We start from the raw sequence: 54,009 nt of genomic DNA, 5'->3' as shown, positions 1-54,009 counted from the left end.
TATGAGGGAAATCAAGTATGTGGGATTAAGCGACCAACACTAATTTGTCAGAATTATTAATTCAGGAACAACTTGAATCCATTTACTCACACATATTTGAGAAATGAAGCCAACAACTATTAGACATTTAAATGATGTTGTTTTTACAGCTGGCTTGGACTGTACAACCATATTATGACCATGTTACAACCATGTTATAAGGGTATATAATATGACCATGTTGGTCATGTTATAACGGTTTGAATAAAACAGTTTCTGAACTCAAGACATTCACTGACGTTGCTTTTTTAAACAGCATCCTTTGTATGAGGAAAAGTATTTATGTCAGTTAGACAGTATCTCATCCACACTGTTAGATTACATCATAGAGACGATGGAACAGAGCCCACGAAGAGAAAAAGGTGGCAGAAAAGGTATAGTAAATCTATGGATTTTATTGTAGTTGCAAGTTACATTTTGGTGTGTTTGACAGTTGACTAAAATAGAAAAATAAACAGACTAAAAACCAAGATCGGTAAGGCCTGTATATGGCTTTGGGTAAGGCCTGTGTATGGCTTTGGGTAAGGCCTGTGTATGGCTTTGGGTAAGGCCTGTGTATGGCTTTGGGTAAGGCCTGTATATGGCTTTGGGTAAAGCCTGTATATGGCTTTGGGTAAAGCCTGTATATGGCTTTGGGTAAAGCCTGTATATGGCTTTGGGTAAGGCCTGTGTATGGCTTTGGGTAAGGCCTGTGTATGGCTTTGGGTAAGGCCTGTGTATGGCTTTGGGTAAGGCCTGTGTATGGCTTTGGGTAAGGCCTGTGTATGGCTTTGGGTAAGGCCTGTATATGGCTTTGGGTAAGGCCTGTATATGGCTTTGGGTAAGGCCTGTGTATGGCTTTGGGTAAGGCCTGTGTATGGCTTTGGGTAAGGCCTGTGTATGGCTTTGGGTAAGGCCTGTATATGGCTTTGGGTAAGGCCTGTATATGGCTTTGGGTAAGGCCTGTATATGGCTTTGGGTAAGGCCTGTATATGGCTTTGGGTAAGGCCTGTATATGGCTTTGGGTAAGGCCTGTATATGGCTTTGGGTAAGGCCTGTATATGGCTTTGGGTAAGGCCTGTATATGGCTTTGGGTAAGGCCTGTATATGGCTTTGGGTAAGGCCTGTATATGGCTTTGGGTAAGGCCTGTATATGGCTTTGGGTAAGGCCTGTATATGGCTTTGGGTAAGGCCTGTATATGGCTTTGGGTAAGGCCTGTATATGGCTTTGGGTAAGGCCTGTATATGGCTTTGGGTAAGGCCTGTATATGGCTTTGGGTAAGGCCTGTGTATGGCTTTGGGTAAGGCCTGTGTATGGCTTTGGGTAAGGCCTGTGTATGGCTTTGGGAAAGGCCTGTGTATGGCTTTGGGTAAGTCTTATATATGGCTTTGGGTAAGTCTTATATATGGCTTTGGGTAAGGCCTGTATATGGCTTTGGGTAAGGCCTGTATATCGATTTTGAGAGAAATAAGCTTTTTGTTTATTTGGAACATTTCTGGGATCTTTTATTTCAGCTCATGAAACATGGAACCAACACTTTACATGTTGTGTTTATATTTTTGTTCAGTGTACAAACAGGAACATGTTATGACATTATATATATTATATTATTATATCCTCATTATATATCCTCTTCAAGGCCTTAGAATGTCTGGCCAGTATAGTCTAAGGGTGGTTTGGGTTAATTTAATTAATGTTTAAACTAGGACTATTTCAAGGCTGTTAAATTTTCACTTCCAGGTTAGTTAGTTTACAGCTTGTTGATGCCCTGGCCGGTTAGTCAGGACTCAGAGATGGGTCCCAGAACAGCCACAGCCTCGATCTCCACCAGACCACCCTGCAGAGAGAAAGAGACAGAGAGAGAGCCAGAGAGGGAGAGCCAGAGTGAGAGAACCAGAGAGAAAGAGAGAGAGTGTGGTGGGTGGGGGTGGGGTCGGGTTATATCCTTCCTGTTTGGCCCTGTCCGGGGGTATCATCGGATGGGGCCACAGTGTCTCCTGACCGCTCCTGTCTCAGCCTCCAGTATTTATGCTGCAGTAGTTTGTGTCGGGGGGCTAGGGTCAGTTGGTTATACCTGGAGTACTTCTCCTGTCTTATCCAGTGTCCTGTGTGAATTTAAGTATGCTCTCTCTTTCTTTCTCTCTCTCGGAGAACCTGAGCCCTAGGACCATACGTCAGGACTACCGGGCATGATGACTCCTTGCTGTCCCCAGTCCACCTGGCCTTGCTGCTATTCCAGTTTCAACTGTTCTGCCTGCGGTTATGGAACCCCTACCTGTCCCAGACCTGCTGTTTTCAACACTTAATGATCGGCTATGAAAAGCCAACTGACATTTATTCCTGATTATTATTTGACCATGCTTGTCACTTATGAACATTCTGAACATCTTGGCCATGTTCTGTTATAATCTCCACCCGGCACAGCCAGAAGAGGACTGGCCACCCCTCATAGCCTGGTTCCTCTCTAGGTTTCTTCCTAGGTTTTGGCCTTTCTAGGGAGTTTTTCCTAGCCACCGTGCTTCTACACCTGCATTGCTTGCTGTTTGGGGTTTCTGTACAGCACTTAGAGATATTAGCTGATGTACGAAGGGCTATATAAAATAAACTTGATTTGATTTGAGAGCCAGAGAGGGAGAGAGAGAGGTTAGAATCACCATTTGGAAGAGTATTACATCTTTAATATCAAGTAGATCTGTGTGGTTATGGTGCTGACTCTGGGGAGGGTTAGAGCTGTGTGGTTATGGTGCTGACTCTGGGGAGGGTTAGAGCTGTGTGGTTATGGTGCTGACTCTGGGGAGGGTTAGAGCTGTGTGGTTATGGTGCTGACTCTGGGGAGGGTTAGAGCTGTGTGGTTATGGTGCTGACTCTGGGAGGGTTAGAGCTGTGTGGTTATGGTGCTGACTCTGGGAGGGTTAGAGCTGTGTGGTTATGGTGCTGACTCTGGGAGGGTTAGCGCTGTGTGGTTATGGTGCTGACTCTGGGAGGGTTAGAGCTGTGTGGTTATGGTGCTGACTCTGGGAGGGTTAGAGCTGTGTGGTTATGGTGCTGACTCTGGGAGGGTTAGAGCTGTGTGGTTATGGTGCTGACTCTGCGGAGGGTTAGAGCTGTGTGGTTATGGTGCTGACTCTGGGAGGGTTAGAGCTGTGTGGTTATGGTGCTGACTCTGGGAGGGTTAGAGCTGTGTGGTTATGGTGCTGACTCTGGGCGGGTTAGAGCTGTGTGGTTATGGTGCTGACTCTGGGAGGGTTAGAGCTGTGTGGTTATGGTGCTGACTCTGGGAGGGTTAGAGCTGTGTGGTTATGGTGCTGACTCTGGGAGGGTTAGAGCTGTGTGGTTATGGTGCTGACTCTGGGAGGGTTAGAGCTGTGTGGTTATGGTGCTGACTCTGGGGAGGGTTAGAGCTGTGTGGTTATGGTGCTGACTCTGGGGAGGGTTAGAGCTGTGTGGTTATGGTGCTGACTCTGGGGAGGGTTAGAGCTGTGTGGTTATGGTGCTGACTCTGGGGAGGGTTAGAGCTGTGTGGTTATGGTGCTGACTCTGGGGAGGGTTAGAGCTGTGTGGTTATGGTGCTGACTCTGGGGAGGGTTAGAGCTGTGTGGTTATGGTGCTGACTCTGGGGAGGGTTAGAGCTGTGTGGTTATGGTGCTGACTCTGGGAGGGTTAGAGCTGTGTGGTTATGGTGCTGACTCTGGGAGGGTTAGAGCTGTGTGGTTATGGTGCTGACTCTGGGGAGGGTTAGAGCTGTGTGGTTATGGTGCTGACTCTGGGGAGGGTTAGAGCTGTGTGGTTATGGTGCTGACTCTGGGGAGGGTTAGAGCTGTGTGGTTATGGTGCTGACTCTGGGAGGGTTAGAGCTGTGTGGTTATGGTGCTGACTCTGGGAGGGTTAGAGCTGTGTGGTTATGGTGCTGACTCTGGGAGGGTTAGAGCTGTGTGGTTATGGTGCTGACTCTGGGAGGGTTAGAGCTGTGTGGTTATGGTGCTGACTCTGGGGAGGGTTAGAGCTGTGTGGTTATGGTGCTGACTCTGGGGAGGGTTAGAGCTGTGTGGTTATGGTGCTGACTCTGGGGAGGGTTAGAGCTGTGTGGTTATGGTGCTGACTCTGGGGAGGGTTAGAGCTGTGTGGTTATGGTGCTGACTCTGGGGAGGGTTAGAGCTGTGTGGTTATGGTGCTGACTCTGGGGAGGGTTAGAGCTGTGTGGTTATGGTGCTGACTCTGGGGAGGGTTAGAGCTGTGTGGTTATGGTGCTGACTCTGGGGAGGGTTAGAGCTGTGTGGTTATGGTGCTGACTCTGGGAGGGTTAGAGCTGTGTGGTTATGGTGCTGACTCTGGGAGGGTTAGAGCTGTGTGGTTATGGTGCTGACTCTGGGAGGGTTAGAGCTGTGTGGTTATGGTGCTGACTCTGGGAGGGTTAGAGCTGTGTGGTTATGGTGCTGACTCTGGGAGGGTTAGAGCTGTGTGGTTATGGTGCTGACTCTGGGAGGGTTAGAGCTGTGTGGTTATGGTGCTGACTCTGGGAGGGTTAGAGCTGTGTGGTTATGGTGCTGACTCTGGGAGGGTTAGAGCTGTGTGGTTATGGTGCTGACTCTGGGGAGGGTTAGAGCTGTGTGGTTATGGTGCTGACTCTGGGGAGGGTTAGAGCTGTGTGGTAATGGTGCTGACTCTGGGAGGGTTAGAGCTGTGTGGTTATGGTGCTGACTCTGGGAGGGTTAGAGCTGTGTGGTTATGGTGCTGACTCTGGGAGGGTTAGAGCTGTGTGGTTATGGTGCTGACTCTGGGGAGGGTTAGAGCTGTGTGGTTATGGTGCTGACTCTGGGGAGGGTTAGAGCTGTGTGGTTATGGTGCTGACTCTGGGGAGGGTTAGAGCTGTGTGGTTATGGTGCTGACTCTGGGAGGGTTAGAGCTGTGTGGTTATGGTGCTGACTCTGGGAGGGTTAGAGCTGTGTGGTTATGGTGCTGACTCTGGGGAGGGTTAGAGCTGTGTGGTTATGGTGCTGACTCTGGGGAGGGTTAGAGCTGTGTGGTTATGGTGCTGACTCTGGGGAGGGTTAGAGCTGTGTGGTTTTGGTACTTACTCTGGGGAGGGCAACAACCTGGTAGGCAGCTCTGGCAGGGAAGTTTTTGCTGAAAACTGAAAGAAAAAAAGAAAGTATATTGTACATACAATTTCCCCAAATCATACTGAATTAAAGTAGGCCTAATTCCATAAATGTGTATCCTGAAAGAAACAGGAAGGTCTAGACTCTGAATGACAGGGAGTAGTAACACATTTACACCTGGCTGAAAACCTGTCTGAATGACAGGGAGTAGTAACACATTTACACCTGGCTGAAAACCTGTCTGAATTACAGGGAGTAGTAACACATTTACACCTGGCTGAAAACCTGTCTGAACGCTGGTCTAGACTCTGAATGACAGGGAGTAGTAACACATTTACACCTGGCTGAAAACCTGTCTGAATTACAGGGAGTAGTAACACATTTACACCTGGCTGAAAACCTGTCTGAACGCTGGTCTAGACTCTGAATGACAGGGAGTAGTAACACATTTACACCTGGCTGAAAACCTGTCTGAATGACAGGGAGTAGTAACACATTTACACCTGGCTGAAAACCTGTCTGAATTACAGGGAGTAGTAACACATTTACACCTGGCTGAAAACCTGTCTGAATGACAGGGAGTAGTAACATATTTACACCTGGCTGAAAACCTGTCTGAATTACAGGGAGTAGTAACACATTTACACCTGGCTGAAAACCTGGCTGAACGCTGGTCTAAACTCTGAATGACAGGGAGTAGTAACACATTTACACCTGGCTGAAAACCTGTCTGAATGACAGGGAGTAGTAACACATTTACACCTGGCTGAAAACCTGTCTGAATGACAGGGAGTAGTAACACATTTACACCTGGCTGAAAACCTGTCTGAATGACAGGGAGTAGTAACACATTTACACCTGGCTGAAAACCTGTCTGAATGACAGGGAGTAGTAACACATTTACACCTGGCTGAAAACCTGTCTGAATGACAGGGAGTAGTAACACATTTACACCTGGCTGAAAACCTGTCTGAATGACAGGGAGTAGTAACACATTTACACCTGGCTGAAAACCTGTCTGAATGACAGGGAGTAGTAACACATTTACACCTGGCTGAAAACCTGTCTGAATGACAGGGAGTAGTAACACATTTACACCTGGCTGAAAACCTGTCTGAATGACAGGGAGTAGTAACACATTTACACCTGGCTGAAAACCTGTCTGAATGACAGGGAGTAGTAACACATTTACACCTGGCTGAAAACCTGTCTGAATGACAGGGAGTAGTAACACATTTACACCTGGCTGAAAACCTGTCTGAATGACAGGGAGTAGTAACACATTTACACCTGGCTGAAAACCTGTCTGAATGACAGGGAGTAGTAACACATTTACACCTGGCTGAAAACCTGTCTGAATGACAGGGAGTAGTAACACATTTACACCTGGCTGAAAACCTGTCTGAATGACAGGGAGTAGTAACACATTTACACCTGGCTGAAAACCTGTCTGAATGACAGGGAGTAGTAACACATTTACACCTGGCTGAAAACCTGTCTGAATGACAGGGAGTAGTAACACATTTACACCTGGCTGAAAACCTGTCTGAATGACAGGGAGTAGTAACACATTTACACCTGGCTGAAAACCTGTCTGAATGACAGGGAGTAGTAACACATTTACACCTGGCTGAAAACCTGTCTGAATGACAGGGAGTAGTAACACATTTACACCTGGCTGAAAACCTGTCTGAATGACAGGGAGTAGTAACACATTTACACCTGGCTGAAAACCTGGCTGAATTACAGGGAGTAGTAACACATTTACACCTGGCTGAAAACCTGGCTGAACGCTGGTCTAGACTCTGAATTACAGGGAGCAGTAACACATTTACACCTGGCTGAAAACCTGGCTGAATGACAGGGAGTAGTAACACATTTACACCTGGCTAAAAACCTGGCTGAATTACAGGGAGTAGTAACACATTTACACCTGGCTGAAAACCTGGCTGAAAACCTGGCTGAACGCTGGTCTAGACTCTGAATGACAGGGAGTAGTAACACATTTACACCTGGCTGAAAACCTGGCTGAAAACCTGGCTGAACGCTGGTCTAGACTCTGAATGACAGGGAGTAGTAACACATTTACACCTGGCTGAAAACCTGTCTGAATGACAGGGAGTAGTAACACATTTACACCTGGCTGAAAACCTGTCTGAATGACAGGGAGTAGTAACACATTTACACCTGGCTGAAAACCTGTCTGAATGACAGGGAGTAGTAACACATTTACACCTGGCTGAAAACCTGTCTGAATGACAGGGAGTAGTAACACATTTACACCTGGCTGAAAACCTGTCTGAATGACAGGGAGTAGTAACACATTTACACCTGGCTGAAAACCTGTCTGAATGACAGGGAGTAGTAACACATTTACACCTGGCTGAAAACCTGTCTGAATGACAGGGAGTAGTAACACATTTACACCTGGCTGAAAACCTGTCTGAATGACAGGGAGTAGTAACACATTTACACCTGGCTGAAAACCTGTCTGAATGACAGGGAGTAGTAACACATTTACACCTGGCTGAAAACCTGTCTGAATGACAGGGAGTAGTAACACATTTACACCTGGCTGAAAACCTGGCTGAACGCTGGTCTAGACTCTGAATTACAGGGAGCAGTAACACATTTACACCTGGCTGAAAACCTGGCTGAAAACCTGGCTGAACGCTGGTCTAAACTCTGAATTACAGGGAGTAGTAACACATTTACACCTGGCTGAAAACCTGGCTGAAAACCTGGCTGAAAACCTGGCTGAACGCTGGTCTAAACTCTGAATTACAGGGAGTAGTAACACATTTACACCTGTCTGAAAACCTGTCTGAAAACCTGGCTGAAAACCTGGCTGAACGCTGGTCTAAACTCTGAATTACAGGGAGTAGTAACACATTTACACCTGTCTGAAAACCTGTCTGAAAACCTGGCTGAACGCTGGTCTAAACTCTGAATTACAGGGAGTAGTAACACATTTACACCTGTCTGAAAACCTGTCTGAAAACCTGGCTGAAAACCTGGCTGAACGCTGGTCTAAACTCTGAATTACAGGGAGTAGTAACACATTTACACCTGGCTGAAAACCTGTCTGAATTACAGGGAGTAGTAGCACATTTACACCTGTCTGAAAACCTGTCTGAACGCTGGTCTAGACTCTGAATTACAGGGAGTAGTAACACATTTACACCTGTCTGAAAACCTGGCTGAACGCTGGTCTAAACTCTGAATTACAGGGAGTAGTAACACATTTACACCTGTCTGAAAACCTGTCTGAAAACCTGGCTGAACGCTGGTCTAGACTCTGAATTACAGGGAGTAGTAACACATTTACACCTGGCTGAAAACCTGTCTGAACGCTGGTCTAGACTGAATTACAGGGAGTAGTAACACATTTACACCTGTCTGAAAACCTGGCTGAACGCTGGTCTAGACTGAATTACAGGGAGTAGTAACACATTTACACCTGTCTGAAAACCTGGCTGAACGCTGGTCTAAACTCTGAATTACAGGGAGTAGTAACACATTTACACCTGTCTGAAAACCTGTCTGAACGCTGGTCTAGACTCTGTCTCTTTTTACCCCACTGCTGTAGAGTACTCTTGCTAGTATTCACACTAAACTAAGGTAATGGACATGAGACGTATTCTCCGGACCATATATTAGACCTAGTACTGTGAACTTCATGGCTGGTTACAGTCGTATTGGCTGTCTGGAACCGTACGGCTACAGGCTACAGACAAGACCCAGGGAGAGGGTTGGGTTTCACAGAGCTTCCTTGTATCCTCTTACGCTCAGAGTCTGACACAGACCAGTGTTCAGTCCCACTGTGCATCGTGATGGGACACACACCAGGGTCCAGTCCCACTGTGCATCGTGATAATACCCATAGAGCTGGGGTCCCATTGTGAGTCCTTTGGACAAGGAACTATGGGAAACCTAACTTAGCAAGGCAAAGACAGACAAGAGTTTAATTATAAAGGGCATCAATTTGAACTATAGCAATGGATTGCCCATATGTAACTGATTACCACACGTTGTACATGCAGAACACGTTGGAAGTTTGCATATATTTAGCTGTTGTTCTTTCAGACATATATGAATGTGCTACTGAAGAATGCTGGGTCTAAAGTCAGTATTCAATATTAGGCAGTTGACACACCGAACAAGTGGCCAACAGATCCTGAGAGAAGTGCTGTTATTCAGGGCAGAGGGCGCCATCGTGTGGACAGTTGTGGACATGCAGGACAGTATGAAGAGGTGGATTAAGCCCAACGTTCGATGCGGACAGAGAGAGAATCTCAATTGATTTCCTTGACTGCTTGTGTTCGATCTCCTTGTGTGTTTTCAGCAGGAGGCGAGAGGATGTGAAGAAACAAATAAATATAATTGAGATTATCCCATAACTTGACCCTTAGCCCCTCACATTGTCAGGTCAAACACTTACATGTCTTATAAACATCGTTGACGTTGACAAAGTCATTAATGTCTGCCAACAGCACGGTTGTCTTGACGACTAGAAGATACAAAAGTAAAGAAGATACACATTTCAGATCTCAGATGGAATTAATCTCATCCTTTTTTGTCTTTTACATTTAATACATGAATTCTTGTTGATCTGATGATATATATAAAAAGAGGGAGGCTTACCATTGTCATAACCACATCCAGCTGCTTTCAGGATCTCTCCCATATTGACCAGAGCCTGTTGGGTGAGGAGGTGGGGGAATGGGGTGGGAAGGAGGATGGGGGAGGATGTGGGTGAGGAGGCGGGGGGAGGGGGTGTGGTGAGGGAGGGGTTGGGGGTGAGGGAGGGATTGGGGGTGAGGGAGGGGTTGGGGTGAGGGAGGGGTTTGGGGTGAGGGTGGGGATGAGGGTGGGGGTGAGGGTGGGGATGAGGGAGGGGTTGAGGGTGGGGATGAGGGAGGGGTTGAGGGTGGGGATGAGGGAGGGGTTGGGGGTGGGGATGAGGGAGGGGTTGGGGGTGGGGATGAGGGAGGGGTTGGGGGTGGGGATGAGGGAGGGGTTGGGGGTGGGGATGAGGGAGGGGTTGGGGTTGGAGATGAGGGAGAGGTTGGGGTGGGGGTGAGGGAGGGGTTGGGGATGAGGGAGGGGTTGGGGTGGTGGTGAGGGAGGCGTTGGGATGAGGGAGGGGTTGGGGTGGGGATGAGGATGAGGGAGGGGTTGGGGGTGGGGATGAGGGAGGGGGTGGGGATGAGGGAGAGGTTGGGGTGGGGATGAGGGAGGGGGTGGGGATGAAGGAGAGGTTGGGGTGGGGATGAGGGAGGGGTGAGGGAGGGTGGGGATGAGAGAGGGGTTATAGTTATAGTATTATAATAGTACTATATGTTTTACATCTCTCCCCCCTCCACCATCTCTCCCTCCCCTCCACCATCTCTCCCTCCCCTCCACCATCTCTCACCTGTCTGACCTGACCCCCCCTCCCTCCACCATCTCTCACCTGTCTGGCCTGAGCCTGTACCCCTCCCTCCACCAGCTTCCCTGAGGCCACGTCCAGCCCCAGCTGGCCAGAGATGTACACGGTCCGATCCACCACCACCGCCTGGCTGGAGCACAAACAATTGGACATAAGTCACTCTACTAGGAAGTCCACTATGTGCAACTTAACCATATGTGCAACTTATGCAATAGCATAAATAACATGAGCATGTCTACTTCTGCTAAGCTTCCCAGTAAAGCAATGAAAACAAGCAAGCATCCCAGAAAAGTGCTAAAAAATATCCCACATTAACATATGTAGCTTAAGAAACAAGGTCCATGAAATCAATAATTTGCTAGAGTCAAGACGTGGCCCTCTTTGGGTATAGCGAGTGCCTTCCCCCTCTCTCCCACTTACACCCAGGTTCTGTTATCTCAGGGCGTAAATTCCTGGAGGAGACTCTCTCCCTCATGCGGTATAGAGAGAGGGTTCACAGTAGAACAAAGGAACTTCTTCTACATCACAGAACTTGAGAACTGAACAATATCCATGTTTTGGAGAATGTGTAAACGGTCGGTGGAGAATCCAGCTACGACCCGGTCCGTTTTGTCTAATGTTTGTGAACTCATGAGAGACAATACAGCCACATTACCATAACTCTGTTTATACAACAGCCTCCGTTATGAGATTTGCATCTAATTATTGTATAAAATGATTGAGTAAAGATGAAACTATTTGTGTAATTATGTAATGTGAGAATCCAATTCCCTTTAAAGTTTCATTAAGTCATTGGCCCGCCCCATGAGTAGACAATGATCTGGCGTCATGGGACAGCCCCTTTCTGCTGTTCCGAATATAAACCCCACGTGGAGGGATTCCCTTTAGACCAGCTTACCTCTATTACTGAGAGGGCCAAGGTTTGAGTAGAGACCATGCATTCCTCTATTACTGAGAGGGCCAAGGTTTGAGTAGAGACCATGCATTCCTCTATTACTGAGAGGGCTAAGGTTTGAGTAGAGACCATGCGTACCTCTATTACTGAGAGGGCCAAGGTTTGAGTAGAGACCATGCATTCCTCTATTACTGAGAGGGCCAAGGTTTGAGTAGAGACCATGCATTCCTCTATTACCGAGAGGGCTAAGGTTTGAGTAGAGACCATGCATTCCTCTATTACCGAGAGGGCTAAGGTTTGAGTAGAGACCATGGATTCCTCTATTACCGAGAGGGCTAAGGTTTGAGTAGAGACCATGGATTCCTCTATTACCGAGAAGGGCTAAGGTTTGAGTAGAGACCATGCATTCCTCTATTACCGAGAAGGGCTAAGGTTTGAGTAGAGACCATGCATTCCTCTATTACTGAGAGGGCCAAGGTTTGAGTAGAGACCATGCATTCCTCTATTACCGAGAGGGCTAAGGTTTGAGTAGAGACCATGCATTCCTCTATTACTGAGAGGGCTAAGGTTTGAGTAGAGACCATGCATTCCTCTATTACTGAGAGGGCTAAGGTTTGAGTAGAGACCATGCATTCCTCTATTACTGAGAGGGCTAAGGTTTGAGTAGAGACCATGCATTCCTCTATTACCGAGAGGGCTAAGGTTTGAGTAGAGACCATGCATTCCTCTATTACCGAGAGGGCTAAGGTTTGAGTAGAGACCATGCATTCCTCTATTACTGAGAGGGCTAAGGTTTGAGTAGAGACCATGCGTGCCTCTATTACCGAGAGGGCTAAGGTTTGAGTAGAGACCATGCATTCCTCTATTACTGAGAGGGCTAAGGTTTGAGTAGAGACCATGCGTGCCTCTATTACCGAGAGGGCTAAGGTTTGAGTAGAGACCATGCATTCCTCTATTACCGAGAGGGCTAAGGTTTGAGTAGAGACCATGCATTCCTCTATTACCGAGAGGGCTAAGGTTTGAGTAGAGACCATGCGTGCCTCTATTACCGAGAGGGCTAAGGTTTGAGTAGAGACCATGCGTGCCTCTATTACCGAGAGGGCTAAGGTTTGAGTAGAGACCATGCATTCCTCTATTACCGAGAGGGCTAAGGTTTGAGTAGAGACCATGCGTGCCTCTATTACCGAGAGGGCCAAGGTTTGAGTAGAGACCATGCATTCCTCTATTACTGAGAGGGCTAAGGTTTGAGTAGAGACCATGGATTCCTCTATTACTGAGAGGGCTAAGGTTTGAGTAGAGACCATGCGTGCCTCTATTACCGAGAGGGCTAAGGTTTGAGTAGAGACCATGCATTCCTCTATTACTGAGAGGGCTAAGGTTTGAGTAGAGACCATGCATTCCTCTATTACTGAGAGGGCCAAGGTTTGAGTAGAGACCATGCGTGCCTCTATTACCGAGAGGGCTAAGGTTTGAGTAGAGACCATGCATTCCTCTATTACTGAGAGGGCCAAGGTTTGAGTAGAGACCATGCATTCCTCTATTACTGAGAGGGCTAAGGTTTGAGTAGAGACCAAGCATTCCTCGGTCATCTGAGGGAGCTAAGGTTGCAACGATTGTTGAATTCCAAACCAAACCACGTGGACCATTGGCTACACTGGTGGAAGTGGTTCAACTCTGAGACTATCGATACCGACAGAATGAGAGCAAATCTTCCATACTAATTACTAGACTGTAGCTAGAATTTATGTCGACCTGGAATGCGAAGACCGACAACCGCCGAAACATCTATTCTATAAGAACATTTCTGAATGGAACTCTGAACTATCCATTCTAACCACGACAGACTCCAGGGAAGCAAAGAGAAGTTCAGATGAACTTTCCAACAGAAAGACGGACGATTCCAACAGAGATCACAACAACACACTGAGCATAAATATATTGATTGATTGCAATTATTCCCGAATAAGTGAGCGTTCATGTGCAAAGGATTGGCATTTCAATTATTACAATTATCAACTGTGTCTCGTCTTTCCCGGCCTTCTCAGTCCACACCCACTTCCCTTATCATTTCCTTTTAACCACATATATTGTTGTTTGTTTATGCATTTCTGTGATTATTTAGTTAGTTAGTAAATAAATGATTAAGACAATTGATGTATGGATGATTCTTAGTGAAGACTGGGTTTGTGCAGATAACCAACAACTTACGATGTTTGGAATGAGACTAACGTGAGATAAAGAATGATTCACGAAATAGAAGACTTATTAGTCAGATATTAAAATATCTGAAAAGTAGGGCCTCCTGGGTGGCGCAGTGGTCTAAGGCACTGCATTGCAGTGCTAGCTGTGCAACCAGAGATTCTGGATTCGAGCCCAGGCTCTGTCGCAGCCGGCTGCGACCGGGAGGCCCATGGGGCGGCGCACAATTGGCCCAGCGTCGTCCGGGTTAGGGAGGGTTTGGCCGGCAGGGATATCCTTGTCTCATCGCGCACTAGCTACTCCTGGTTGCCAGGTGTACGGTGTTTCCTCTGACACGTTGGTGCGGCTAGCTTCCGGGTTGGATGTACATTGTGTCAGAGTATAACCTCTCGGCTCTCTATAGCCTCTCGGCTCTCTATAGCCTCTCGGCTCTCTATAGCCTCTCGGCTCTCTATAGCCTCTCGGCTCTCTATAGCCTCTCGACTCTCTATAGCCTCTCGACTCTCTATAGCCTCTCGACTCTCTATAGCCTCTCGACTCTCTATAGCCTCTCGACTCTCTATAGCCTCTCGACTCTCTATAACCTCTCGACTCTCTATAACCTCTCGACTCTCTATAACCTCTCGACTCTCTATAACCTCTACTCTCTACAACCTCTCGACTCTCTATAGCCTCTACTCTCTACAACCTCTCTACTCTCTATAACCTCTCGACTCTCTATAACCTCTCGACTCTCTATAACCTCTCGACTCTCTATAACCTCTCTATAACCTCTCGGCTCTCTATAACCTCTCGACTCTCTATAACCTCTCGACTCTCTATAACCTCTCGACTCTCTATAACCTCTCGACTCTCTATAGCCTCTACTCTCTATAACCTCTCTACTCTCTATAACCTCTCGACTCCTATAACCTCTCGACTCCTATAACCTATGTACGCTCTACACCTATAACCTATGTACTCCTATAACCTATGTACTCTCTACTCCTATAACCTATGTACTCCTATAACCTATGTACGCTCTACACCTATAACCTATGTACTCCTATAACCTATGTACTCCTATAACCTATGTACTCTCTACACCTATAACCTCTATACTGATATATCCTATCTTCTCTCTATAACCTCTCTACTCTCTAATCCAATACTCTTTTTACTCCAATAACCTCTCTACTATTATAACCTCTTATTCTCTACTCCTATAACCTCTCTACTATTATAACCTCTTATTCTCTACTCCTATAACCTCTCTACTATTATAACCTCTTATTCTCTACTCCTATAACCTCTCTACTATTATAACCTCTTATTCTCTACTCCTATAACCTCTCTACTATTATAACCTCTTATTCTCTACTCCTATAACCTCTCTACTATTATAACCTCTTATTCTCTACTCCTATAACCACTACTCTCTACTCCTATAACCACTACTCTCTACTCCTATAACCACTCTACTCTCTACTCCTATAACCACTCTACTCTCTACTCCTATAACCACTCTACTCTCTACTCCTATAACCTCTCTACTATTATAACCTCTTATTCTCTACTCCTATAACCACTACTCTCTACTCCTATAACCACTACTCTCTACTCCTATAACCACTCTACTCTCTACTCCTATAACCACTCTACTCTCTACTCCTATAACCACTCTACTCTCTACTCCTATAACCACTCTACTCTCTACTCCTATAACCACTCTACTCTCTACTCCTATAACCACTACTCTCTACTTCCATAATCTCTCTGCTCCTATAAACACTACTCTCTACTTCTATAAACCCTCTACTCCTATAACCTCTACTTCGATAACCACCCTGCTGCTATAACTACTACTCTCTACTCCTGTAACAACTACTACTCTCTACTCCTGTAACAACTACTACTCTCTACTCCTGTAACAACTACTACTCTCTACTCCTGTAACAACTACTACTCTCTACTCCTGTAACAACTACTACTCTCTACTCCTGTAACTACTACTCTCTACTCCTGTAACTACTACTCTCTACTCCTGTAACTACTACTCTCTACTCCTGTAACTACTACTCTCTACTCCTATAACCACTCTACTCTCTACTCCTATAACCACTCTACTCTCTACTCCTATAACCACTCTACTCTCTACTCCTATAACCACTCTACTCTCTACTCCTATAACCACTCTACTCTCTACTCCTATAACCACTCTACTCTCTACTCCTATAACCACTCTACTCTCTACTCCTATAACCACTACTCTCTACTTCCATAATCTCTCTGCTCCTATAAACACTACTCTCTACTTCTATAAACCCTCTACTCCTATAACCTCTACTTCGATAACCACCCTGCTGCTATAACTACTACTCTCTACTCCTGTAACTACTACTCTCTACTCCTGTAACTACCACTCTCTACTCCTGTAACTACCACTCTCTACTCCTGTAACTACCACTCTCTACTCCTGTAACTACTACTCTCTACTCCTGTAACTACCACTCTCTACTCCTGTAACTACCACTCTCTACTCCTGTAACTACCACTCTCTACTCCTGTAACTACCACTCTCTACTCCTGTAACTACCACTCTCTACTCCTGTAACTACCACTCTCTACTCCTGTAACTACCACTCTCTACTCCTGTAACTACCACTCTCTACTCCTGTAACACCACTCTCTACTCCTGTAACACCACTCTCTACTCCTGTAACACCACTCTCTACTCCTGTAACACCACTCTACTCCTGTAACACCACTCTACTCCTGTAACACCACTCTACTCCTGTAACACCACTCTACTCCTGTAACCACTCTACTCTCTACTCCTGTAACCACTCTACTCCTGTAACACCACTCTCTACTCCTGTAACCACTCTACTCTCTACTCCTATAACCACTCTACTCCTGTAACACCACTCTCTACTCCTGTAACACCACTCTCTACTCCTGTAACACCACTCTCTACTCCTGTAACACCACTCTACTCCTGTAACACCACTCTACTCCTGTAACACCACTCTACTCCTGTAACACCACTCTACTCCTGTAACACCACTCTACTCCTGTAACACCACTCTACTCCTGTAACACCACTCTACTCTCTACTCCTGTAACCACTCTACTCCTGTAACCACTACTCTCTACTCCTATAACCACTCTACTCTCTACTCCTATAACCTCTCTACTATTATAACCTCTTATTCTCTACTCCTATAACCACTACTCTCTACTCCTATAACCACTCTACTCTCTACTCCTATAACCACTCTACTCTCTACTCCTATAACCACTCTACTCTCTACTCCTATAACCACTCTACTCTCTACTCCTATAACCTCCCTACTCCTATAACCACTCTACTCCTATAACCACTCTACTCCTGTAACCACTCTACTCCTGTAACCACTCTACTCCTGTAACCACTCTACTCCTGTAACCACTCTACTCCTGTAACCACTCTACTCCTGTAACCACTCTACTCCTGTAACCACTCTACTCCTGTAACCTCTACTCTCTACAATAACCTCTCCGCTCCCGTAACCTCTCCGCTCTCGCCGAGTGGCCTAACGTTACGATAATATCTAATTCATTGGGTAATTAATTATGGAATATAAATATGGATGTGTCTGTCATGGCTGGGATCCCCCAGGTGGTGCATTCTGGGGCCAAGTGTCTGCCGTGGCTGGGATCCCCCAGGTGGTGCATTCTGGGGCCAACTGTCTGTCGTGGCTGGGATCCCCCAGGTGGTGCATTCTGGGGCCAAGTGTCTGCCGTGGCTGGGATCCCCCAGGTGGTGCTACATATTGATAGTAGAAGGTGAGTTTGTCCTCCTACATTCAACACCTAGAGAAAGCTGTATAAAGAGTACACCATGACTTCCATGTGCCAGTGCACGGAGACTGGAATATCAAGTAGCCTTAAATAACCAGGTTCCTTCTAGCTGTTATGTTCACCATGTTATGTTCAAGTAAAATGTGACTTCTCCTTTAGCCTATTGTTTTCAATTAGGTCAACCAAGTAACACATGGAACATGTCATTGTATTTCCTTTGAAGTATTATGACTGCACTGCATAGTTTCTGTAACAGACAACCTTAACCATTAGTTAGTGGGGTGGACCTTGATCCTCTTTTACTATCTCTGATCATGGTAACAAACTCCTCCCCCTCTTATATTGGCTCCTGACCACAGTTGCCAACTTTCAGTAAACAACTTTTATACTAGCCTTTTAGTAAACAACTTTTATACTAGCCTTTTAGTAAACAACTTTTATACTAGCCTTTTAGTAAACAACTTTTATACTAGCCTTTTAGTAAACAACTTTTATACTAGCCTTTTAGTAAACAACTTTTAACTAGCCATTTAGTAAACAACTTTTTGGTATTTTCTGTGTGTATTTTCTTACGCTGTCATGATTCTGTAAGTTGTTGTGTAATTGTGAAATGCAGCACTCCTTGGTCAAAACAACCTTGGTCTCAATGGGACTCCCTGCTAAAAGGAAGGTTCATAACATTGTTTCTAACCCCACGTTATATAGTCATATCAGGTGTTTCATCTACTTAGAGTTTATGAAACACAGTCCACAGCGATGTAGATAAGACATGCACTAAGATGCATTCTAAAGATTTAACACAAAACACATTGATGAATGCTTAGTAAAATATAGGTGAGGCCTACCTGTAAATCCCCTGATGAATGCTTAGTAAAATATAGGTGAGGCCTACCTGTAAATCCCCTGATGAATGCTTAGTAAAATATAGGTGAGGCCTACCTGTAAATCCCCTGATGAATGCTTAGTAAAATATAGGTGAGGCCTACCTGTAAATCCCCTGATGAATGCTTAGTAAAATATAGGTGAGGCCTACCTGTAAATCCCCTGATGAATGCTTAGTAAAATATAGGTGAGGCCTACCTGTAAATCCCCTGATGAATGCTTAGTAAAATATAGGTGAGGCCTACCTGTAAATCCCCTGATGAATGCTTAGTAAAATATAGGTGAGGCCTACCTGTAAATCCCCTGATGAATGCTTAGTAAAATATAGGTGAGGCCTACCTGTAAATCCCCTGATGAATGCTTAGTAAAATATAGGTGAGGCCTACCTGTAAATCCCCTGATGAATGCTTAGTAAAATATAGGTGAGGCCTACCTGTAAATCCCCTGATGAATGCTTAGTAAAATATAGGTGAGGCCTACCTGTAAATCCCCTGATGAATGCTTAGTAAAATATAGGTGAGGCCTACCTGTAAATCCCCTGATGAATGCTTAGTAAAATATAGGTGAGGCCTACCTGTAAATCCCCTGATGAATGCTTAGTAAAATATAGGTGAGGCCTACCTGTAAATCCCCTGATGAATGCTTAGTAAAATATAGGTGAGGCCTACCTGTAAATCCCCTGATGAATGTTTAGTAAAATATAGGTGAGGCCTACCTGTAAATCCCCTGATGAATGCTTAGTAAAATATAGGTGAGGCCTACCTGTAAATCCCCTGATGAATGCTTAGTAAAATATAGGTGAGGCCTACCTGTAAATCCCCTGATGAATGCTTAGTAAAATATAGGTGAGGCCTACCTGTAAATCCCCTGATGAATGCTTAGTAAAATATAGGTGAGGCCTACCTGTAAATCCCCTGATGAATGCTTAGTAAAATATAGGTGAGGCCTACCTTTAAATCCCCTGATGAATGCTTAGTAAAATATAGGTGAGGCCTACCTGTAAATCCCCTGATGAATGCTTAGTAAAATATAGGTGAGGCCTACCTGTAAATCCCCTGATGAATGCTTAGTAAAATATAGGTAAGGCCTACCTGTAAATCCCCTGATGAATGCTTAGTAAAATATAGGTGAGGCCTACCTGTAAATCCCCTGATGAATGCTTAGTAAAATATAGGTGAGGCCTACCTGTAAATCCCCTGATGAATGCTTAGTAAAATATAGGTGAGGCCTACCTGTAAATCCCCTGATGAATGCTTAGTAAAATATAGGTGAGGCCTACCTGTAAATCCCCTGATGAATGCTTAGTAAAATATAGGTGAGGCCTACCTGTAAATCCCCTGATGAATGCTTAGTAAAATATAGGTGAGGCCTACCTGTAAATCCCCTGATGAATGCTTAGTAAAATATAGATGAGGCCTACCTGTAAATCCCCTGATGAATGCTTAGTAAAATATAGGTGAGGCCTACCTGTAAATCCCCTGATGAATGCTTAGTAAAATATAGGTGAGGCCTACCTGTAAATCCCCTGATGAATGCTTAGTAAAATATAGGTGAGGCCTACCTGTAAATCCCCTGATGAATGCTTAGTAAAATATAGGTGAGGCCTACCTGTAAATCCCCTGATGAATGCTTAGTAAAATATAGGTGAGGCCTACCTGTAAATCCCCTGCCTTATAGGTGCTTTGGGAGTATAAGGAAAGAGTTTCTGAACAGCAGCCATCGTGTCCAGAGTAAACTACAGTCACAGAAGTCAGCTTGGGACAAAGTGAAGTGAACCGCTGTCCAGGAAAACCTTTGACTCGACAAACACTGCTGGGGCAAAGTACCTGCTGTGGCTGGCATCACGCTAATGGTGCTACAAGCTAGGGGCGGAGGAGGCCAAGTGCTTTGGCTGGTGGAAAGGTGCAAGAGAAATCCAAATCACTAGTGCAGGATGATTGGAGACTGGGATATGGTATCATTACTATGGATTGGAGACTGGGATATGGTATCATTACTATGGATTGGAGACTGTTGGAGACTGGGATATGGTATCATTACTATGGATTGGAGACTGGGATATGGTATCATTACTATGGATTGGAGACTGGGATATGGTATCATTACTATGGATTGGAGACTGGGATATGGTATCATTACTATGGATTGGAGACTGGGATATGGTATCATTACTACGGATTGGAGACTGTTGGAGACTGGGATATGGTATCATTACTACGGATAGGAGACTGGGATATGGTATCGTTACTACGGATAGGAGACTGGGATATGGTATCATTACTACGGATTGGAGACTGGGATATGGTATCATTACTACGGATAGGAGACTGGGATATGGTATTGTTACTACGGATAGGAGACTGGGATATGGTATCATTACTACGGATAGGAGACTGTGATATGGTATCGTTACTACGGATAGGAGACTGGGATATGGTATCGTTACTATGGATAGGAGACTGGGATATGGTATCGTTACTACGGATAGGAGACTGGGATATGGTATCGTTACTACGGATTGGAGACTGGGATATGGTATCATTACTACGGATAGGAGACTGGGATATGGTATCATTACTACGGATTGGAGACTGGGATATGGTATTGTTACTACGGATAGGAGACTGTGATATGGTATCATTACTATGGATTGGAGACTGGGATATGGTATTGTTACTACGGATAGGAGACTGTGATATGGTATCATTACTATGGATAGGAGACTGGGATATGGTATCATTACTACGGATAGGAGACTGGGATATGGTATCATTACTATGGATAGGAGACTGGGATATGGTATTGTTACTACGGATAGGAGACTGGGATATGGTATTGTTACTACGGATTGGAGACTGGGATATGGTATCATTACTACGGATTGGAGACTGGGATATGGTATCATTACTACGGATAGGAGACTGGGATATGGTATTGTTACTACGGATAGGAGACTGGGATATGGTATCATTACTACGGATTGGAGACTGGGATATGGTATCATTACTACGGATAGGAGACTGGGATATGGTATCATTACTACGGATAGGAGACTGGGATATGGTATCATTACTATGGATTGGAGACTGGGATATGGTATCATTACTACGGATAGGAGACTGGGATATGGTATCATTACTATGGATAGGAGACTGGGATATGGTATCATTACTACGGATAGGAGACTGGGATATGGTATCATTACTACGGATAGGAGACTGTTGGAGACTGGGATATGGTATCATTACTATGGATTGGAGACTGGGATATGGTATCATTACTATGGATTGGAGACTGGGATATGGTATCATTACTATGGATTGGAGACTGGGATATGGTATTGTTACTACGGATAGGAGACTGGGATATGGTATCGTTACTATGGATAGGAGACTGGGATATGGTATCGTTACTATGGATTGGAGACTGTTGGAGACTGTGATATGGTATCATTACTACAGTATTTATGCTGCAATAGTTTGTGTCGAAGGGCCAGGGTCAGTCTGTTATACCTGGACTATTTCTCATGGCTTATCCGGTGTCCTGTGTGAATTTAAGTATGCTCCCCCTAATTCTCTCTCTCTAATTCTCTCTCTCGGAGGACCTGAGCCCTAGGACCATGCCTCAGGACTACCTGGCCTGATGACTACTTGCAGTCCCCAGTCCACCTGGTCATGCTGCTGCTCCAGTTTCAACTGTTCTGCCTGCAGCTATGGAACCCTGACCTGTTCACCGGACGTGCTACCTTGTCCCGGACCTGCTGTTTTGGACTCTCTACCGCACCTGCTGTCTCTAACTGTGAATGATCAGCTATGAAAAGCCAACTGATATTTACTCCTGAGGTGCTGACCTGTTATTATCTGACGCTGCTGGTCATCTATGAACATTTGAACATCTCCGCCGTAATGGGGCACTCTGTTTACAATGTTGACATCAGTAAACCGCTCACCCACACAACGCCATGCGGCCGGTTGGACGTACTGTCAATTTATTTAAAAAAATTACGGAGGTGGTTTACGGTAGAGAAATTAACAATACACTCTCTGGCAACAGCTCTGGTAGACATTCCTGCACTCAGCTTGCCAATTGCAAGCGCTCTCAAAACTTGAGACACCTGTGGCATTGTGTTGTGTGACAAAACGGCACATTTTAGTGGCCTAGTTTTTGTCCCCAGCACAAGGTGCACCTGTGTAATGATCATGCTGTTTAATCAGATTATTGATATGTCACACCTGTCAGTTGGATGGATTATCTTGGCAAAGGACAAATGCTCACTAACAGGGATGTGAACACATTTGTGCAAAACATTTTAGAGAAATAAGATTTTTGTGCACTTGGAACATTTCTGGGATCTTTTATTTCAGCTCATGAAACATGGAACCAACACTTTACATATTGTGTTTATATTGTGTTTATATTGTTGTTCAGCTTAGTTCCTATTGGGAGAAAACAGTCTGTCCACTCAGATCACCACCTCCATTAGGGTTTCAGATCTAGTTTCTAGAAAACAGTCTGTCCACTCAGATCACCTCCATTAGGTTTTCAGATCTAGTTTCTAGAAAACAGTCTGTCCACTCAGATCACCACCTCCATTAGGTTTCAGATCTAGTTTCTAGAAAACAGTCTGTCCACTCAGATCACCACCTCCATTAGGTTTCAGATCTAGTTTCTAGAAAACAGTCTGTCCACTCAGATCACCTCCATTAGGTTTCAGATCTAGTTTCTAGAAAAGGAGTCTGTCCACTCAGATCATATGAATTCATTGCTCTTTCGTTCTCATTAAGACAGTCTTTGGTCGTGGACAAAGCGCCACAGCTTTCCGTAACTGGGTTATATACAGTATTACATCATGATAATATCAAACACCACAGGGTTTCCATCGAACCCCTCCTACACCGTCCCCCAGGCTGGCTGCCACTACCATAGTGGAATGACAGATACTTCCCTGGAACATTGTGGTAAGTCTATTTTACTTTCCCTTTCATCCACCAACTAGCTGTAAAAACTATATTTTTTGCTATTAAAAATATATATTCACAGCGATTTAGATGATCCAATAATACTATATGCTCTCACATAAACCGGAATTGAGGAAAGACTGTAGTAACCAGGAAATAGTCATTTCTACATTGTCCGCTTTTACCCAGTCTGCCATTGTTGGTTGTGCTCGAGGAGATGACCACGCCTCTTAGTGACGCCGATGGAAGAGGGGGAGGGGGCAGTTCTCCCATCTTGACAACAGAAGTAGGTCTGTGTTTTGTTGTCAAACACCATCATTCCACTATTACTGCAGATATATTCTGGACATTTTCTGACATTACAGAGAGTCTACAAGTAACTGCTTTAATATTATCCAGAACTGCAGGTACTTTCCCAAGAGCCAAATAACAGTAGCAGAGCTGGGAGAAAGCCAGCTAGTATTGAGCAGTCAAAGGACGCTTTAAAAAGGGGAGAAACATCTTTAGGAAACTTTTACTCTGGGATGTAAGGCTACCTACAGGTTCATAATTAACAGATGGGGAGGCAAAGAATTGTTTACAGTAGTCCTGAGCAATGGGAAAATAGTGTGGACTGGAGTCATCCTGACTTACTGGGGTGGTGATGAGAAAATGGAGGACATTTAGGAGCACAGGGTGAATTAAATTCCAGACAGCTGTCAGGTCTCTCCTCTCCCTTGGTCAGGTCAGAAAGCACCAGGTCAAAATGACTTCTCCAAGGTCCTCAGCATTCTGCTGCCAGAGTGCTGATCTAGCATCAGTTCTGCCTTTTCGATCATAAGGAATAAGATTAGTGGACCACCTTAGCCTAGATCAGCACTGTGGAACGTGAGACGCTGTATGAACACGGGCCCAGGTCAGAAAGTGTTCCTCAGGCTCTTCAGAAGTTCTGCTGTCTGCGTTTCTTGGCGTCCATTGCGTCGAGGATGGGTTGTCTCTTGGCGGTGTAGCGCTGACGCAGCTCCTCGATCTCTCTCTCCATCATGGGGTCCAGAGCCGTCAGACGCAGCTGCAGCTCCTCAAAGTCAAGGTTCTTCAGCTGCTTAGACAGAGAACAGAGGGAGAGAAGCAACTTTAAAACACAGCAAAACCTAACCCACTGAGTCAGAGAGGAAGACCAAGGGATGGAGAGACTATTACATGACTATTGATCCCAGAGATGCTATTCAACTACTACAGGGATTCTACATGTAGTCCACCGTGCAACCCCACAGACAGACGGTTCTACATGTAGTCCACCGTGCAACCCCACGGACAGACGGTTCTACATGTAGTCCACCGTGCAACCCCACGGACGGACGGTTCTACATGTAGTCCCACGTGCAACCCCACAGACAGACGGTTCTACATGTAGTCCACCGTGCAACCCCACGGACAGACGGTTCTACATGTAGTCCACCGTGCAACCCCACAGACGGACGCTTCTACGGGTGGCTCTCTGTGTAGTTCTATGGACGGTTCTATATGTAGTTCCACGGATGGTTCTATATGTAGTTCTATGGATGGTTCTATATGTAGTTCTATATGTAGCTCCACGGATGGTTCTATATGTAGTTCTATATGTAGCTCCACGGATGGTTCTATATGTAGTTCCACGGATGGTTCTATATGTAGCTCCACGGATGGTTCTATATGTAGCTCCACGGATGGTTCTATATGTAGTTCTATGGATGGTTCTATATGTAGTTCTATATGTAGTTCCATGGATGGTTCTATATGTAGTTCTATATGTAGCTCCACGGATGGTTCTATATGTAGTTCCACGGATGGTTCTATATGTAGTTCTATATGTAGCTCCACGGATGGTTCTATATGTAGTTCCACGGATGGTTCTATATGTAGCTCCACGGATGGTTCTATATGTAGCTCCACGGATGGTTCTATATGTAGTTCTATGGATGGTTCTATATGTAGTTCTATATGTAGCTCCACGGATGGTTCTATATGTAGCTCTATGGATGGTTCTATATGTAGTTCTATATGTAGCTCCACGGATGGTTCTATATGTAGTTCTATGGATGGTTCTATATGTAGTTCTATATGTAGCTCCACGGATGGTTCTATATGTAGTTCTATGGATGGTTCTATATGTAGTTCTATATGTAGCTCCACGGATGGTTCTATATGTAGCTCCACGGATGGTTCTATATGTAGTTCCACGGATGGTTCTATATGTAGTTCCACGGATGGTTCTATATGTAGTTCCACGGATGGTTCTATATGTGGTTCTATATGTAGCTCCACGGATGGTTCTATATGTAGTTCCACGGATGGTTCTATATGTAGTTCCACGGATGGTTCTATATGTAGTTCCACGGATGGTTCTATATGTAGTTCCACGGATGGTTCTATATGTAGTTCCACGGATGGTTCTATATGTGGTTCTATATGTAGCTCCACGGATGGTTCTATATGTAGCTCCACGGATGGTTCTATATGTAGTTCCACGGATGGTTCTATATGTAGTTCCACGGATGGTTCTATATGTAGTTCCACGGATGGTTCTATATGTAGTTCCACGGATGGGTGATTAGGTGTAACTCACAAAGTCAAAGTCTCCGTCCTGAGGAACCTTCCAGTTGTCAGGGAAGACGTTCTTAGCCTGGCTGATGTGATAGCCTGGTTCCTGCTGCTGGTTATGGTTATAGCTCTCCTGTTGGACCTTGTTAGAGTCCTGCTTGTCAAAGTAGTCCATGAAGGAGGGTCTCAGGGCCTGCTGGGAGGTGGGGTGTCCTGTGGAGAGAGGAAACATCTACTTTACTAAAGTATTCACACCCCTGGACTTATTCCACATGTTGTTACCGCCTGAATTCAAAATGGAATAAATTGATTTCCCCCACCCATCTACATAAAGTTATTGAAAATGAAATACAGTAATATTTAATTTACATAAGTATTCACACCCCCTAGTCAATACTTTGTAGAAGCACCTTTGATTGAACTCAAAGCTGTAATCGCCACCAATCAAATGTAATAAGGGCTTTATAAACACATCAGCTGATATCTCAAAGTGCTGTACAGAAACCCAGCCTAAAACCCCAAACAGCAAGCAATGCAGGTGTAGAAGCACGGTGGCTAGGAAAAACTCCCTAGAAAGGCAGTTGTCTTGGGCGTGTCTGGATCAGCTGTGCAAATCTGTATTTTTTCAGATTTTTTCCGCCACCACCATGCTTCACGGTAGGGATGGTGTCACCACCATGCTTCACCGTAGGGATGGTGCCACCACCATGCTTCACGGTAGGGATGGTGCCACCACCATGCTTCACGGTAGGGATGGTGCCACCACCATGCTTCACGGTAGGGATGGTGTCACCACCATGCTTCAACGTAGGGATGGTGCCACCACCATGCTTCACGGTGGGGATGGTGCCACCACCATGCTTCACGGTGGGGATGGTGCCACCACCATGCTTCACTGTAGGGATGTTGCCACCCCCATGCTTCACTGTAGGGATGGTGTCACCACCATGCTTCACGGTGGGGATGGTGCCACCACCATGCTTCACTGTAGGGATGCTGCCACCACCATGCTTCACGGTGGGGATGTTGCCACCACCATGCTTCACGGTGGGGATGGTGTTAGGCGGGTGATGAGCTGTGCCTGGTTCTCTCCAGACAGAGCACTTTGCATTCAGGCCAAAGAGTTCCAGTTTTGTCTCATCAGACCACAGAATCTTTTGCCTTATGCGTCGTCTTTCACCGGACTTTATGCAAACTCCTGGCGTGCGGTCATGTGACTTTCTCAGGAGTGGCCTGGCCACTGTCCCATAAAGCCCAGATGGGTGAAGAGCTGTAGAGACAGTTGTCCTTCTGGCAGGCAGAGTCCGGGTGGCTCGGCTGGCTCCGGGGCAGAGTCTGGGTGGCTCGGCTTGGCTCCGGGGCAGAGTATGGGTGGCTCGGCTCGGCTCCGGGGCAGAGTATGGGTGGCTCGGCTCCGGGGCAGAGTCTGGGTGGCTCGGCTCCGGGGCAGAGTCTGGGTGGCTCGGCTCGGCTCCGGGGCAGAGTATGGGTGGCTCGGCTCGGGGGCAGAGTCTGGGTGGCTCGGCTCGGCTCCGGGGCAGAGTATGGGTGGCTCGGCTCGGCTCCGGGGCAGAGTCTGGGTGGCTCGGCTCGGCTCCGGGGCAGAGTCTGGGTGGCTCGGCTCGGCTCCGGGGCAGAGTCCGGGTGGCTCGGCTCCGGGGCAGAGTCTGGGTAGTTTTATATCGTCTCCACTTCCCAGTGATTGAGACCACTGTGCTCGTAGAATTGTGTTGAAAGTTTCCATCTCGGCGATCTACGGACAGTTCCTTGGACTTCATGGTATAGTTCCTGCACTGTCAACTGTAGGACCTCATATAGACAAATCATGTCCAATCAATTTAATTTATCACAGTTGGACTCCAATCAAGTTATAGAAACATCAAGGATGATCAATGGAAACAGGACGCACCTGATCTCAATTTGGAGTCTCGTACAGAAGTATTCAGACCCATTGCTACATTAGATATCAGTTTACCTGTTGAAGTCTGTTATATCATGTGTCAAACGGTACTATACTGAACAGCTCATTATAATCAATTAAATATAGAAACTAAATGATCACAATATGTTAGTTACAAGCTCTACTCACTCCTCATGGAGCCTTCGTCGTTGTCCTCCTCCTCCTCATCACTGTTGATGACCATGGTTCCCAGGTCTGCCTCTAACATGGTACTGCCGTGCTCGATCATGGTCTGAGCTCCGTCACTCATGGTGCTGGTAGCTCTCATGGTGCCAGCCCCCTCTGACCCAGACTTCACCATGGTGTGGGAGTCCACCTCCACCTCCTCTTCCTGGACGCAGAGAGAGAGGACGGTCAGGTCAATCAAACTAACTTATAAAGTTTATTTTTTAGCAGTTGGACAGTAAGGTACTGACTTCATTCGTACAGAGCCTTCAGAAAGTACTCACACCCCCTCAACCTTTTACACATTTTATTGTGCTACAGACCGAATTTAAAATGGATAAAACTGAGATTTTGTTTCACTGGTCTACACACTATACCATGCTGGTCATCACACTATACCATGCTGGTCATCACACTATACCATGCTGGTCATCACACTATACCATGCTGGTCATCACACTATACCATGCTGGTCATCACACTATACCATGCTGGTCATTTATGAACATTTGAACATCTTGTCCATGTTCTGTTATAATCTCCACCCAGCACAGCCAGAAGAGGACTGGCCACCCCTCATAGCCTGGTTCCTCTCTAGGTTTCTTCCTAGGGTTTGGCCTTTCTAGGGAGTTTTTCCTAGCCACCGTGCTTCTACACCTGCATTGCTTGCTGTTTGGGGTTTTAGGCTGGGTTTCTGTACAGCACTTTGAGATATCAGCTGATGTAAAAGGGGCTTTATTAATACATTTGATTGATAGACTAGACGTACAGAGTCGTCCTCCTGCTCCAGCTCTCTCTGCTGCTCCTGGTGTCTCTTAACCTTCATCTCCATGGACTCAGTGATCAGGTCTCTCAGGATGGTGACTGGCTTGGCTGCCGTGATGAACGGATGCTACAGGAGAGAGGGAGAGGAGGAAGGCAGTAAGTTGACGAAGCTCTGCATGACGGACAGTGTTTCTAATATGTTCATAGACGAAGGGACAGCAGCCAGTCTCACCTGTAGTAGCATAGAGACAGCATAGACAGACAAATGTCCAGGTGCTACTCTGATGAGCTAGTGAAGATGACCGAGTATGTTTTTGTATGAGCACACAGAAGTCTGTCTCACCTGTAGTAGTTGTGTGCGTCTCACCTGTAGTAGTTGTGTGTGTCTCACCTGTAGTAGTTGTGTGGCTGTAGCTCTCTGTTCTGGGTTCTTCACCAGACATTTCTTTACAAAGTGTGTGAAGTCGTCTGTCCACAGCTCAGGCTTCCTGAACGTAGGTGGAGGGTTGGTTGGGATCATGAAAATAGCCTGACAGTAATACAGACGAAGGAGAGACAGAAAACACTGTGTGAAGCAGGTAGTATAGAAGCCTCAATGTAACCCCTAATGAATGTCTATTGACCGCTTGGTACGGCAACCGCAAGGCCCCCGACCGTAAGGTGCTACAGAGGGTAGTGCGTACAGCCCAGTACATCACTGGGGACAAGCTCGCTGCCATCCAGGATCTCTATACCAGGCGGTGTCAGAGGAAGGCCTAAGGAATTGTTAAAGACTCCAGTCACCCCAGTCATAGATTGTTCTCTCTGCGACCGCAAGGCAAGCGGTACCGACGCAACAAGTCTGGAACCAACAGGACCCTGACCAGCTTCTACTCCAAGCCATAAGACTACTAAACAAGACTGCTAAATAGCTAATCAAATAGCTATCCGGACTACCTGTATTGACCTTATTTTTTACACTCTATGCACACACGCTGGACTCTACACCGACACCCCTACACAGTGGACTCTACACCGACACCCCGACACAGTGGACTCTACACCGACACCCCGACACAGTGGACTCTACACCGACACCCCGACACAGTGGACTCTACACCGACACCCCGACACAGTGGACTCTACCCACACACGCTGGACTCTACACCGACACCCCGACACAGTGGACTCTACCCACACACGCTGGACTCTACACCGACACCCCGACACAGTGGACTCTACCCACACACGCTGGACTCTACACCGACACCCCTACACAGTGGACTCTACCCACACACGCTGGACTCTACACCGACACCCCGACACAGTGGACTCTACCCACACACGCTGGACTCTACACCGACACCCCGACACAGTGGACTCTACCCACACACGCTGGACTCTACACCGACACCCCGACACAGTGGACTCTACCCACACACGCTGGACTCTACACCGACACCCCGACACAGTGGACTCTACACCGACACCTCTACACCGACACCCCGACACAGTGGACTCTACACCGACACCTCTACACCGACACCCCGACACAGTGGACTCTACCCACACACGCTGGACTCTACACCGACACCCCGACACAGTGGACTCTACCCACACACGCTGGACTCTACACCGACACCCCTACACAGTGGACTCTACCCACACACGCTGGACTCTACACCGACACCCCGACACGCTGGACTCTACCCACACACGCTGGACTCTACACCGACACCCCTACACAGTGGACTCTACCCACACACGCTGGACTCTACACCGACACCCCTACACAGTGGACTCTACCCACACACGCTGGACTCTACACCGACACCCCTACACAGTGGACTCTACCCACACACGCTGGACTCTACACCGACACCCCTACACAGTGGACTCTACCCACACACGCTGGACTCTACACCGACACCCCTACACAGTGGACTCTACCCACACACGCTGGACTCTACACCGACACCCCTACACAGTGGACTCTACCCACACACGCTGGACTCTACACCGACACCCCTACACAGTGGACTCTACCCACACACGCTGGACTCTACACCGACACCCCGACACAGTGGACTCTACCCACACACGCTGGACTCTACACCGACACCCCGACACAGTGGACTCTACCCACACACGCTGGACTCTACACCGACACCCCGACACAGTGGACTCTACCCACACACGCTGGACTCTACACCGACACCCCGACACAGTGGACTCTACCCACACACGCTGGACTCTACACCGACACCCCGACACAGTGGACTCTACCCACACACGCTGGACTCTACACCGACACCCCGACACAGTGGACTCTACCCACACACGCTGGACTCTACACCGACACCCCGACACAGTGGACTCTACCCACACACGCTGGACTCTACACCGACACCCCGACACAGTGGACTCTACCCACACACGCTGGACTCTACACCGACACCCCTACACAGTGGACTCTACCCACACACGCTGGACTCTACACCGACACCCCTACACAGTGGACTCTACCCACACACGCTGGACTCTACTGTCTATTATTTATCCTGTTGCACAGCCACGTTGTTACCCGGTACTTCCTGTATATAGCCACGTTATTACATGGTACTCCCTGTATATAGCCATGTTATTACATGGTACTCCCTGTATATAGCCGTGTTATTACCCGGTACTCCCTGTATATAGCCACGTTGTTACCCGGTACTTCCTGTATATAGCCACGTTGTTACCCGGTACTTCCTGTATATAGCCACGTTGTTACCCGGTACTTCCTGTATATAGCCACGTTGTTACCCGGTACTTCCTGTATATAGCCACGTTGTTACCCGGTACTTCCTGTATATAGCCACGTTGTTACCCGGTACTTCCTGTATATAGCCACGTTGTTACCCGGTACTTCCTGTATATAGCCACGTTGTTACCCGGTACTTCCTGTATATAGCCACGTTGTTACTTGGTACTTCCTGTATATAGCCACGTTGTTACTTGGTACTTCCTGTATATAGCCACGTTATTACCCGGTACTTCCTGTATATAGCCACGTTATTACATGGTACTCCCTGTATATAGCCATGTTATTACCTGGTACTCCCTGTATATAACCATGTTATTACATGGTACTCCCTGTATATAGCCACGTTATTACCCGGTACTCCCTGTATATAGCCACGTTGTTACCCGGTACTTCCTGTATATAGCCACGTTGTTACCCGGTACTTCCTGTATATAGCCACGTTGTTACCCGGTACTTCCTGTATATAGCCACGTTGTTACTTGGTACTTCCTGTATATAGCCACGTTGTTACTTGGTACTTCCTGTATATAGCCACGTTATTACCCGGTACTCCCTGTATATAGCCACGTTGTTACCCGGTACTTCCTGTATATAGCCACGTTGTTACCCGGTACTTCCTGTATATAGCCACGTTGTTACCCGGTACTTCCTGTATATAGCCACGTTGTTACCCGGTACTTCCTGTATATAGCCACGTTGTTACCCGGTACTTCCTGTATATAGCCACGTTGTTACCCGGTACTTCCTGTATATAGCCACGTTGTTACCCGGTACTTCCTGTATATAGCCACGTTGTTACCCGGTACTTCCTGTATATAGCCACGTTGTTACCCGGTACTTCCTGTATATAGCCACGTTATTACCTGGTACTTCCTGTATATAGCCATGTTATTACATGGTACTTCCTGTATATAGCCATGTTATTACATGGTACTTCCTGTATATAGCCATGTTATTACATGGTACTTCCTGTATATAGCCATGTTATTACCTGGTACTCCCTGTATATAGCCATGTTATTACCTGGTACTTCCTGTATATAGCCATGTTATTACCTGGTACTCCCTGTATATAGCCATGTTATTACCTGGTACTCCCTGTATATAGCCATGTTATTACCTGGTACTCCATCTATATAACCATGTTATTACCCGGTACTCCCTGTATATAGCCACGTTATTACCCGGTACTCCCTGTATATAGCCACGTTATTACCCGGTACTCCCTGTATATAGCCACGTTATTACTTGGTACTCCCTGTATATAGCCACGTTATTACCCGGTACTTCCTGTATATAGCCACGTTATTACCTGGTACTTCCTGTATATAGCCACGTTATTACCTGGTACTCCCTGTACATAGCCACGTTATTACTTGGTACTTCCTGTATATAGCCACGTTGTTACCCGGTACTTCCTGTATATAGCCACGTTGTTACCCGGTACTTCCTGTATATAGCCACGTTGTTACCCGGTACTTCCTGTATATAGCCATGTTATTACCCGGTACTTCCTGTATATAGCCATGTTATTACCTGGTACTTCCTGTATATAGCCATGTTATTACCTGGTACTCCCTGTATATAGCCACGTTATTACCCGGTACTTCCTGTATATAGCCACGTTATTACCTGGTACTTCCTGTATATAGCCACGTTATTACCTGGTACTCCCTGTACATAGCCACGTTATTACTTGGTACTCCCTGTATATAGCCACGTTATTACCCGGTACTTCCTGTATATAGCCACGTTGTTACCCGGTACTTCCTGTATATAGCCACGTTGTTACCCGGTACTTCCTGTATATAGCCACGTTGTTACCCGGTACTTCCTGTATATAGCCATGTTATTACCCGGTACTTCCTGTATATAGCCATGTTATTACCTGGTACTTCCTGTATATAGCCATGTTATTACCTGGTACTCCCTGTATATAGCCATGTTATTACCTGGTACTCCCTGTATATAGCCATGTTATTACCTGGTACTCCCTGTATATAACCATGTTATTACCCGGTACTCCCTGTATATAGCCACGTTATTACCCGGTACTTCCTGTATATAGCCACGTTGTTACCCGGTACTTCCTGTATATAGCCACGTTGTTACCCGGTACTTCCTGTATATAGCCACGTTGTTACCCGGTACTTCCTGTATATAGCCACGTTGTTACCCGGTACTTCCTGTATATAGCCACGTTGTTACCCGGTACTTCCTGTATATAGCCACGTTGTTACCCGGTACTTCCTGTATATAGCCACGTTGTTACCCGGTACTTCCTGTATATAGCCACGTTGTTACCCGGTACTTCCTGTATATAGCCACGTTGTTACCCGGTACTTCCTGTATATAGCCACGTTGTTACCCGGTACTTCCTGTATATAGCCACGTTGTTACTTGGTACTTCCTGTATATAGCCACGTTGTTACTTGGTACTTCCTGTATATAGCCACGTTGTTACTTGGTACTTCCTGTATATAGCCACGTTGTTACTTGGTACTTCCTGTATATAGCCACGTTGTTACTTGGTACTTCCTGTATATAGCCACGTTATTACCCGGTACTCCCTGTATATAGCCACGTTGTTACCCGGTACTTCCTGTATATAGCCACGTTGTTACCCGGTACTTCCTGTATATAGCCACGTTGTTACCCGGTACTTCCTGTATATAGCCACGTTGTTACCCGGTACTTCCTGTATATAGCCACGTTGTTACCCGGTACTTCCTGTATATAGCCACGTTGTTACCCGGTACTTCCTGTATATAGCCACGTTGTTACCCGGTACTTCCTGTATATAGCCACGTTGTTACCCGGTACTTCCTGTATATAGCCACGTTGTTACCCGGTACTTCCTGTATATAGCCACGTTGTTACCCGGTACTTCCTGTATATAGCCACGTTGTTACCCGGTACTTCCTGTATATAGCCACGTTGTTACCCGGTACTTCCTGTATATAGCCACGTTGTTACCCGGTACTTCCTGTATATAGCCACGTTGTTACTTGGTACTTCCTGTATATAGCCACGTTATTACCCGGTACTCCCTGTATATAGCCACGTTATTACCCGGTACTCCCTGTATATAGCCACGTTATTACCCGGTACTCCCTGTATATAGCCACGTTATTACCCGGTACTCCCTGTATATAGCCACGTTATTACCCGGTACTCCCTGTATATAGCCACGTTATTACCCGGTACTTCCTGTATATAGCCACGTTGTTACCCGGTACTTCCTGTATATAGCCATGTTATTACCTGGTACTTCCTGTATATAGCCATGTTATTACCTGGTACTCCCTGTATATAACCATGTTATTATCTGGTACTCCCTGTATATAGCCATGTTATTACCTGGTACTCCCTGTATATAGCCATGTTATTACCTGGTACTCCCTGTATATAACCATGTTATTACCTGGTACTCCCTGTATATAGCCATGTTATTACCTGGTACTCCCTGTATATAGCCATGTTATTACCTGGTACTCCCTGTATATAGCCATGTTATTACCTGGTACTCCCTGTATATAGCCATGTTATTACCTGGTACTCCCTGTATATAGCCATGTTATTACCTGGTACTCCCTGTATATAGCCACGTTATTACCTGGTACTCCCTGTATATAACCATGTTATTACCTGGTACTCCCTGTATATAGCCATGTTATTACCTGGTACTCCCTGTATATAGCCATGTTATTACCTGGTACTCCCTGTATATAGCCACGTTATTACCTGGTACTCCCTGTATATAGCCATGTTATTACCTGGTACTCCCTGTATATAGCCACGTTGTTACCCGGTACTTCCTGTATATAACCATGTTATTACCTGGTACTCCATCTATATAGCCATGTTATTACCTGGTACTCCATCTATATAGCCATGTTATTACCTGGTACTCCCTGTATATAGCCATGTTATTACCTGGTACTCCATCTATATAGCCATGTTATTACCTGGTACTCCCTGTATATAGCCATGTTATTACCTGGTACTCCCGGTATATAGCCATGTTATTACCTGGTACTCCCTGTATATAGCCATGTTATTACCTGGTACTCCCTGTATATAGCCACGTTATTACCTGGTACTCCATCTATATAGCCATGTTATTACCTGGTACTCCATCTATATAACCATGTTATTACCTGGTACTTCCTGTATATAGCCACGTTATTACCTGGTACTCCATCTATATAGCCATGTTATTACCTGGTACTCCATCTATATAACCATGTTATTACCTGGTACTTCCTGTATATATCCATGTTATTACCTGGTACTCCATCTATATAACCATGTTATTACCTGGTACTTCCTGTATATAGCCATGTTATTACATGGTACTCCATCTATATAACCATGTTATTACCCGGTACTTCCTGTATATAGCCACGTTGTTACCCGGTACTTCCTGTATATATCCATGTTATTACCTGGTACTTCCTGTATATAGCCATGTTATTACCTGGTACTCCCTGTATATAGCCATGTTATTACCTGGTACTCCCTGTATATAGCCATGTTATTACCTGGTACTCCCTGTATATAGCCATGTTATTACCTGGTACTCCATCTATATAGCCATGTTATTACCTGGTACTCCCTGTATATAGCCATGTTATTACCTGGTACTCCTGTATATAACCATGTTATTACCTGGTACTCCCTGTATATAGCCATGTTATTACCTGGTACTCCCTGTATATAGCCAGGTTATTACCTGGTACTCCCTGGTACTCCCTGTATATAGCCAGGTTATTACCTGGTACTCCCTGTATATAGCCATGTTATTACCTGGTACTCCCTGTATATAGCCATGTTATTACCTGGTACTCCCTGTATATAGCCATGTTATTACCTGGTACTCCCTGTATATAGCCATGTTATTACCTGGTACTCCCTGTATATAGCCATGTTATTACCTGGTACTCCCTGTATATAGCCATGTTATTACCTGGTACTCCCTGTATATAGCCATGTTATTACCTGGTACTCCCTGTATATAGCCATGTTATTACCTGGTACTCCCTGTATATAGCCATGTTATTATCTGGTACTTGCTGTATATAGCCATGTTATTCCCCGGTACTCCCTGTATATAGCCATGTTATTACCTGGTACTCCCTGTATATAGCCATGTTATTACCTGGTACTCCCTGTATATAGCCATGTTATTACCTGGTACTCCCTGTATATAGCCATGTTATTACCTGGTACTCCCTGTATATAGCCATGTTATTTTTACTGATTATTGTAATTCACTGTATTTATTCCTCGTGTCACTATATTTATCTTTAACTCTGCATTGTGTGAAAAGGACCCGGAAGCATTTCACTGGTAGTCTACACCTGTTGTTTATCAAGCATGTGACAAATCACATTTTTTGGGAGGGGATTTGATCAAAACTTGGATCTCTCAGAATCAAAGTTGTCTGGAGTATTCCAGATTCCTCATTTTACAGCTATAGCCGCCAACGAGTCATTAGCCAGGAGGTGGATTCAGGAAGGCCACCCCCCCACACCTCTCTGATTCAGAGGAGTTGGGTTAAATGAGGAAGACACATTTCAGTTGGACAACTGACTAGGTACCCCCCCCCTTTCCAACTGACTAGGTACCCCCCCCCCCCCCCCCCCTTTACAACTGACTAGGTACCCCCCCCCCCCCCCTTTACAACTGACTAGGTACCCCCCCCCCCCCCCTTTCCAACTGACTAGGTATCCCCCCCTTTCCAACTGACTAGGTACCCCCCCCTTTCCAACTGACTAGGTACCCCCCCCCCCCCTTTCCAACTGACTAGGTACCCCCCCCCCCCCCTTTCCAACTGACTAGGTACCCCCCCCTTTCCAACTGTCTAGGTATCCCCCCCTTTCCAACTGACTAGGTATCCCCCCCTTTCCAACTGACTAGGTATCCCCCCCTTTCCAACTGACTAGGTATCCCCCCCTTTCCAACTGACTAGGTATCCCCCCCTTTCCAACTGACTAGGTATCCCCCCCTTTCCAACTGACTAGGTATCCCCCCCTTTCCAACTGACTAGGTATCCCCCCCTTTCCAACTGACTAGGTATCCCCCCCTTTCCAACTGACTAGGTATCCCCCCCTTTCCAACTGACTAGGTATCCCCCCCTTTCCAACTGACTAGGTATCCCCACCTTTCCAACTGACTAGGTACCCCACCTTCCCCAATTATGAGCATCAACATGTAGCCTAACTGCACTACATCTCCAACCACACATCTGTCCTGCCCAGACTCACCCTCATGGGATGTATATCAGCGTAGGGAGGTTTTCCCTCAGCCATCTCTATAGAGGTGATGCCCAGGGACCAGATGTCTGCCACACAGTTATATCCTATCTCCTGGATGACCTCTGGAGCCATCCAGAACGGAGTCCCGATCACTGTGTTCCGCTTTGCCATCGTGTCCTAGACAGGGACAGAATAATACGAACATTAGTCTAACCTATATAATAACTTCTGTGATTCACTGCTGCAATCACTACACTAAAGTCAAGATAATCTACAGTGAGGGGGGAAAAGTATTTGATCCCCTGCTGATTTTGTACGTTTGCCCACTTACAAAGAAATGATCAGTCTATAATTTTAATGGTAGGTTTATTTGAACAGTGAGAGACAGAATAACAAAAAAATCCAGAAAAACACATGTCAAAAATGTTATAAATTGATTTGCATTTTAATGAGGGAAATAAGTATTTGACCCCCCCTCAATCAGAAAGATTTCTGTCTCCCAGGTGTCTTTCATAATGGTAACGAGCTGAGCACACTCTTAAAGGGAGTACTCCTAATCTCAGTTTGTTACCTGTATAAAAGACACCTGTCCACAGAAGCAATCAATCAGATTCCAAACTCTCCACCATGGCCAAGACCAAAGAGCTCTCCAAGGATGTAGACCTACACAAGGCTGGAATGGGCCACAAGACAATCGGCAGGCAGCTTGGTGAGAAGGTGACAACAGTTGGTGCGATTATTCGCAAATGGAAGAAACACAAAAGAACTGTCAATCTCCCTCGGCCTGGGGCTCCATGCAAGATCTCACCTCGTGGAGTTGCAATGATCATGAGAACGGTGAGGAATCAGCCCAGAACTACACAGGAGGATCTCTTCAATGATCTCAAGGCAGCTGGGACCATAGTCACCAAGAAAACAATTGGTAACACACTACGCCGTGAAGGACTGAAATCCTGCAGCGCCCGCAAGGTCCCCCTGCTCAAGAAAGCACATATACATGTCCGTCTAAAGTTTGCCAATGAACATCTGAATGATTCAGAGGACAACTGGGTGAAAGTGTTGTGGTCAGATGAGACCAAAATTGAGCTTTTGGCATCAACTCAACTTGCCGTGTTTGGAGGAGGAGGAATGCTGCCTATGACCCCAAGAACACCATCCCCACCGTCAAACGTGAGGTGGAAACATTATGCTTTGGGGGTGTTTTTCTGCTAAGGGGACAACTTCACCGCATCAAAGGGACGATGGACGGGGCCATGTACCGTCAAATCTTGGGTGAGAACCTCCTTCCCTCAGCCAGGGCATTGAAAATGGGTCGTGGATGGGTATTCCAGCATGACAATGACCCAAAACACACGGCCAAGGCAACAAAGGAGTGGCTCAAGAAGAAGCACATGAAGGTCCTGGAGTGGCCTAGCCAGTCTCCAGACCTTCATCCCAGAGAACATCTGTGGAGGGAGCTGAAGGTCCTGGAGTGGCCTAGCCAGTCTCCAGACCTTCATCCCAGAGAACATCTGTGGAGGGAGCTGAAGGTCCTGGAGTGGCCTAGCCAGTCTCCAGACCTTCATCCCAGAGAACATCTGTGGAGGGAGCTGAAGGTCCTGGAGTGGCCTAGCCAGTCTCCAGACCTTCATCCCAGAGAACATCTGTGGAGGGAGCTGAAGGTCCTGGAGTGGCCTAGCCAGTCTCCAGACCTTCATCCCAGAGAACATCTGTGGAGGGAGCTGAAGGTTCGAGTTGCCAAACGTCGAAACCTTAATGACTTGGAGAAGATCTGCAAAGAGGAGTGGGACAAAATCCCTCCTGAGATGTGTGCAAACCTGGTGGCCAACTACAAGAAACGTCTGACCTCTGATTGCCAACAAGGGTTTTGCCACCAAGTACTAAGACATGTTTTGCAGAGGGGTCAAATACTTATTTCCCTCATTAAAATGCAAATCAATTTATAACATTTATGACATGCGTTTTTCTGGATTTCTTTGTTGTTATTCTGTCTCTCACTGTTCAAATAAACCTACCATTAAAATTATAGACTGATCATTTCTTTGTTGTTATTCTGTCTCTCACTGTTCAAATAAACCTACCATTAAGATTATAGACTGATCATTTTTTTGTTGTTATTCTGTCTCTCACTGTTCAAATAAACCTACCATTAAGATTATAGACTGATCATTTCTTTGTTGTTATTCTGTCTCTCACTGTTCAAATAAACCTACCATTAAAATTATAGACTGATCATTTCTTTGTCAATGGGCAAATGTACAAAATCAACAGGGGATCAAATACTTTTTCCCCCTCACTGTATATATAAACTACTGTGATTCACTGCTACAATCACTACAATAAAATCAAGATAATCTATATACACTGCTCAAAAAAATAAAGGGAACACTTAAACAACACAATGTAACTCCAGAGTCTGGAGACGCCGTGGAGAACGTTCTGCTGCCTGCAACATCCTCCAGCATGACCGGTTTGGCGGTGGGTCAGTCATGGTGTGGGGTGGCATTTCTTTGTGGGGCCGCACAGCCCTCCATGTGCTCGCCAGAGGTAGCTTGACTGCCATTAGGTACCGAGATGAGATCCTCAGAGCCCTTGTGAGACCATATGCTGACACATGCACATTTGTGGCCTGCTGGAGGTCATTTTGCAGGGCTCTGGCAGTGCTACTCCTTGCACAAAGGCGGAGGTAGCGGTCCTGCTGCTGACCATGGTGCTTGCCTACGGAGCTGTGAGGGGAACGGCACCTCCGTACCTTCAGGCTCTGATCAGGCCCTACACCCAAACAAGGGCACTGCGTTCATCCACCTCTGGCCTGCTCGCCTCCCTACCTCTGAGGAAGTACAGTTCCCGCTCAGCCCAGTCAAAACTGTTCGCTGCTCTGGCACCCCAATGGTGGAACAAACTCCCTCACGACGCCAGGTCAGCGGAGTCAATCACCACCTTCCGGAGACACCTGAAACCCCACCTCTTTAAGGAATACCTAGGATAGGATAAAGTAATCCTTCTAACCCCCCCCCCCCAAGAGTTAGATGCACTATTGTAAAGTGGCTGTTCCACTGGATATCATAAGGTGAATGCACCAATTTGTAAGTCGCTCTGGATAAGAGCGTCTGCTAAATGACTTAAATGTAAATGTTAAATGTAAATGGGTTGTTGCCCTCCTACGGCCTCCTCCACGTCTCCTGATGTACTGGCCTGTCTCCTGGTAGCGCCTCCATGCTCTGGACACTACGCTGACAGACACAGCAAACCTTCTTGCCACAGCTCGCATTGATGTGCCATCCTGGATGAGCTGCACTACCTGAGCCACTTGTGTGGGTTGTAGACTCCGTCTCATGCTACCACTAGAGTGAGAGCACCGCCAGCATTCAAAAGTGACCAAAACATCAGCCAGGAAGCATAGGAACTGAGAAGTGGTCTGTGGTCACCACCTGCAGAATCACTCCTTTATTGGGGGTGTCTTGCTAATTGCCTATAATTTCCACCTTTTGTCTATTCCATTTGCACAACAGCATGTGAAATTTATTGTCAATCAGTGTTGCTTCCTAAGTGGACAGTTTGATTTCACAGAAGTGTGATTGACTTGGAGTTACATTGTGTTGTTTTTACATTGTTACATTGTGTTACATTGTGTTCCCTTTATTTTTTTGAGCAGTGTATAAACTACTGTGATTCACTACTATAATCACTACTATAAAGTCAAGATAATATATATATAAACTACTGTGATTCACTGCTACAATCACTACAATAAAGTCAAGATAATATATATATAAACTACTGTGATTCACTGCTACAATCACTACAATAAAGTCAAGATAATATATATATAAACTACTGTGATTCACTACTAAAATCACTACACTAAAGTCAAGATAATCTATATAATAACTACTGTGATTCACTGCTACAATCACTACACTAAAGTCAAGATAATCTATATAATAACTACTGTGATTCACTGCTACAATCACTACACTAAAGTCAAGATAATCTATATAATAACTACTGTGATTCACTGCTACAATCACTACACTAAAGTCAAGATAATCTATATATAAACTACTGTGATTCACTGCTACAATCACTACACTAAAGTCAAGATAATATATATATAAACTACTGTGATTCACTGCTACAATCACTACAATAAAGTCAAGATAATATATATATAAACTACTGTGATTCACTGCTACAATCACTACAATAAAGTCAAGATAATATATATATAAACTACTGTGATTCACTGCTACAATCACTACAATAAAGTCAAGATAATATATATATAAACTACTGTGATTCACTGCTACAATCACTACAATAAAGTCAAGATAATATATATATAAACTACTGTGATTCACTGCTACAATCACTACAATAAAGTCAAGATAATATATATATAAACTACTGTGATTCACTGCTACAATCACTACAATAAAGTCAAGATAATATATATATAAACTACTGTGATTCACTGCTACAATCACTACAATAAAGTCAAGATAATATATATATAAACTACTGTGATTCACTGCTACAATCACTACAATAAAGTCAAGATAATATATATATAAACTACTGTGATTCACTGCTACAATCACTACAATAAAGTCAAGATAATATATATATAAACTACTGTGATTCACTGCTACAATCACTACAATAAAGTCAAGATAATATATATATAAACTACTGTGATTCACTGCTACAATCACTACAATAAAGTCAAGATAATATATATATAAACTACTGTGATTCACTGCTACAATCACTACAATAAAGTCAAGATAATATATATATAAACTACTGTGATTCACTGCTACAATCACTACAATAAAGTCAAGATAATATATATATAAACTACTGTGATTCACTACTACAATCACTACACTAAAGTCAAGATAATATATATATAAACTACTGTGATTCACTACTACAATCACTACAATAAAGTCAAGATAATATATATATAAACTACTGTGATTCACTACTACAATCACTACACTAAAGTCAAGATAATATATATATAAACTACTGTGATTCACTACTACAATCACTACAATAAAGTCAAGATAATATATATATAAACTACTGTGATTCACTGCTACAATCACTACAATAAAGTCAAGATAATATATATATAAACTACTGTGATTCACTGCTACAATCACTACAATAAAGTCAAGATAATATATATATAAACTACTGTGATTCACTGCTACAATCACTACAATAAAGTCAAGGATAATAAGAACTCCTGATAAAACTGACACCAGATAACATCGTTAGACAGTCAGAATTCACTTCAGCGAGACAGAGAGTTGAAGACAGGCAGGCAGACACAGTCAGAATTCACTTCAGCGAGACAGAGAGTTGAAGACAGGCAGACAGACACAGTCAGAATTCACTTCAGCGAGACAGAGAGTTGAAGACAGGCAGACAGACACAGTCAGAATTCACTTCAGCGAGACAGAGAGTTGAAGACAGACAGGCAGACACAGACAGGCAGACAGACACAGTCAGAATTCACTTCAGCGAGACAGAGAGTTGAAGACAGGCAGACAGACCGTGAGTTGTCCCGCTACTCCAAAGTCAGCCAGTTTGGCATGGCCCTCTGTGTTGAGGAGAATGTTGCCTGCCTTGATGTCTCTGTGGATCTTCCTCATGAAATGCAGATACTCCAGACCTTTCAATGTGGACTTGAGGATGGTGGCGATCTCATCCTCTGTGAGCTATACAAGAGGAGATGGTATTAATGATTCATTCTGATAATTCAGTAGTCTATGAATACACATTAAAAACATGACCAATGAATGTTAAAAGGTTACTGAAGCACCAAAGGTCATCTTCATTGTCACACTTTTAGTCAATATACTGACCGTCTTATTGCGTAGTCTGATGATGTCTGAAACAGAGCCGGCTCCACAGTACTCCATCACTATCCACAGGTCTGTGTTCTTAAAGTAGCTGCCATAGTACTTCACCACATAGGGACTGGACAGGAGACAGAACAAACAATTACTGGTGAAAGGTGAGCAAACAGAGTGTGTGGTACTGCTTCTAGTAACAGAGTGTGTGCGGTACTGGTTCTAGTAACAGAGTGCGTGCGGTACTGGTTCTAGTAACAGAGTGCGTGCGGTACTGCTTCTAGTAACAGAGGTACTGCTTCCAGTAACAGAGGTACTGGTTCCAGTAACAGAGGTACTGGTTCCAGTAACAGAGGTACTGGTTCCAGTAACAGAGGTACTGGTTCCAGTAACAGAGGTACTGGTTCCAGTAACAGAGGTACTGGTTCCAGTAACAGAGGTACTGGTTCCAGTAACAGTGGTACTGGTTCCAGTAACAGTGGTACTGGTTCCAGTAACAGTGGTACTGGTTCCAGTAACAGTGGTACTGGTTCTAGTAACAGTGGTACTGGTTCTAGTAACAGTGGTACTGGTTCTAGTAACAGTGGTACTGGTTCTAGTAACAGTGGTACTGGTTCTAGTAACAGTGGTACTGGTTCCAGTAACAGTGGTAGTGGTTCCAGTAACAGTGGTAGTGGTTCCAGTAACAGTGGTAGTGGTTCCAGTAACAGTGGTAGTGGTTCCAGTAACAGTGGTAGTGGTTCCAGTAACAGTGGTAGTGGTTCTAGTAACAGTGGTAGTGGTTCTAGTAACAGTGGTAGTGGTTCTAGTAACAGTGGTAGTGGTTCTAGTAACAGTGGTAGTGGTTCTAGTAACAGTGGTAGTGGTTCTAGTAACAGAGGTAGTGGTTCTAGTAACAGTGGTACTGGTTCTAGTAACAGAGTGTGTGGTACTGGTTCCAGTAACAGTGGTAGTGGTTCTAGTAACAGTGGTAGTGGTTCTAGTAACAGTGGTAGTGGTTCTAGTAACAGTGGTAGTGGTTCTAGTAACAGAGGTAGTGGTTCTAGTAACAGTGGTAGTGGTTCTAGTAACAGTGGTAGTGGTTCTAGTAACAGTGGTAGTGGTTCTAGTAACAGTGGTAGTGGTTCTAGTAACAGTGGTAGTGGTTCTAGTAACAGTGGTAGTGGTTCTAGTAACAGTGGTAGTGGTTCTAGTAACAGTGGTAGTGGTTCTAGTAACAGAGTGTGTGGTAGTGGTTCTAGTAACAGAGTGTGTGGTAGTGGTTCTAGTAACAGAGTGTGTGGTAGTGGTTCTAGTAACAGAGTGTGTGGTAGTGGTTCTAGTAACAGAGTGTGTGGTACTGGTTCTAGTAACAGAGTGTGTGGTACTGGTTCTAGTAACAGAGTGTGTGGTACTGGTTCTAGTAACAGAGTGTGTGGTACTGGTTCCAGTAACAGAGTGTGTGGTAGTGGTTCCAGTAACAGAGTGTGTGGTAGTGGTTCCAGTAACAGAGTGTGTGGTACTGGTTCCAGTAACAGAGTGTGTGGTACTGGTTCCAGTAACAGTGGTACTGGTTCTAGTAACAGTGGTACTGGTTCCAGTAACAGTGGTACTGGTTCCAGTAACAGTGGTACTGGTTCCAGTAACAGTGGTACTGGTTCTAGTAACAGAGTGTGTGGTACTGGTTCTAGTAACAGTGGTACTGGTTCTAGTAACAGTGGTACTGGTTCTAGTAACAGTGGTACTGGTTCTAGTAACAGTGGTACTGGTTCTAGTAACAGTGGTACTGGTTCTAGTAACAGTGGTACTGGTTCTAGTAACAGAGTGTGTGGTACTGGTTCCAGTAACAGAGTGTGTGGTAGTGGTTCCAGTAACAGAGTGTGTGGTACTGGTTCCAGTAACAGTGGTACTGGTTCCAGTAACAGTGGTACTGGTTCTAGTAACAGTGGTACTGGTTCCAGTAACAGTGGTACTGGTTCCAGTAACAGTGGTACTGGTTCCAGTAACAGTGGTACTGGTTCCAGTAACAGTGGTACTGGTTCTAGTAACAGTGGTACTGGTTCTAGTAACAGTGGTACTGGTTCTAGTAACAGTGGTACTGGTTCTAGTAACAGTGGTACTGGTTCTAGTAACAGTGGTACTGGTTCTAGTAACAGAGTGTGTGGTACTGGTTCCAGTAACAGTGGTACTGGTTCCAGTAACAGTGGTACTGGTTCCAGTAACAGTGGTACTGGTTCTAGTAACAGTGGTACTGGTTCTAGTAACAGTGGTACTGGTTCTAGTAACAGTGGTACTGGTTCTAGTAACAGAGTGTGTGGTACTGGTTCTAGTAACAGTGGTACTGGTTCTAGTAACAGTGGTACTGGTTCCAGTAACAGTGGTACTGGTTCTAGTAACAGAGTGTGTGGTACTGGTTCTAGTAACAGTGGTACTGGTTCTAGTAACAGTGGTACTGGTTCTAGTAACAGTGGTACTGGTTCTAGTAACAGAGTGTGTGGTACTGGTTCCAGTAACAGTGGTACTGGTTCCAGTAACAGTGGTACTGGTTCCAGTAACAGTGGTACTGGTTCTAGTAACAGTGGTACTGGTTCTAGTAACAGTGGTACTGGTTCTAGTAACAGTGGTACTGGTTCTAGTAACAGTGGTACTGGTTCTAGTAACAGAGTGTGTGGTACTGGTTCCAGTAACAGAGTGTGTGGTAGTGGTTCCAGTAACAGAGTGTGTGGTACTGGTTCCAGTAACAGTGGTACTGGTTCCAGTAACAGTGGTACTGGTTCCAGTAACAGTGGTACTGGTTCTAGTAACAGTGGTACTGGTTCCAGTAACAGTGGTACTGGTTCCAGTAACAGTGGTACTGGTTCCAGTAACAGTGGTACTGGTTCTAGTAACAGTGGTACTGGTTCTAGTAACAGTGGTACTGGTTCTAGTAACAGTGGTACTGGTTCTAGTAACAGAGTGTGTGGTACTGGTTCCAGTAACAGAGTGTGTGGTACTGGTTCCAGTAACAGTGGTACTGGTTCCAGTAACAGTGGTACTGGTTCCAGTAACAGTGGTACTGGTTCTAGTAACAGTGGTACTGGTTCTAGTAACAGTGGTACTGGTTCTAGTAACAGAGTGTGTGGTACTGGTTCTAGTAACAGTGGTACTGGTTCTAGTAACAGTGGTACTGGTTCCAGTAACAGTGGTACTGGTTCCAGTAACAGTGGTACTGGTTCTAGTAACAGAGTGTGTGGTACTGGTTCTAGTAACAGTGGTACTGGTTCTAGTAACAGTGGTACTGGTTCTAGTAACAGTGGTACTGGTTCTAGTAACAGTGGTACTGGTTCTAGTAACAGAGTGTGTGGTACTGGTTCCAGTAACAGTGGTACTGGTTCCAGTAACAGTGGTACTGGTTCCAGTAACAGTGGTACTGGTTCCAGTAACAGTGGTACTGGTTCTAGTAACAGTGGTACTGGTTCTAGTAACAGTGGTACTGGTTCTAGTAACAGTGGTACTGGTTCTAGTAACAGTGGTACTGGTTCCAGTAACAGTGTTACTGGTTCCAGTAACAGAGTGTGTGGTAGTGGTTCCAGTAACAGAGTGTGTGGTAGTGGTTCCAGTAACAGAGTGTGTGGTAGTGGTTCCAGTAACAGAGTGTGTGGTAGTGGTTCCAGTAACAGAGTGTGTGGTAGTGGTTCCAGTAACAGAGTGTGTGGTAGTGGTTCCAGTAACAGAGTGTGTGGTACTGGTTCCAGTAACAGAGTGTGTGGTACTGGTTCCAGTAACAGAGTGTGTGGTACTGGTTCCAGTAACAGTGGTACTGGTTCCAGTAACAGTGGTACTGGTTCCAGTAACAGTGGTACTGGTTCCAGTAACAGTGGTACTGGTTCTAGTAACAGTGGTACTGGTTCTAGTAACAGTGGTACTGGTTCCAGTAACAGTGGTACTGGTTCCAGTAACAGTGGTACTGGTTCCAGTAACAGTGGTACTGGTTCTAGTAACAGTGGTAGTGGTTCTAGTAACAGTGGTAGTGGTTCTAGTAACAGTGGTAGTGGTTCTAGTAACAGAGTGTGTGTTACTGGTTCCAGTAACAGTGGTAGTGGTTCCAGTAACAGAGTGTGTGGTAGTGGTTCCAGTAACAGAGTGTGTGGTAGTGGTTCCAGTAACAGTGGTAGTGGTTCCAGTAACAGTGGTAGTGGTTCCAGTAACAGTGGTAGTGGTTCCAGTAACAGTGGTAGTGGTTCCAGTAACAGTGGTAGTGGTTCCAGTAACAGTGGTACTGGTTCTAGTAACAGTGTTACTGGTTCTAGTAACAGTGTTACTGGTTCTAGTAACAGTGTTACTGGTTCTAGTAACAGTGGTAGTGGTTCTAGTAACAGTGGTAGTGGTTCTAGTAACAGTGTTACTGGTTCTAGTAACAGTGTTACTGGTTCCAGTAACAGTGGTAGTGGTTCCAGTAACAGAGTGTGTGGTAGTGGTTCCAGTAACAGTGGTAGTGGTTCCAGTAACAGTGGTAGTGGTTCCAGTAACAGTGGTAGTGGTTCCAGTAACAGTGGTAGTGGTTCCAGTAACAGTGGTAGTGGTTCCAGTAACAGTGGTAGTGGTTCCAGTAACAGTGGTAGTGGTTCTAGTAACAGTGGTAGTGGTTCCAGTAACAGTGGTAGTGGTTCCAGTAACAGAGTGTGTGGTAGTGGTTCCAGTAACAGAGTGTGTGGTAGTGGTTCCAGTAACAGTGGTAGTGGTTCCAGTAACAGTGGTAGTGGTTCCAGTAACAGTGGTAGTGGTTCCAGTAACAGTGGTAGTGGTTCCAGTAACAGTGGTAGTGGTTCTAGTAACAGTGGTAGTGGTTCTAGTAACAGTGGTAGTGGTTCTAGTAACAGTGGTAGTGGTTCTAGTAACAGTGGTAGTGGTTCGGTTCTAGTAACAGTGGTAGTGGTTCTAGTAACAGTGGTAGTGGTTCTAGTAACAGTGGTAGTGGTTCTAGTAACAGTGGTAGTGGTTCTAGTAACAGTGGTAGTGGTTCTAGTAACAGTGGTAGTGGTTCTAGTAACAGTGGTAGTGGTTCTAGTAACAGTGGTAGTGGTTCTAGTAACAGTGGTAGTGGTTCTAGTAACAGTGGTAGTGGTTCTAGTAACAGAGGTAGTGGTTCTAGTAACAGAGGTAGTGGTTCTAGTAACAGAGGTAGTGGTTCTAGTAACAGAGGTAGTGGTTCTAGTAACAGAGGTAGTGGTTCTAGTAACAGAGGTAGTGGTTCTAGTAACAGAGGTAGTGGTTCTAGTAACAGAGGTAGTGGTTCTAGTAACAGAGGTAGTGGTTCTAGTAACAGAGGTAGTGGTTCTAGTAACAGAGGTAGTGGTTCTAGTAACAGAGGTAGTGGTTCTAGTAACAGAGGTAGTGGTTCTAGTAACAGAGGTAGTGGTTCTAGTAACAGAGGTAGTGGTTCTAGTAACAGAGGTAGTGGTTCTAGTAACAGAGGTAGTGGTTCTAGTAACAGAGGTAGTGGTTCTAGTAACAGAGGTAGTGGTTCTAGTAACAGAGGTAGTGGTTCTAGTAACAGAGGTAGTGGTTCTAGTAACAGAGGTAGTGGTTCTAGTAACAGAGGTAGTGGTTCTAGTAACAGAGGTAGTGGTTCTAGTAACAGAGGTAGTGGTTCTAGTAACAGAGGTAGTGGTTCTAGTAACAGAGGTAGTGGTTCTAGTAACAGAGGTAGTGGTTCTAGTAACAGAGGTAGTGGTTCTAGTAACAGAGTGTGTGGTTCTAGTAACAGAGTGTGTGGTTCTAGTAACAGAGTGTGTGGTTCTAGTAACAGAGTGTGTGGTTCTAGTAACAGAGTGTGTGGTTCTAGTAACAGAGTGTGTGGTTCTAGTAACAGAGTGTGTGGTTCTAGTAACAGAGTGTGTGGTTCTAGTAACAGAGTGTGTGGTAGTGGTTCTAGTAACAGAGTGTGTGGTAGTGGTTCTAGTAACAGAGTGTGTGGTAGTGGTTCTAGTAACAGAGTGTGTGGTAGTGGTTCTAGTAACAGAGTGTGTGGTAGTGGTTCTAGTAACAGAGTGTGTGGTAGTGGTTCTAGTAACAGAGTGTGTGGTAGTGGTTCTAGTAACAGAGTGTGTGGTAGTGGTTCTAGTAACAGAGTGTGTGGTAGTGGTTCTAGTAACAGAGTGTGTGGTAGTGGTTCTAGTAACAGAGTGTGTGGTAGTGGTTCTAGTAACAGAGTGTGTGGTAGTGGTTCTAGTAACAGAGTGTGTGGTAGTGGTTCTAGTAACAGAGTGTGTGGTAGTGGTTCTAGTAACAGAGTGTGTGGTAGTGGTTCTAGTAACAGAGTGTGTGGTAGTGGTTCTAGTAACAGAGTGTGTGGTAGTGGTTCTAGTAACAGAGTGTGTGGTAGTGGTTCTAGTAACAGAGTGTGTGGTAGTGGTTCTAGTAACAGAGTGTGTGGTAGTGGTTCTAGTAACAGAGTGTGTGGTAGTGGTTCTAGTAACAGAGTGTGTGGTAGTGGTTCTAGTAACAGAGTGTGTGGTAGTGGTTCTAGTAACAGAGTGTGTGGTAGTGGTTCTAGTAACAGAGTGTGTGGTAGTGGTTCTAGTAACAGAGTGTGTGGTAGTGGTTCTAGTAACAGAGTGTGTGGTAGTGGTTCTAGTAACAGAGTGTGTGGTAGTGGTTCTAGTAACAGAGTGTGTGGTAGTGGTTCTAGTAACAGAGTGTGTGGTAGTGGTTCTAGTAACAGAGTGTGTGGTAGTGGTTCTAGTAACAGAGTGTGTGGTAGTGGTTCCAGTAACAGAGTGTGTGGTACTGGTTCCAGTAACAGTGGTACTGGTTCCAGTAACAGTGGTACTGGTTCTAGTAACAGTGGTACTGGTTCTAGTAACAGTGGTACTGGTTCTAGTAACAGTGGTACTGGTTCTAGTAACAGTGGTACTGGTTCTAGTAACAGTGGTACTGGTTCTAGTAACAGTGGTACTGGTTCTAGTAACAGTGGTACTGGTTCTAGTAACAGTGTTACTGGTTCTAGTAACAGTGTTACTGGTTCCAGTAACAGAGTGTGTGGTACTGGTTCCAGTAACAGAGTGTGTGGTACTGGTTCTAGTAACAGAGTGTGTGGTACTGGTTCTAGTAACAGAGTGTGTGGTACTGGTTCTAGTAACAGAGTGTGTGGTACTGGTTCCAGTAACAGAGTGTGTGGTACTGGTTCCAGTAACAGAGTGTGTGGTACTGGTTCTAGTAACAGAGTGTGTGGTACTGGTTCTAGTAACAGAGTGTGTGGTACTGGTTCTAGTAACAGAGTGTGTGGTACTGGTTCTAGTAACAGAGTGTGTGGTACTGGTTCTAGTAACAGAGTGTGTGGTACTGGTTCTAGTAACAGAGTGTGTGGTACTGGTTCTGCCATAGTACTTCACCACATAGGGGCTGGACAGGAGGAGAGACAGAACATTTTGCTGAACGTAGGTGACCAAACAGAGTGTGGTGTACTGGTGTAGTATAGAGATAGCCATGTGAATATGGAGGAGGAGACTGTTCTCCTCTCACTAGCCTCTGGAGCCATGCTAGCTCTGCCTGTTGAAAGGCTGGGCCAGAGAGTCTATCCTCTCATACAGAGTACCTGTCACACTGCTGCATGATGGATATCTCCTTGATGATCTCCTGGAGGTCTGACTCAACAGGCACCTGTTTGATAGCCACCACCTGGCCTGACTCCTTATGGATGGCTTTAAACACACTGCCATAGGACCTGGAGGAGATGAAGACAGTGGAAATGATGCATTAAGTACCAAAGACTAGGATCCTGTATAACATATTAGTGGTTCCATCAGCCATTTCATAAATATTCTAGTCATTATCATAATGTCAATGTACACAAACATCTATTTTCATTAGAAATGTTATTCAGGTTATAACGATGTAAGAAAATGTATGATGAATTAATATTCTCACCCTTCACCAAGTTTTTCCAGAACATCAAAGACCTCCTCGGGTTGTTTTGTGAGACTGTCTTCACTCAGTTTCTTCAGCTTGCTGTGGAGGAAGAGAATCAACCATAGAAATAAATAGAACGGGAATCCCCATTCAAGTCAATGATGGAATAAAGGGTGGCCTGCCAGCCATTTTGAGTGTACCCATGGCAGGAAGTAAAAGCAGGAAGTGTACCCTTCAATCTGTGCTGTGATTTGTTGAGTCAACTCAACTGACATTAGACAAAAAAAATACATTCCATCACATGAGCTACATCAGCTGACATTTGACTGAACATTCTACATTACCATGGAAATCCAGCATCAGTTGATAGGCCATTTTAAATTACCATGGAAATCCAGCATCAGTTGATAGGCCATTTCAAATTACCATGGAAATCCAGCATCAGTTGATAGGCCATTTCAAATTACCATGGAAATCCAGCATCAGTTGATAGGCCATTTCAAATTACCATGGAAATGGCTTCACAATAACAGGCAGCCATTGCGAGTGTATCCTTGAGTTTACCAGTGAACTTGCCAGGGTTCAAGCAAAGATGTTAATAGCTAACCCAAGACAGACCACAGCTTGTTGTTACCAATCCGAGCAAATTAATCCCAGTAGGCAGAACAAGCAAGGGGGTACTAGCTTATTTTCGATAAAAAAACGACTACTCTGTGAAGTGTGAGTGTGCAATAACTAAATTCACTCTTGCACTCCTAAACACACTTTTTTGAAAGTTTGGCAAAGAATAAAGACTACAAAAATAATAATAATAAACTTAGTCCACTCTGGTTTTCGAAACAGAAAACTGAAGAGATCAACTCTTTCATCAATGAGAAAATTAGTAGAATGTTGGCCAAAATCCATCTCCTACCACTGCCGACAACTGGGCTTCCACTCACCACCATTATTTGCTAGTGAGTGGAAACGTCAACCGGATGCTTCACATTTATACATCCGGTAAAATATCTGTCATTGTTCTATCTGTGGATAGAGGTTCCAAGTCTATTCTATTCATTCTATTTCTATGGCATCAACAACATGACAAGAATTGTGGAACTGACTCTACAGGGAGTTTTATATAACTTATGCTGAAGTAACTAGCTAGCTTTTTAGGCAAAAAAGTGAACATTACAAGAACACACAAATCAGCTAATATTAAACAGTTGCTGTCAAGCTGGACAACTAACTTAGCTAACGGTAGCTAGCTAGCATTTACATTTAGGTAATTTAAAACATATACTGTTAGCTAGCTAGATAACTAACGTTACAAGTCAAAGTGGTGAAGCTAACATTAGCTATCTTATAAGAAATTACAAATATTGTTAACAACTTGCTAACGTGGCTAGCTGGTTAACTACAGCCAATGATTGAAAAATATTTCATGTTAGCTGTCAAGGCTAATTTAGCGAGCTAACAAACGTACATAACTTGTACTTTTCCAAGCGAATCAAACGTACACATACCTTTTGGGCGCTGTCGGCTCCATGGTGTACAACTAAAGGTAATCTCCTTTGAATTTACAAACGCTGAAATATAACCAAATCAAAATAATATTTTCATTCTTTGCTGTCGTTGTTTTCAGGCAACTGAGTCTTCTTCAGTTGTGCAGTGTGTCATGGCGCTTACCTTCTTCTTATTCGAAGAGATTTAACGGCTGTTGACATCCAATAAATGTTGCATTACCGCCACCTAGCACGCTGGAGTATAACTCCCTTATACTTCAAAAAAGATATATATAATCACAAATCAACAAAAAAGAACACAACAAAATACCCTACCAGTTAACACTACACTCACAAAAAATAATAAATACCATACTCCACAATTTAAATCTATTTAGTCCTACTTCAGGCCAACAGTCTGAAAGGATGGGACACCATCACTGAACACACCCTGTAACTCTTCTGATGTCAAGTCTCGCACACCCAAATACCTCTCTGCAGCTGCTACCAAAACCTCTATTTTTTGCGACTTACGTTCCATCCCTGCAGTATAGTTGATAACCATTACTGTAAATGCCAAAAATCCAATCTAACTGAAACATATATCACAATCGTATCATGGCGCCGGAGAAGATAGCTGACGTTTTACGTGCTCCTAACCAAATATGTGTTTTTTTGCGTTGTTTGTAACTTATTTTTTAACTTATTTTGTACATAATGTTGCTGCTACCGTCTCTTATGACCAAAAATAACTTCTGGACATCAGAACAGCGATTACTCACCACGGACTGGCAGAAGATTTTTTTCCTTTAACAAGTCCGACGAGCCCGACTTGAAGGACATACTGCTTTCCCGTGAACAGGCCCAAATCCCCGTCATTCACGTGAAGAGAAGACAGAGAAAAGAGAACGGAGGGCGGCCTGCCTTCTGAGAATTCGTAGGCGATCGAATAAACCCACACTGCCTTCCGTTCTACTATCAAACGTGC

At 45.0% G+C, this 54,009-nt stretch overlaps 2 protein-coding genes and 1 long non-coding RNA gene across 4 annotated transcripts; all 3 read right to left on the bottom strand.

Annotated features, from left to right (window-relative positions):
- Nucleotides 1-416: 416 nt before the first annotated feature.
- Nucleotides 417-20,136, bottom strand: rida (reactive intermediate imine deaminase A homolog). Its single transcript, XM_038972286.1, has 6 exons — nucleotides 20,003-20,136; nucleotides 10,574-10,679; nucleotides 9,763-9,817; nucleotides 9,560-9,628; nucleotides 5,095-5,150; nucleotides 417-1,856 (listed from the first exon to the last, which is right to left on the bottom strand). Exons 1-6 carry the CDS (start codon nucleotides 20,065-20,067, stop codon nucleotides 1,800-1,802), a joined length of 408 nt encoding a protein of 135 aa, XP_038828214.1. The 5' UTR covers nucleotides 20,068-20,136; the 3' UTR covers nucleotides 417-1,799.
- LOC120027371 lies at nucleotides 7,160-9,553 on the bottom strand. The gene is made up of 3 exons (XR_005473295.1): nucleotides 8,579-9,553; nucleotides 7,757-8,460; nucleotides 7,160-7,701 (listed from the first exon to the last, which is right to left on the bottom strand). It is a non-coding gene; the product is annotated as an uncharacterized LOC120027371 (long non-coding RNA).
- Nucleotides 20,137-22,685: 2,549 nt separating the features above from the next.
- stk3 (serine/threonine kinase 3 (STE20 homolog, yeast)) lies at nucleotides 22,686-53,197 on the bottom strand. Of its 2 annotated transcripts, none has more exons than XM_038971724.1 (11): nucleotides 53,043-53,197; nucleotides 51,556-51,636; nucleotides 51,224-51,352; nucleotides 43,681-43,795; nucleotides 43,369-43,533; nucleotides 37,811-37,978; nucleotides 29,146-29,283; nucleotides 28,759-28,881; nucleotides 27,954-28,155; nucleotides 25,890-26,077; nucleotides 22,686-24,386 (listed from the first exon to the last, which is right to left on the bottom strand). In XM_038971724.1, exons 1-11 carry the CDS (start codon nucleotides 53,063-53,065, stop codon nucleotides 24,225-24,227), a joined length of 1,494 nt encoding a protein of 497 aa, XP_038827652.1. In that variant the 5' UTR covers nucleotides 53,066-53,197; the 3' UTR covers nucleotides 22,686-24,224. The 2 variants fall into 2 exon arrangements, with proteins under 2 accessions (XP_038827652.1, XP_038827653.1); XM_038971725.1 differs by having other exon boundaries at nucleotides 22,686-24,383.
- Nucleotides 53,198-54,009: the final 812 nt, after the last annotated feature.

The sequence above is a fragment of the Salvelinus namaycush genome, chromosome 32, assembly GCF_016432855.1.
Source record: "Salvelinus namaycush isolate Seneca chromosome 32, SaNama_1.0, whole genome shotgun sequence".
Lineage (NCBI taxonomy): Eukaryota > Metazoa > Chordata > Actinopteri > Salmoniformes > Salmonidae > Salvelinus > Salvelinus namaycush.
Note: the sequence above shows the minus strand (reverse complement) of the source record. Positions and strands in the feature narration are given on the sequence as shown.

Coding starts and splice junctions, on each gene's coding strand:
- stk3 (XM_038971724.1), bottom strand. CDS start 53,065: ATGGAGCCGACAGCGCCCAAAAG. Junction 43,796..51,223: donor ATCATGCAGCAGTGTGACAG/GTACTCTGTATG, acceptor TCTCCTGTCCAG/TCCCTATGTGGTGAAGTACT. Junction 24,387..25,889: donor AGGACGGAGACTTTGACTTT/GTGAGTTACACC, acceptor TCTCTGTCTAAG/CAGCTGAAGAACCTTGACTT.
- rida (XM_038972286.1), bottom strand. CDS start 20,067: ATGGCTGCTGTTCAGAAACTCTTTCCTTATACTCCCAAAGCACCTATA. Junction 10,680..20,002: donor ATAAGGCAGGGGATTTACAG/GTAGGCCTCACC, acceptor TTTGTGCTCCAG/CCAGGCGGTGGTGGTGGATC. Junction 9,629..9,762: donor TGGATGTGGTTATGACAATG/GTAAGCCTCCCT, acceptor TGTATCTTCTAG/TCGTCAAGACAACCGTGCTG.